The sequence below is a fragment of the Triticum urartu genome, chromosome 1 (assembly GCF_003073215.2).
Source record: "Triticum urartu cultivar G1812 chromosome 1, Tu2.1, whole genome shotgun sequence".
Classification (NCBI taxonomy): Eukaryota; Viridiplantae; Streptophyta; class Magnoliopsida; order Poales; family Poaceae; genus Triticum; species Triticum urartu.
The window spans coordinates 505,953,019-506,025,107 of NC_053022.1; the positions used below are offsets into that span (position 1 = coordinate 505,953,019).

The 72,089-nt window shown below is 42.8% G+C and overlaps 1 protein-coding gene and 1 pseudogene across 1 annotated transcript; one reads left to right on the forward strand and one right to left on the reverse strand.

Moving 5' to 3' along the window:
- Positions 1 to 11,042: 11,042 nt before the first annotated feature.
- LOC125536819 (transcription initiation factor IIB-like) lies at positions 11,043 to 12,418 on the reverse strand. The gene has a single exon (XM_048700097.1). The coding sequence runs from the start codon at positions 12,345 to 12,347 to the stop codon at positions 11,394 to 11,396; it is 954 nt and encodes a 317-aa protein (XP_048556054.1). The 5' UTR covers positions 12,348 to 12,418; the 3' UTR covers positions 11,043 to 11,393.
- Positions 12,419 to 12,899: 481 nt separating this feature from the next.
- Positions 12,900 to 37,678, forward strand: LOC125532990 (annotated as a pseudogene).
- Positions 37,679 to 72,089: the final 34,411 nt, after the last annotated feature.

Consider the following 72,089-nt stretch of genomic DNA (forward strand, 5'->3'; position numbering starts at 1 on the left):
GTGACATTGATGGCTATGGCTGCTTCGTGTTCGAGAAAGATCCCAGCTCCGTTGGGCCAGGTGTATTCAACTGGAGGCGGGTTTACAGCCTCGGCAACCACTCCTTGTTCCTCGGGCTCAATTATCCAATCATCCAACCAATCGTCGATCATATCACCGGTGATGATTACTGTGCTATGCAACTTCCATTCGCGAGGGGGGGCTGTGTTTACACATCATACCATGGGTTTCATGAATCACCATATCCAGAGATTCATCGACACAGCTTGTTGCCAGATAATCTTCAGTGTGTGAAAGGCATCAAGCTTCCATGTGATGGATGGCTTTTGCAAACCCGACATGCGGCGATGTGGTTTCATGCCAACAGCAAATATGCACAACTTGATTCGTGCTGATATCTAGACTGAGCCATGTATTCTGCTGCTATAGCACGACCCTCTTTTGTTGGATATTATGTACTGTTGTTAGTTTGAAGCACTCCTCTGGTTTGAAGGATAGATACCTTCCTGGGATCAAGTGCATCCTAACTCACCTGCGTAGGATGTACTGATAATGATGATGGAGATACTGTGCAGAAGCCATATATATCAGTTAGGCTTCAAGTGCGTACTTGTTAGTTAAACCTATGTATAAATTGTGACACTAAATACGACTAGTAAGTACTACAGTAGTAATACTAGTATACGTCGGTCAAATTATTCATCATGTCCACACATTGAATTAATGTGACAACACGCTGCGCGTGAGGTGACACAAGAATCCCGGCGGCGTGTTCGGGTATTCTGGACTTCAGATTTGGAGTACCACTTATCTGTCGAAATATTTCATCATTCACTTAAAACAATCGATTGATCATACATTGAGTACCATATAACTGGAATTACCGATGCAAGTCGAAGAAGGATTGGCCCGTGCTGCCGGCTGGCGTCAAGTTCGATCCCACGGATCAGGAGCTGATCGAGCACCTTGAGGCCAAAGTGAGTGCTGACAGCGTGAGATTTCAGTCTCTCATCGATTTGTTCATACCAACCATCGACAGCGAGCATGACATATGTTACACCCAACCTGAGAAACTTCCAGGTAAGACACCGATCAGCCGTCTACTTGCACAAACATATTCCTTTGTTTATAGCTCTATTTTTCTTTTTAGACGCAGACCTGGTGAAGCAATTATAATTTGACAGTTAATAAAAAGTGAAACAAGTGACTGCAACATGCCAAAGATGTTATGAAAATGCCAACTAGGTACACTAAAACCTGTATTCCACAATACTGCAGGTATCACACTGAGTGGCCTAAGGAAGCATTTCTTCCAGCGCAATTCCAGGGCGTTCAAAAGGGGCGCGTGGACGCGTCGCAAGATATAGTCGGAGTGCGGCATGCACGCAATGTGGCACAAGACCGGCAATACCTTGCCGGTGATGGTCAACAGCCGGCAGACGGGCAGCAAAAAAGGTTCTGGTGCTGCACACCAACAAGAACTTTGACCAGCAGAGGACCAACTGGGTGATGCACCAGTACCACCTCGGGGACCTGGAGCAAGAGAAGGAGCGGAAGATGGTCCTCTGCAAGATTTTCTACCAGACGAACACTAGGGCAAGGAGTAAAAGGATTATAAGTTAGTTTGGTATTGGTAGTTGTACTACCTTGTCGTCCGCAAGTTGGTATTGTTGTTAACGATCTTTTGGTATGAACTTGCATTTGCTTTCAACCATCATGCCGAGGGTCGACGTGGATATAAAGCTGAATCATTTGTTTTGAAACGAATTTTCAGGCATCTGATTTTTATTTGATGGGTAGCATAAGCACCCGCCGTTCGAATTCACAGTTCTCCAATTTTTTCGAAACAAGTGCATGCACTTATTATCATGATAAAAAAACAATATCCGTGCTGCATCCCAGTTATCAGTCTGTACTTGCAGAATTCTCTCGTTTATTGAGCACATATATTGTTTTTTCAGGTTGAGCAAGTTTCAACTGGGCTATAGATTGCCCAGGGTTGTTTTGTTTTTAACAGGCCCAGCCCATGACGACAACGGGGCACAAAGATCCAGCAGGTATCTACTGGCCTCTGGCCCGCCAGCGTTAGTTATATTTTGTCTTACAACATCCGCAGGCAGTTTTTTTACTGAATCAAACACACAACCCAGTTCTATTTTCCTCTTGAAACGCATGTCCTACATCCGTTTTCTAATCTCTACCAATAGTTTTACTAGTTCATATACACGTATCATTATATTGAAAACACATAAAATTCCCTTTTCATATTTACATCCTTATTTTTGTTGTTTTTTCCCACCCAGCGCTCATTTTTTTTACCACTGGTTTTCCCTTAAACCAACTAAATTGTCCCACGTCTTATTTGCTTACAAAAACAAAACGATTTTTTTGACAAATTAATAAGTTCTTAAAAAATGTTTATCATTTCGGGATTACAACAGTTCAGACTCCACCGAAATATGCAAAATAAGGTTGGACTTTTTGACCGTGGTCCTGGGCAGAAAATGGGTTGTAATAAATTACTTAAGAATTAGCAAATGGGCTGCAAATTATAAAAAATACCAAATGGGCTTTATGTTGTCTGCCACAGATTTGGAAGCTGACTTGTGGGCCTACTAAGTTCATGCGTACACAAGGTTTCTCAAAAAAGAAACTTAGTCAACAATCGACTCTACCAGTGTCAGACCGTTAGATGTCAATCTAACGGCAATCGTGCTTCTTCAGTCTGTGATCTTCCTGCCCCAGCCGCTCAAACCAGCGCCGTCGGAACCGCCTGCTCCCGCCTCCCGTGGCCGGCAGTGCTGCCGGGAAGGCCTCACGGCCCCATCATACTTGCATCCCTGGCATGTCTATCCCTCTACTCACTCACACCTCCTGTTATTTTCCGGCCACGGCAGCCGAACCAGTCAACCCTCGTACTCTCCACCGCGTGGGCAGCCACTGCCGTGTCTTCCCCGGCTCCGTGTCGTTCCCTTCGTAGGCCTCGCCATCGTCAACCGCCCTGGTGCTCTCGGCGCGGCGTGGTCAACGATGTCCATCCAACGGCCGTAGTGCTTCTTCAACCTCTGGTCTTCTTAACGCAGCCGCCCAAAGCAGCGTCGGTCGTGCCGCATGCTCCTGCCTCCCGTGGCCGGCTGTGCTGCCGCGGAGGCCTCACCGTCCCCATACTACTCCCACCACTGGCCAGGCCATCCCTCCACTCACCCACTCCCCCTGTTATTCTGCGGCGACGGCAGCCTCACACCGCAGCCAAACCAGTGAACCCTCGTACTCCTCTCCGCGTGGGCATCCACTACCGCGTCTTCCCCGGCTCCACGTCGTCCCCTTCCTAGGCCTCGCCGTCATCCACCGCCGTGGTGCTCTCGGCGCGGCGTGGTCAATGTGGTCAACGACCAACTTCCATCGGAAGAGTACTGTACATGGAGAGGCTGACAGCTGGGTCCACGGCAGCCGCAAGGAAGTGCCTCCTTATTACGCGCAAAATAATTTGTCCTCCACCTGATAGCAGGGACCCACCGGACGGGCCACCAGTATTTCACGGAAAAAACGTTTCCCCCTGATTGCTAGGACCCACCGGACGGGCCACCGTATTTCGCGAAAAAAAATGTTTGCCCCTGACTGCTGGGACCCACCGAACGGACCATCGTATTTCACGAAAAAAACATTCCCCCCCCCCCGCTGTCAGCTCGGACCCACCGGAAGTGCCTCCTTATTACGCATAGAAAAATGAATACTCCCCCTGCTAGCTGGGACCCAACCTGGTGGGAGGCTGACTTGTGGGCCTACTAAGTTGACGAGGATGGAGGGCTTTGTCAACTTAGTCAATATGAACGATTCTAGCTCCAGTGACCGTACGATGTCCATCCAACGGCCGTAGTGCTTCTTCAACCTCTGGTCTTCTTGCTCTAGCCGCCCAAAACTGCGCCGGTCGTGCCACGTGCTCCTGCCTCCCGTGGCCGGCTGTGATGCCGCGGAGGCATCACCGCCCCTACTACTCCCACCGCTGGCCCATGCTATCCCTCTACTCACCCACACCCCCTGTTATTCTGCGGCGACGGCAGCCTCGCGCCGCAGCCGAACCAGTGAACCCTCGTACTCCTCTCCGCGTGGGCATCCACTACCGCGTCCTCCCCGGCTCCGCGTCGTCCCCTTCCTAGGCCTCGCCGTCGTCCACCGCCTTGATGCTCTCGGCGCGGGGTGGTCAATGTGATCAACGACCGACTTCCATCGGAAGAGTACTGTACATGGAGAGGCTGACAGCTGGGTCCACGGCCACAGCCCAGTTTTTTTGTGATTTGCCAAGTAAGTCGCTTTGTCAGGCCTGTTGGGCTGCAAATCTTTCAAGACGAGGAGGGCTTCATTCGGCTGGCCGAGAAAATGGCCCATCAGTAATGAGAAATGGGTTGTACATTTTTAAAACACATCAAACCGACAATTAGTTTAAAATATCTTTTTTTTATTTCGAGATTTTAAATTACATTAATTTTTACGCGTGGAGAATTTGTTGGATTTTATATTGATATACATTTATTTTTAAAATCAGTTTGAATGTGAGTCGAAATTTCGGGATTAAAAACAGTTCGGACCGCACCGAAATATGCAAAATTTCGTTAATTTTTTAACCGTGGCCACAATATGGGTTGTAATGCTAACAAAAAGAATATGGGCTCCAAAAAAACCTTAAAAATTAGCAAATGCAATGTAAATTATTAGAAATAATGGCAGATAGGATGTATGTTGTTTTCCACATATTTGAGGCTTTCCTAAAAAAAGGTTGACGCACAAGCAGTGATTGTTGGATGCCCATCGAACGGCCGTCGTGCTTCTTCAATCTCTGCTATTCCTGCTCCAGCCACTCAAACAAGCGCCGGCGGGACTGCCTGCTCCCTCCTCCCCGCGGCCGCCAGTGCTGCCGCGCAGGCCTCACCGCCCCACCGTACTCCCATCGCTAGCCATCCCTCTACTCACCCACACCTGCTATTATTCTCTGGCGACGGCAGACGAACCAGTAACCCCTCGTACAGTCGTACTCCCCTCCGCGTGGGAAACAACTGCCGAGTCTTCCCTGCCTCTGTGTCATTCCCTTCCTAGGCCTCGCCGTCGTCCACCGCCCTGGTGCTCTCGGCGCGGCCTGGTCAATGTGGTCAACGACTGACATGCATCTGAAGTGGACTGTACGTGGAGAGGCCGACAGCTGGGTCCATGGCCGCACACAAGGAAATGCCTCCTTATTACGCGCAAAATAATGATTCATCCACCTGAAATCAGGGACCCACCAAAAGGGCCTCTGTATTTAGCGAAAAAATGTTACCACCGCTGACAGCTCGGACCCACCAGCTATATCTTCACACGCAAGGAAGTGCCTCCTTACTACGCTCAAAAAAATGAATACCCCCTGCTAGCTGGGACCCACCTTGGTGGGAGGCTGACTTGTGGGCCTACTAAGTTGACGGGGACGGAGGGCTTTGTCAACTTAGTCAATATGCACGATTCTAGCTCCAGTGACCGTACGATGTCCATCCAACGGCCGTAGTGCTTCTTCAACCTCTGGTGTTCTTGCTTCAGCCGCCCAAACCAGCGCCGGTCGTGCCTCGTGCTCCTGCCTCCCGTGGCCGGCTGCGATGCGGCGGAGGCCTCACCGCCCCCTACTACTCCCACCGCTGGCCAAGCCATCCCTCTACTCACCCACACCCCCTGTTATTCTGCGGTGACGGCAGCCTCACACCGCAGCGAACCAGCGAACCCTCGTACTCCTCTACGTGTGGGCATCCACTGCCGCGTCTTCCCCGGCTCCGCATCGTCCCCTTCCTAGGCCTCGCCGTCGTCCACCGCCCTGGTGCTCTCGGCGTGGCGTGGTCAAGGAACGGCTTCCATCGAACGTGGACTGTACGTGGAGAAGCTGACAGCTGGGTCCACGGCCGCAGCAAGGAAGTGCCTCCTTATTACGTGCAAAATAATTATTCCTTCACCTGACAGCAGGGACCCATCAGACGGGCCACCGTATTCCGCTCCCTGACTGCTGGGACCCACCAGCTACATCTTCGCACGCAAGGAAGTGCCTGACAGTCGGGACCCACCTAATCGAAGCATACGTAGCGTTGTCATTCTGGTCACGAACGTGTACGTACATATATACTGGTCGGATAGAGGCGCGCACGTGTCGTAGTAGAGGCGTGCACGTAGCATGTACACGTACGTACAGCGGTCAGGGTGCAAGAAAGAAAATACGGTCACGTATGTGTACATACGGGAGGGGTCTCGAACACCTACTCGCGCATACGTACGGCCAGGGCTCGTGTACATGGATGGGTCGGAACGGAAAAACATCGTCGTCGTCGTGTTCATGGGGAGGCAACGGAATGCGTCGTGTTCATGGGGAGGCAACGGAATGCGTCGTGTTCATCGGGAGGGCTTGGACGGAACAGGCGATGGAAACGAAGCCTGGCGTACCGCAGAATGGAGGAAACGGCCTTATGTTCGACCGGCCACGTTCAAAACGGGATCCTGTTCATCGGGAGGGGTCTGGCGTACCACAAAACGGAGGAAATGAACCTCCTACGGTCGAAACGGGGGTCCTGTTGATTGGGAGGGGTGTGGCGTACCGCAAAATGGACGAAACGGACTTGTGTTGGAGCGCTACGGTCGAAACGGGGGTCCTGTTCATCGGGAGGGGTGTGGCGTACCGCAAAACGGGACTCCACAGGATACTGTTCATCTTCACCGTCGACCTCCTCCAGCCTCCACGGGCTCCTGTTCATCCAGCCTTCACGGGATCCTGTTCATCCAGCCTCCACGGGCTCATGTTCATCCAGCCTCCACCGCACGCTACTCCACCGGCTACTGTTCAACCACCCCTCCACCGCCTACTGTTCATCCAGCCCTCCACACCACGGGGTCCTGTTCAACCACCCCTCCACGGGCACCCCTCCATCATCTACTGTTCATCCAGCCCTCCACACCACGGGGTCCTGTTCAACCACCCTCCACCGTCTACTGTTCATCCAGCTCTCCACACCACGGGGTCCTGTTCATCCACCCCTCCACGGGCACCCCTCCACCGTCTACTGTTTATCCAGCCCTCCACCACATCACGGGGTCCTGTTCATCCAGAGGCAACGCCACCGCTCACTGTTCATCCAACCCCCCCCCCCCCGGCACGCAACGCTCACTATTCATCCCATCGATCGGCTTCAGTTAGCAGTAGTAGCGAAGGAAAGAGCCCAACGCCTCGCTCGGGTTCAGTTAGAGACAACGCCTCGCACACACGCGCGTACGTGTACGAGAGAAATGCGCATCGCTCGGCCCCCGACCTCCCACCGTAACCGGGAACTCCCCGAAATTTTCCTCCCCCTCGCTTCTACCACGGTTTTTTCCATCATGGACGGCCCAAAGAATGTCATGCAGCTGCGTCTCCAGCCCGCCCAGGACGAAAATCCCATTTTCTGTCATGATTTTTTTTCATAGAAGTAGGAGCCCACCACATCTATGATGATACCGGGTTTTGTCACAATTATCATCATAGAAGTGTCATATGTATGACAGAAAAAAATTTCGTTCGGCCCAAAATGTCACGGATGTGTCTTTTTTTTGTAGTGTTATGCCGATGCAACAAACGGCCAGATAGTTCCACAGCAGCAAGGCCCTGCGGATTCTTCTCAAACTTGACATAGCATGTGATTTCGACTCCGTGTACTAGCCATTCCTCCTCGAGGCCCCGCGGCACCTTGGTTTTGGCAAGTGTTGGCGAGCATGGGTGTGGCCTACTCCACTCGCTTGCTCATAAATGGCAATGCTAGACCTCCCCTGGATCACGTGTGTGGCCTACGCCAGGGTACCCCTCTCACCCTTGCTATTTGTCCTCGTCATTGACACACTCAACTCCATGGTGCAACACGTAGTTCGGTGCGGTGTGCTACAGAGGCTCACGACAAGACTTGCTGCTTCCAGCATCACGCTTTTCACGAACGATGTTTTGATTTTTTGCCACCCATCCGAGTCTGGCCTGTTGGCGGTGTGTGCGATTCTACAATGCTTCGCTGCGGCCTCTGGCATGGCCACCAACTTCGAAAAATCTATGTCACTCCAATCCGCTGCACACCCGAGGATTGTGCGCGCGCGAGAACCATTCGGTCTTGCCTTGTCGTTCCATTCTCGATCTCCTACCTCGGCTTGCCTCTTTCGGTGAGGAAAGTTCCAGTCTCGGCACTGATGCTGTTTGTTGAGAGAATGACCAGGTGCCCTGCCACTTGGCAGGCTTCTCTTCTTTCCCGAGGTGAACGGCTTGCCCTTGTGTGACATGTTATGTCCGCCATGCCCGTCCATATTTTGTTGTCCATGACGCTCTCACCGTCCATTCTGAAGCTTGTGACGCAGATCATTAGAGATTTCCTTTGGCACGAACGGCATGAGGCCAGGGCGAGGAACTGCCTCGTCAGCTAGGCCAAAATCTACCAGCCGTTGGAACTTGGAGGTTTGGGCATGCGTGATCTCCAGCGTACAGGCATCGCCCTTCGCGTGCGCAGGCTCTGGCTGCGAGCAATTGATCCATCGAGGCCCTGACACCATCTTCCTCTCCCTACCACGACACGCAGGACATCTTCAGGGCTTCCACTTCCGGGACTTTGGGGGGCGACAAGACTTCTAAGCTCTGGCTTGATAATTGGACCGACGGTCGTTCCATTCGTGAGATCGCTCCCACCCTATTTTCCCTTATGTCTCTGTGATGGCCTCTTGGATCTAGGACATCCATGGCGCTCTCGGCATGGTGGCCACTATCAAGTGCATCTCTTTCTCGCAACGCCTACACCACGTCAACCTGTTGTCCGAGCCAGACTGCTAGCTATGGTGTTGGACTGACAATAGGGTATATTCCGCGAGCTCTTGCTACATGGCCATGTTCCAGGTATCTATCCCCGACCCGCACTAGCACCTAACCTGGAAGGGTTGGGCCCCAACAAGCGTCAAGTTCTTCCTATGGCTTGCGCACCTTGATAGATGCTGGACTGCAGATCATCTCAGAAATCTTGGCCTTCCGCACCCTTCTAGTTGCATGCTTTGTGATCAAGAGGCTAAAACGACCCACCATCTCCTTGCGGGTTGCGTCTTCTCTAGGTAATCTTGGTACCATGTGATTTCATTGTGCCGCTTCACTGCCATGCCATCGGATGGGACAACAACGCTCTTCGATTGGTTGGCTGCGGCGTCGACATCCTGCCCTCCTAGTTTGCGCAAAGGATTTGACTCCATTGTCCCTCTTTGTGTCTGGATGATTTGGTAACATCCGATTGGTTGCATCTTCGATGGCAAGCATGCATCTATCCCCGGCCTAGTGACATCCATCCAGGGTGAAGCACGGGCATAGACTAATGCAGGAACCAAAGGGCTACGTTTGATTTTCGATGTAAATTAATTCTAGGCTAGGGGCTAAGCAACCCCTTCTACTCCTTGGGTTTGCCTCCACGCCATCTTGTGTACGCAGCTTGGCAGCCCCCTAACTTTGTTCTTTGTTTCCCTCTATCAATGCATTGATACGCTCCACCCGTATTGGCGAAAATAATAGTGTATTTAGCAACCATGCTTCAAAAATAATTAAAGTTGACATATACTTTGTTTGGTGTAGTGAAACATTTTTCATTTTTCCCCCTTTCATGTGAAGTTACTAGTTCACCCCCCCCCCCTCTTTATATTTTTCAGAATCCGTCCAGCCACCGCGAAAACAACATGGTTGAGTAACCTCGACTCAACAACCCATGTCAGATTCTTTCAATTGGTGTGTAAACACAGAAATCTTACGGTACTTTGGCATATGTATCTGAACATTAGTCAGACGATCTGGCCAGAATAGACATCATATTTTGTTGGATTAAATTGCACCGAAGTCGCCAATTTCAGTATTCAATCTGGTCATTCTCGTTTCATTCTGAATGGGATTCAATCAAAATTTGAATTTTGTTTGAACCTAGCCGATATTGAAGGGTCATCGCCATTTTCACCGGAACATAAAGTTCATTGTAATGGGTGAAATCTCAGTGAAAAATGTCGAGCCTTTGAAATTATTAGCCTCAAGTTCATGAGACCATTATAATTCACGAGTAGCGTACTTGGCAACCGTATGTGAGACCTCGGTGATCATGAGTTTAATCGGATCAAACGAACTAAGCATGGATTCATTCACGAATGATTCAGCACTTAGAAACGAAGTCCAACACAAACTTCATGTAAGAAGTTACTACTTCAACCCCCCCCCCCCCCCCCCCCCTCTTTATATTTTTCAGGATTCGTCCTGCCGCCGCGAAAGCAACATGGTTGAGTAACCTCGACTCAACAACCCATGTCAGATTCTTTCACTAGGTGTATAAGCACAGAAAGATTCTTTCGGTACTTTGGCATATGTATCTGACATTAGTCAGATGATCTGGCCAGAATAGACATCATATTTTGTTGGATTAAATTGCACCAAAGTCACCTATTTTGGTATTCAATCTGGTCATTTTGGTTTCATTTTGAATGGGATTCAACCAAAATTTGAATGTTGTTTGAACCTAGCCGGTATTGAAGGGTCGCCACGGCCTTCTTTTTTGAGACTAAAAAGTCATCGCCTTTTCCACTGGAACATAAAGTTCATTGTAATGGGTGAAATCTCGGGAAATACACTTGTATTCCTGGGTGTATATGCACCCTATATGGGGATTTATTTTTAATATTTCAATAAAAGGTCAAAATAGGTAAGAACTATTTTGACAAAATACTTGACTTACTTTTGCACTAGTATATAAATCTCGACGAAAAAAAAACAAAAGTTGACCTCACAGCAAAAAAGACAAAATTTATTTGCTATTATAGGTCACTATTCACACTATTTTAGCCAAAAATTTGTCTTTTTTGAAAAGAAGTCAAAGGGATTTTTTTTTACTTGGATTTTTTTCTCACGAATACAATAGAAGGTCAAGTTTATTTCAAAAATATTTTTAGGAATTTTTGATTTTTTGTTGAATTACTAAAAAAAATCTCATATAGGGTGCATATGTCCCCATAGACCAAAAGTTCCCCTCCGTGAAATCTCGGTGAAAAATGTCAGCCCTCGAAATTATTAGCCTCAAGTTCATGAGACCATTATAATTCACGAGTAGCGTACTTGGCAACCGTGTCTGAGACCTCGGTTCATGAGTTTAATTTAATCGCATCAAACGAACTAAGCACAGATTCATTCACAAATGACATGATTCAGCACTTAGAAACGGAGTCCAACATAAACTTCACATGCCTAAGACTAAGATAGTTGCCAAGAACAGCACACGTTTGTAATTGTGGACATGGCAAACATGCATGCATGTGCCAAGGACCTGCCAAGCAATGAAGCGATCAAGAAGCGTTAATGTCGTGGGCGCTCCGGCTCAGCCGAAGAGCATCTGGGCGTGCGGGGCGAGGTCCTTGTGCGCCTCCTTGATGGTGCCCTCGGCGACGCCGGTGGCGACGGACACGTCCTTGGCCGACCTGCCGGCGCCGGCGCGCTGCACGACCATGTAGATGATGGCGGCGGCGACCGACTCCGGGTTGCGGCGCACGTCGAGGCCTTGCTCGACCCTCCGCACGGCCTCCTGCGCGTCGCGCACCTCCTGGTTGCCCAGGCCGAGCCGGGAGCAGAAGCGACGCAGGTAGTCGGAGGCGCTGACGACGCCGATGTCCATCACCTGGCCGTCCTCCTCCCCGAGGAGCTTCTTGATGTGCGTCGTCATCTTGCCGACGTCCTTCTTGGCGGCCACGCCCCCGGCGGTGACGGAGGCGAGCTCCTTGTACGTGCGCGGCATGCCGAGGTTGCGGCAGGCGATGTAGAGGCAGGCGGCGTAGACGGAGTCCCGCTTCCGGCCGCGCGGGCAGCCCTTGGCCTCGTCCAGCTTCTTGAACGTCTCCTTGGCCAGGTCCCGGATGGTGGCCACGAGGCCGAGCCGGTCGGCCATGTCGGCGATGCCGCGGAAGCCGTCGACGAGGGTGTTTTCGGAGGCCACCCCCGCGTCCGGCACCGACATCCTCGGCGGAGCCTTTGTCGCCACGCCGGTGGCGGAGGACTTCCTGGTCTTGTTGGTGTAGTCGATGACGGTGGAGAGCTTGGTGTTGAGGAAGGGGTCGCCAGAGGTGCCGACGCGGCTGGGGTCGCGGTCGTCGCCGCCGCCGTCGTCGGCGAAGTTGCGCCACTCGGAGCCCTCGTCGATGTAGTGCGCGTCGAGGACGAGCGCGCACTCGGTGCAGATGGTGTCGCCGGTGCCGTGGTCCAGGACAACCTCCGTCGCGCGGCGGCACTCCGGGCAGTACACGCGCTCGTCCGCCGCGGAGCAGGTGCTGGTGTACATGGCTGCTGCTGCTGCCGCCGCCGCCGTGTGCGCAGTTTTGGTATTGGTTGTGGCGACGGGTTGGGGAAAAGGGTCTGAAGGTTAGATTGGGGGCTTTGGGCTGATATTTATGGACGCATAGGTCGGTTAGTTCGACTCGGTTTTGCACGGCGGTGATTCTTTTGCGAGAAGTTTTTACAATCATTGTCCGACACCACCCACAGTCGGTTTCGGCTCCACAAAATTTGTAAACACAAGTCCACAGTCGGCTTCGGTCGAGAGATTTTCCTTTTTTCTAAACAAAGAACGAGGGCTCTCACTCGATCCTTCTCCAGCGCCGCCGCCGCCGAAGCACTTCCGTCGCCGCCGGACCAAATCAAAGCTTCGCATCGTCCCCTCCACCGGACCGTGCGTGCAGTATCTTCGGTCGCCGCTGAAGCACTTCCGTCGCCGCCGTGAGATTTTTCTGCGGAATCGATCATCCCAGCTGACCCGTCCTATCCAATTGACACGCAGGGGCTTGTATTTTTGGTGGCAGCAAATCGATCTTGGGGACAAAGATGGCAAGCAACAAGAGGAGGAAGGCTGTGGCCGCGTCGCTCATGCCGCCGTTAGCCGAGTCGCTGCTGCTGCCGCCGGATGAGCTGATGACGGATGTGTTCCTGTGGCTGCCCGTCAAATCCCTCCTCCGCTTCCGGACCGTCTGCCGCTCCTGGGCCGCGCTGCTCTCCTCCGACGAGTTCTGCGGCCTCCACAGGGCCAAGGTCGAGGCCGAGGCAGCACCGCCACCCAAGCTGCTATTCATCTCGCCGGCCGCGAGCTTCGACTCCACGGGGATTTACTCGTGCTCGCCATCAGGCAACGGTCTCCTGCTCACTCTCAACGACGTGCGTGGTGACCATGTGGACATGACGCCCGCGCCGTGCCACGGCATCACCCTCTTGCATGACGCCGTGGAGCCAGCCTACTATGTTTTCAACGCGACCACACGGGCCGTCACCCGGCTGCCGCCTTGCCAAGACTCCTTCATGGCCATTGCTGGTCTCGGATTCGATTCCAGGAGGAGGGACTACAAGGTAGTGAGGTTGTTTTTCGAGAAACACTTCGGGGTTGATAATATCAAGTGCGAGGTGTACGCCCTTGGTGGCGAGCACGGGGATCGCTGGATGCCGGCTGCCGGTGGTGTGCCCTTTAGGTTCCGCAGGTTTGCCGCTGCTGCGATAATCGCAACACGGAGTGAAGCTAAGCTGATGCCGGTGTTCGCAGACGGATTTCTGCACTGGGTTGTCGACTCGCCTCTTTTCCTCGCAAAGCCAAGAGCTGCCGTCTTATCGTTCTCTCTCGCATATGAGACCTTTAGATGGTTCAGGTCACCAATCTTCGAGGTCCCAGGAGTGCACCTGGTGGAGCTTGATGGCCACTTGTGTATGGTCCGGGACCTCCGTCCCGATACTAGTATTATGGAGATTTGGGAAATGCAGGACTGCAACTCTGGTGATTGGACGTTGGCACATCGCATTGATTTGTTACAACATGTTCAGAGAGGTTTGACGGAGCCGCAAATTATTAGTCATTGGTTCTGTTGGCAACTGTGGATCAAGGAACAAGGTAATCTTGGCTACATCCAAACGCAAGGTGATCACCTATGACCCAGTATCTGCAACTCTGGAAACCGTTCTTGCAATCAGAGAAACTCATTCGTCTTACGAAACCGAGCAATCTGCTCCTAGAGTCAGTTTATTTAAAAAGAATCTTGCTTCGATGCACAGAACAAATGAAGAGATAGACTCGGGTTCTCCCTGGCCAAGGCAACTAAGGAGATCCTCCTCCGGCTCCCGGGTAATTTTGCCGTGCAGTTCAAGCTGGTCAGCAAGCAGTGGCTTACATTGATCGAGAGTCGAAGCTTCATGCGCTCTTACTATGAGCATAACAACAACATAGACAGGAGGCCCAAGATCATGCTTGTGGGCAAGGGTGCTAGAGGTCTGGGTTTCAGTTTTGCTCCCATGGGTAAATTGCTTCAAGAGGCTCCTAGTCAAGGAACATGGCTTGGCACAAAGGTGGTTTGCTCCAAGCCCTGTCATGGCATGAACCTGTTAAGTACTGAGAGTGAGGACTATCTCTACAACCCTTGCACAGGTTACTGCAGTAGATACCACACTCAAGGGAGGCTTGTTGGGGAACGTAGTAATTTCAAAAAAATTCCTACGCACACGCAAGATCATGGTGATGCATAGCAACGAGAGGGGAGAGTGTGATCTACGTACCCTTGTAGACCGACAGCGGAAGCGTTAGCACAACGCGGTTGATGTAGTCGTACGTCTTCACGGCCCGACCGATCAAGTACCGAAACTACAACACCTCCGAGTTTTAGCACACGTTCAGCTCGATGACGATCCCCGGACTCCGATCCAGCAAAGTGTCGGGGAAGAGTTCCATCAGCACGACGGCGTGGTGACGATCTTGATGTTCTACCGTCGCAGGGCTTCGCCTAAGCACCGCTACAATATTATCGAGGATTATAGTGGAAGGGGGCACCGCACACGGCTAAGAAAACGATCACGTGGATCAACTTGTGTGTCTAGGGGTGCCCCCTGCCCCCGTATATAAAGGAGCAAGGGAAGGAGGCCGGCCGGCCCTATAGGCGTGCCAAGGAGGAGTCCTCCTCCTAGTAGGAGTTGGACTCCTACTAGGAGGGGGAAGGAAGTGGGGAGGGAGAAGGAAAGGGGGGCGCCGCCCCCCCTCTCCTAGTCCAATTCGGACCAGGGGGGAGGAGGCGCGCGGCCCACCCTAGCTGCCCTTCTCTCTCTCCACTAAGGCCCATATGGCCCATTACTTCTCCCGGGGGGGTTCCGGTAACCCTCCGGTACTCCGGTTTTCTCCAAAATCACCCGGAACACTTCCGATGTCTGAATATAGTCGTCCAATATATCAATCTTTATGTCTCGACCATTTCGAGACTCCTCGTTATGTCCATGATCACATCCGGGACTCCGAACTAACTTCGGTACATCAGAACTCATAAACTCATAATATAACTGTCATCGAAACCTTAAGCGTGCGGACCCTACGGGTTCGAGAACAATGTAGACATGACCGAGACATGTCTCCGATCAATAACCAATAGCGGAACCTGGATGCTCATATTGGCTCCTACATATTCTACGAAGATCTTTATTGGTCAGACCGCATAACAACATACGTTGTTCCCTTTGTCATCGGTATGTTACTTGCCCGAGATTCGATCATCGGTATCTCAATACCTAGTTCAATCTCGTTACCGGCAAGTCTGTTTACTCGTTTCGTAATACGTCATCTCGCAACTAACTCATTAGTTGCAATGCTTGCAAGGCTTATGTGATGTGCATTACCGAGAGGGCCCAGAGATACCTCTCCGACAATCGGAGTGACAAATCCTAATCTCGAAATACGCCAACCCAACATTTACCTTTGGAGACACCTATAGAGCTCCTTTATAATCACCCAGTTACGTTGTGACGTTTGGTAGCACACAAAGTGTTCCTCCGGCAAACGGGAGTTGCATAATCTCATAGTCATAGGAACATGTATAAGTCATGAAGAAAGCAATAGCAACATACTAAATGATCGGGTGCTAAGCTAATGGAATGGGTCATGTCAATCACATCATTCTCCTAATAATGTGATCCCGTTAATCAAATGACAACACATGTCTATGGTTAGGAAACATAACCATCTTTGATTAACGAGCTACTCAAGTAGAGGCATACTAGTGACGTTTAGTTTGTCTATGTATTCACACAAGTATTATGTTTCCGGATAATACAATTCTAGCATGAATAATAAACATTTATCATGATATAAGGAAATAAAATAATAATATTATTATTGCCTCTAGGGCATATTTCCTTCAGTCTCCCACTTGCACTAGAGTCAATAATCTAGATTACACAGTAATGATTCTAACACCCATGGAGCTTTGGTGCTGATCATGTTTTGCTCATGGAAGAGGCTTAGTCAATGGGTCTGCAACATTCAGATCCGTATGTATCTTGCAAATCTCTATGTCTCCCACCTGGACTAGATCCCGGATGGAATTGAAGCGTCTCTTGATGTGCTTGGTTCTCTTGTGAAATCTGGATTCCTTTGCCAAGGAAATTACACCAGTATTGTCACAAAAGATTTTCATTGGACCCGATGCACTAGGTATGACACCTAGATCGGATATGAACTCCTTCATCCAGACTCCTTCGTTTGCTGCTTCCGAAGCAGCTATGTACTCCGCTTCACATGTAGATCCCGCCACAACGCTTTGTTTAGAACTGCACCAACTGACAGCTCCACCGTTTAATGTAAACACGTATCCGGTTTGCGATTTAGAATCGTCCGGATCAGTGTCAAAGCTTGCATCAACGTAACCATTTACGATGAGCTCTTTGTCACCTCCATATATGAGAAACATATCCTTAGTCCTTTTCAGGTATTTCAGGATGTTCTTGACCGCTGTCCAGTGATCCACTCCTGGATTACTTTGGTACCTCCCTGCTAGACTTATAGCAAGACACACATCAGGTCTGGTACACAGCATTGCATATATGATAGAGCCTATGGCTGAAGCATAGGGAACATCTTTCATTTTCTCTCTATCTTCTGCATTGGTCGGGCATTGAGTCTTACTCAATTTCACACCTTGTAACACAGGCAAGAATCCTTTCTTTGCTTGATCCATTTTGAACTTCTTCAAAATTTTGTCAAGGTATGTGCTTTGTGAAAGTCCAATTAAGCGTCTTGATCTATCTCTATAGATCTTAATGCCCAATATGTAAGCAGCTTCACCGAGGTCTTTCATTGAAAAACTCTTATTCAAGTATCCCTTTATGCTATTCAGATATTCTATATCATTTTTGATTAGTAATATATCATCTACATATAATATCAGAAATGCTACAGAGCTCCCACTCACTTTCTTGTAAATACAGGCTTCTCCAAAAGTTTGTACAAAACCAAATGCTTTGATCACACTATCAAAGCATTTATTCCAACTTCGAGAAGCTTGCACCAGTCCATAAATGGATCGCTGGAGCTTGCATACTTTGTTAGCTCCCTTTGGATCGACAAAACCTTCCGGATGCATCATATACAACTCTTCTTCTAGAAATCCATTCAGGAATGCAGTTTTGACATCCATCTGCCAAATTTCATAATTATAAAATGCGGCAATTGCCAACATGATTCGGACAGACTTAAGCCTCGCTACAGGTGAGAAGGTCTCATCGTAGTCAATCCCTTGAACTTGTCGAAAACCTTTTCCGACAAGTCGAGCTTTGTAGACAGTAATATTACCGTCAGCGTCAGTCTTCTTCTTGAAGATCCATTTATTCTCAATTGCTTGCCGATCATTGGGCAAGTCAACCAAAGTCCATACTTTGTTCTCATACATGTCCCATCTCAGATTTCATGGCTTCAAGCCATTTTGCGGAATCTGGGCTCACCATCGCTTCTTCATAGTTCGTAGGTTCATCATGATCTAGTAGCATGACTTCCAGAACAGGATTACCGTACCACTCTGGTGCGGATCTTACTCTGGTTGATCTACGAGGTTCAGTAGTATCTTGTTCTGAAGTTTCATGATCATTATCATTAGCTTCCTCACTAATTGGTGTAGGTGTCACAGAAACTGGTTTCTGTGATGTACTACTTTCCAATAAGGGAGCAGGTACAGTTACCTCGTCAAGTTCTACTTTCCTCCCACTCACTTCTTTCGAGAGAAACTCCTTCGCTAGAAAGTTTCCGAATTTAGCAACAAAAGTCTTGCCTTCGGATCTGTGATAGAAGGTGTATCCAATAGTTTCCTTTGGATATCCTATGAAGACACATTTCTCCGATTTGGGTTCGAGCTTATCAGGTTGAAGCTTTTTCACATAAGCATCGCAGCCCCAAACTTTCAAAAACGACAACTTCGGTTTGTTGCCAAACCACAGTTCATAAGGCGTCATCTCAATGGATTTTGATGGTGCCCTATTTAACGTGAATGCGGCCATCTCTAGAGCATATCCCCAAAACGATAGCGGTAAATCAGTAAGAGACATCATAGATCGCACCATATCTAGTAAAGTACGATTATGACGTTCGGACACACCATTACGCTGTGGTGTTCCGGGTGGCGTGAGTTGCGAAACTATTCCACATTGTTTCAAATGTACACCAAACTTGTAACTCAAATATTCTCCTCCACGATCAGATCGTAGGAATTTTATTTTCTTGTTACGATGATTTTCAACTTCACTCTGAAATTCTTTGAACTTTTCAAATGTTTCAAACTTATGTTTCATTAAGTAGATATACCCATATCTGCTTAAATCATCTGTGAAGGTGAGAAAATAACGATATCCGCCACGAGCCTCAACATTCATCGGACCACATACATCTGTATGTATGATTTCCAACAAATCTGTTGCTCTCTCCATAGTACCGGAGAACGGTGTTTTTGTCATCTTACCCATAAGGCACGGTTCGCAAGTACCAAGTGATTCATAATCAAGTGGTTCCAAAAGTCCATCAGTATGGAGTTTCTTCATGCGCTTTACACCGATATGACCCAAACGCTAGTGCCACAAATAAGTTGCACTATCATTATCAACTCTGCATCTTTTGGCTTCAACATTATGAATATGTGTGTTACTACTATCGAGATTTAATAAGAATAGACCACTCTTTAAGGGTGCATGACCATAAAAGATATTACTCATATAAATAGAACAACCATTATTCTCTGATTTAAATGAATAACCGTCTTGCATCAAACAAGATCCAGATATAATGTCCATGCTTAACGTTGGCACCAAATAACAATTATTTAGGTCTTATACTAATCCCGAAGGTAGATGTAGAGGTAGCGTGCCGACCGCGATCACATCGACTTTGGAACCATTTCCCACGCGCATCGTCACCTCGTCCTTAGCCAATCTTCGCTTAATCCGTAGTCCCTGTTTCGAGTTGCAAATGTTAGCAACAGAACCAGTATCAAATACCCAGGTGCTACTACGAGCATTAGTAAGGTACACATCAATAACATGTATATCACATATACCTTTGTTCACCTTGCCATCCTTCTTATCCGCCAAATACTTGGGGCAGTTCCGCTTCCAGTGACCAGTCTGCTTGCAGTAGAAGCACTCAGTTTCAGGCTTAGGTCCAGGTTTGGGTTTCTTCTCTTGAGTAGCAACTTGCTTGCTGTTCTTTTTGAAGTTCCCCTTCTTCTTTCCTTTGCCCTTTTTCTTGAAACTAGGGGTCTTGTTGACCATCAACACTTGATGCTCCTTCTTGATTTCTACCTCCGCAGCTTTCAGCATTGTGAAGAGCTCGGGAATAGTCTTATTCATCCCTTGCATATTATAGTTCATCACGAAGCTCTTGTAGCTTGGTGGCAGTGATTGGAGAATTCTGTCAATGACACAATCATCTGGAAGATTAACTCCCAATTGAATCAAGTGATTATTATACCCCAGACATTTTGAGTATATGCTCACTGACAGAACTGTTCTCCTCCATCTTGCAGCTATAGAACTTATTGGAGACTTCATATCTCTCAATCCGGGCATTTGCTTGAAATATCAACTTCAACTCTTGGAACATCTCATATGCTCCATGACGTTCAAAACATCGTTGAAGTCCTGATTCTAAGCCGTAAAGCATGGCACACTGAACTATCGAGTAGTCATCAGCTTTGCTCTGCCAGACGTTCACAACATCTGGTGTTGCTCCAGCAGCAGGCCTAACACCCAGCGGTGTTTCCAGGACGTAATTCTTCTGTGCAGCAATGAGGATAATCCTCAAGTTACGGACCCAGTCCGTGTAATTGCTACCATCATCTTTCAACTTTGCTTTCTCAAGGAATGCATTAAAATTCAACGGAACAACAGCACGGGCCATCTATCTACAATCAAACATAAACAAGCAAGATACTATCAGGTACTAAGTTCATGATAAATTTAGGTTCAATTAATCATATTACTAAAGAACTCCCACTTAGATAGACATCCCTCTAATCCTCTAAGTGATTACGTGATCCAAATCAACTAAACCATGTCCGATCATCACGTGAGATGGAGTAGTTTCATTGGTGAACATCACTATGTTGATCATATCTACTATATGATTCACGCTCGACCTTTCGGTCTCCGTGTTCCGAGGCCATATCTGTATATGCTTGGCTCGTCAAGTATAACCTGAGTATTCCGCGTGTGCAACTGTTTTGCACCGTTGTATTTGAACGTAGAGCCTATCACACCCGATCATCACGTGGTGTCTCAGCACGAAGAACTTTCGCAACGGTGCATACTCAGGGAGAACACTTCTTGATAATTTAGTGAGAGATCATCTTATAATGCTACCGTCAATCAAAGCAAGATAAGATGCATAAAAGATAAACATCACATGCAATCAATATAAGTGATATGATATGGCCATCATCATCTTGTGCTTGTGATCTCCATCTTCGAAGCACCGTCGTGATCACCATCGTCACCGGCGCGACACCTTGATCTCCCATCATAGCATCGTTGTCGTCTCGCCAATCTTATGCTTCCACGACTATCGCTACCGCTTAGTGATAAAGTAAAGCATTACAGCGCGATTGCATTGCATACAATAAAGCGACAACCATATGGCTCCTGCCAGTTGCCGATAACTCGGTTACAAAACATGATCATCTCATACAATAAAATTTAGCATCATGTCTTGACCATATCACATCACAACATGCCCTGCAAAAACAAGTTAGACGTCCTCTACTTTGTTGTTGCATGTTTTACGTGGCTGCTACGGGCTTAAGCAAGAACCAATCTTACCTACGCGTCAAAACCACAATGATAGTTTGTCAAGTTGGTGCTGTTTTAACCTTCGCAAGGACCGGACGTAGCCACACTTGGTTCAACTAAAGTTGGAGAAACTGTCACCCGCAAGCCACCTATGTGCAAAGCACGTCGGGAGAACCGGTCTCGCGTAAGCGTACGCGTAATGTTAGTCCGGGCCGCTTCGTCCAACAATACCGCCGAACCAAAGTATGACATGCTGGTAAGTAGTATGACCTATATCGCCCACAACTCACTTGTGTTCTACTCGTGCATATAACATCAACATATAAAACCTAGGCTCGGATGCCACTGTTGGGTTTTGTAGTAATTTCAAAAAATTTCCTACGCTCACAAAAAATTTCGTAGCAACGAGAGGGGGGAGTATGATCTACGTACCCTTTCATAATCTCATAGTCATAGGAACATGTATAAGTCATGAAGAAAGCAATAGCAACATACTAAACGATCGGGTGCTAAGCTAATGGAATGGGTCATGTCAATCACATCATTCTCCTAATGATGTGATCCTGTTAATCAAATAACAACTCTTTTGTTTATGGTTAGGAAACATAACCATCTTCGATTAACGAGCTAGTCAAGTAGAGGCATACTAGTGACACTTTGTTTGTCTATGTATTCACACAAGTATTATGTTTCCGGTTAATACAATTCTAGCATGAATAATAAACATTTATCATGATATAAGGAAATAAATAATAACTTTATTATTGCCTCTAGGGCATATTTCCTTCACGTACGTCTTCACGGCCCGACCGATCAAGCACCGAAACTACGGCACCTCCGAGTTTTAGCACACGTTCAGCTCGATGACGATCCCCGGACTCCGATCCAGCAAAGTGTCGGGGAAGAGTTCCGTCAGCACGACGGCGTGGAGACGATCTTGATGTTCTACCGTCGCGGAAGTGTCGAGGAAGAGTTGCAAGGGTACGTAGATCATACTCCCCCCTCTCGTTGCTATGCATCACCATGATCTTGCGTGTGCGTAGGAATTTTTTTGAAATTACTACGTTCCCCAACAGTGGCATCTGAGCCTAGGTTTTTATGGTTTGATGTTATATGCACGAGTAGAACACAAGTGAGTTGTGGGCGATATAAGTCATACTGCTTACCAGCATGTCATACTTTGGTTCGGCGGTATTGTTGGATGAAGCGGCCCGGACCGACATTACGCGTACGCTTACACGAGACCGGTTCTCCCGACGTGCTTTGCACAAAGGTGGCTAGCGGGTGATAGTTTCTCCAACTTTAGTTGAACCGAGTGTGGCTACGCCCGGTCCTTGCGAAGGTTAAAACAGCACCAACTTGACAAACTATCGTTGTGGTTTTGATGCGTAGGTAAGATTGGTTCTTGCTTAAGCCCGTAGCAGCCACGTAAAACTTGCAACAACAAAGTAGAGGACGTCTAACTTGTTTTTGCGGGGCATGTTGTGATGTGATATGGTCAAAACGTGATGAGATATAAGTTGTTGTATGAGATGATCATGTTTTGTTAAAGTTATCGGCAACTGGCAAAAGCCTTATGGTTGTCTCTTTATTGCATAAGATGCAAGCACCAAATAATTGCTTTACTTTATCGCTATGCGATAGCAATAGTTGCAAGAGCAATAGTTGGCGAGACGACCGTGTGACGACACATTGATATAGATCAAGATGATGGAGATCATGGTGTCATGCCGGTGACGATAGAGATCATGACAGTACTTTGGAGATGGAGATCAAAGGCGCAAGATGATGATGGCCATATCATGTCACATATTTTGATTGCATATGATGTTTATCTTTTATACATCTTATTTTGCTTAGTTTGACGGTAGCATTTTAAGATGATCTCTCACTAATTATCAAGAAGTGTTCTCCCTGAGTATGCACCGTTGCAAAAGTTCTTCGTGCTGAGACACCACGTGATGATCGGGTGTGATAGGCTCTACGTTCAAATACAACGGGTGCAAAACAGTTGCACACGCGGAATACTCAGGTTATATACTTGACGAGCCAAGCATATACAGATACGGCCTCGGAACACGGAGACCGAAAGGTCGAGCATGAATCATATAGTAGATATGATCAACATAGTGATGTTCACCAATGAAACTACTCCATCTCACGTGATGATCGGACATGGTTTAGTTGATTTGGATCACGTGATCACTTAGAGGATTAGAGGGATGTCTATCTAAGTGGGAATTCTTAAGTAATATGATTAATTGAACTTAAATTTATCATGAACTTAGTCCTGGTAGTATTTTGCAAATTATGTTGTAGATCAATAGCTCGCGTTGTTGTTTCCCTGTGTTTATTTTGATATGTTCCTAGAGAAAATTGTGTTGGTAGCAATGATGCAGATTGGATCCGTGATATGAGGTTTATCCTCATTGCTGCACAGAAGAATTATGTCCTTGATGCACCGCTAGGTGACAGACCTATTGCAGGAGCAGATGCAGACGTTATGAACGTTTGGCTAGCTCAATATGATGACTACTTGATAGTTTAGTGCACCATGCTTAATGGCTTAGAATCGGGACTTCAAAGACGTTTTGAACGTCATGGAGCATATGAGATGTTCCAGGAGTTGAAGTTAATATTTCAAGCAAATACCCGAGTTGGGAGATATGAAGTCTCCAACAAGTTCTATAGCTAAAAGATGGAGGAGAATCGCTCAACTAGTGAGCATATGCTCAGATTGTCTGAGTACTAAAATCGCTTGAATCAAGTGGGAGTTAATCTTCTAGATAAGATAGTGATTGACATAATTCTCTAGTCACCATCACCAAGTTAGTAGAACTTCATGATGAACTATGATATGCAAGGGATAACGGAAACGATTCCCAAGCTCTTCGTAATGCGAAAATTGACGAAGGTAGAAATCGAGAAAAACATCAAGTGTTGATGGTAGACAAGACCACTAGTCTCAAGAAAAGGGCAGAGGGAAGAAGGGGAACTTCAAGTAGAACGGCAAGCAAGTTGCTGCTCAAGTGAAGAAGTCCAAGTCTGGTCCTAAGCCTAAGACTAAGTGCTTCTACTGCAAAGGGACTGGTCACTGGAAGCGGAACTGCCCCAAGTATTTGGCGGATAAGAAGGATGGCAAAGTGAACAAAAGTATATTTGATATACATGTTATTGATGTGTACTTTACTAGTGTTTATAGCAACCCCTCAGTATTTGATACTAGTTCAGTTGCTAAGATTAGTAACTCGAAACGGGAGTTGCAGAATAAACAGAGACTAGTTAAGGGTGAAGTGACGATGTGTGTTGGAAGTGGTTCCAAGATTGATATGATCATCATCGCACACTCCCCTATACTTTCGGGATTAGTGTTGAACCTAAATAAGTGTTATTTGGTTTTTGCGTTGAGCATGAATATGATTTGATCATGTTTATTGCAATACGGTTATTCATTTAAGTAAGAGAATAAATTGTTGTTCTGTTTACATGAATAAAACCTTATATGGTTACACACCCAATGAAAATAGTTCGTTGGATCTCGATCGTAGTGATACACATAATCATAATATTGAAACCAAAAGATGCAAAGTTAATAATGATAGTGCAACTTATTTGTGGCACTACCGTTTAGGTCATATTGGTGTAAAGCGCATGAAGAAACTCCATGCTGATGGGCTTTTGGAATCACTTGATTATGAATCAGTTGATGCTTGCGAACCATGCCTCATGGGCAAGATGACTAAGACTCTGTTCTTCGGAACAATGGAGCGAGCAACAGATTTGTTGGAAATCATACATACTGATGTATGTGGTCCGATAAATATTGAGGCTCGCGACAAGTATCATTATTTTCTGATCTTCACAGATGATTTGAGCAGATATGAGTATATCTACTTGATGAAACATAAGTCTGAAACATTTGAAAAGTTCAAAGAATTTCAGAGTGAAGTGAAAAATCATCGTAACAAGAAAATAAAGTTTCTACGATCTGATCGTAGAGAAGAGTATTTGAGTTACGAGTTTGGCCTTCAGTTTAAAACAATGTGAAATAGTTTCACTACTCACGCCACCTGGAACATCACAATGTAATGGTGTGTCCGAACGTCATAACCGTACTTTATTAGATATGGTGCGATCTATGATGTCTCTTACCGATCTACCACTATCATTTTGGGGTTATGCATTAGAGACAGCTGCATTCACGTTAAAAGGGCACCATCTAAATCTGTGAGACGACACCGTATGAACTATGGTTTGGCAAGAAACCAAAGTTGTCGTTTCTTAAAGTTTGGGGTTGCGATGCTTACATGAAAAAGTTTCATCCTGATAAGCTCAAACTCAAATCGGAGAAGTGCGTCTTCATAGGATACCCAAAATAAAATGTTGGGTACACCTTCTATCATAGATCCGTAGGCAAGATATTCGTTGCTTAGAATGGATCCTTTCCAGAGAAGGAGTTTCTCTCGAAAGAAGTGAGTGGGAGGAAAGTAGAACTTGATGAGGTAACTGTACCTGCTCCCTTATTGGAAAGTAGTTCATCACAGAAATCTGTTCCTGTGACTACTACACCAATTAGTGAGGAAGCTAATGATGATGATCATGTAACTTCAGATCAAGTTACTACCAAATCTCGTAGGTAAACCAGAGTGAGATCCACACCAGAGTGGTACGGTAATCCTATTCTGGAAGTCATGTTACTAGCCATGACGAACTTGCGAACTATGAGGAAGCGATGATGAGCCCAGATTCCGCGAAATGGTTTGAGGCCATGAAATCTGAGATATGATCCATGTATGAGAACAAAGTATGGACTTTGATGGATTTGCCCGATGATCGGCAAGCCATAGAAAATAAATGGTTCTTCAAGAGGAAGACGGACGCTGATAGTAGTGTTACTATCTACAAAGCTAGAATTGTCGCAAAAGGTTTTCGACAAGTTCAAGGTGTTGACTACGATGAGATTTTCTCACTCGTATCTATGCTTAAGTCTGTCCGAATCATGTTAGCAATTGCCGCATTTTATGAAATCTGGCAAATGGATAAACAAAACTACATTCCTTAATGGATTTACTAAAGAAGAGTTGTATACGATGCAACTAGAAGGTTTTGTCGATCCTAAAGGTGTTAACTAAATATGCAAGCTCCAGCGATCCATCTATGGACTGGTGCAAGAATCTCGGAGTTGGAATATACGCTTTGATAAGTTGATCAAAGCATATAGTTTTATACAGACTTGCGGTGAAGCCTGTATTTACAAGAAAGTGAGTGGGAGCACTACAACATTTCTGATAAGTATATGTGAACAACATATTGTTGATCGGAAATAATGTATAATTTTCTGGAAAGCATAAAGGAATATTTGAAAGGAGTTTTTCAAAGAAAGACCTCGGTAAAGCTACTTACATATTGAGCATCAAGATCTATAGAGATAGATCAAGACGCTTGATAAGTTTTTCAATGAGTACATACCTTGACAAGATTTTGAAGTAGTTCAAAATGGAACAGTCAAAGAAAGAGTTCTTGCCTGTGTTGCAAGGTGTGAAATTGAGTAAGACTCAAAGCCCGACCACGGCAGAAGATAGAAATAGAATGAAAGTCATTCCCTATGCCTCAGCCATAGGTTCTATAAAGTATGCCATGCTGTGTACCAGATCTATTGTATACCCTACACTGTGTTAAGCAAGGGAGTACAATAGTGATCTAAGAGTAGATCACTGGAGAGCGGTCAAAATTATCCTTAGTGGAATAAGGAAATATTTCTCAATTATGGAGGTGACAAAAAGGTTCGTCGTAAAAAGTTACGTCGATGCAAATTTTGACACAGATCTGGATGACTCTAAGTCTCGATCTAGATACATATTGAAAGTGGGAGCAATAAGCTAGAGTAGCTCCGTGCAGAGCATTGTTGACATAGAAATTCGCAAAATACTTACGGATCTAAATATGGCAGACCCGTTGACTAAAATTATCTCACAAGCAAAACATGATCACACCTTAGTACTCTTTGGGTGTTAATCACATAGCGATGTGAACTATATTACTGACTCTAGTAAACCCTTTTGGGTGTTGATCACATATCGATGTGAACTATGGGTGTTAACCACATGGTGATGTGAACTATTGCTGTTAAATCACATGGCGATGTGAACTAGATTATTGACTCTAGTGCAAGTGGGAGACTGAAGGAAATATGCCCTAGAGGCAATAATAAAGTTATTATTTATTTCCTTATATCATGATAAATGTTTATTATTCATGCTAGAATTGTATTAACCGGAAACATAATACTTGTGTGAATACATAGACAAACAAAGTGTCACTAGTATGCCTCTACTTGACTAGCTTGTTAATCGAAGATGGTTATGTTTCCTAACCATAAACAAAAGAGTTGTTATTTGATTAACGGGATCACATCATTAGGAGAATGATGTGATTGACATGACCCATTCCATTAGCTTAGCACCCGATCGTTTAGTATGTTGCTATTGCTTTCTTCATGACTTATACATGTTCCTATGACTATGAGATTATGCAACTCCCGTTTGCCGGAGGAACACTTTGTGTGCTACCAAACGTCACAACGTAACTGGGTGATTATAAAGGAGCTCTACAGGTGTCTCCAAAGGTACATGTTGGGTTGGCGTATTTCGAGATTAGGATTTGTCACTCTGATTGTTGGAGAGGTATCTCTGGGCCCTCTCGGTAATGCACATCACATAAGCCTTGCAAGCATTGCAACTAATGAGTTAGTTGTGAGATGATGTATTACGGAACGAGTAAAGAGACTTGCCGGTAACGAGATTGAACTAGGTATTAAGATACCGACGATCGAATCTCGGGCAAGTAACACACCGATGACAAAGGGAACAACGTATGTTGTTATGCGGTCTGACCGATAAAGATCTTCGTAGAATATGTAGGAGCCAATATGGGCATCCAGGTCCAGCTATTGGTTATTGACCGGAGACGTGTCTCGATCATGTCTACATTGTTCTCGAACCCGTAGGGTCCGCACGCTTAAGGTTTCGATGACAGTTATATTATGAGTTTATGAGTTTTGATGTACCGAAGGAGTTCGGAGTCCCGGATGAGATCGGGGACATGACGAGCAGTCTCGAAATGGTCGATACATAAAGATTGATATATTGGACGACTATATTCGGACATCGGAAAGGTTCCGAGTGATTCGGGTATTTTTCGGAGTACCGGGTAGTTACGGGAGAAGCAATGGGCCTTGATGGGCTTTAGTGGGAAGAGGAGAAAGGGCCAAGGGGCTGCTGCGCCCCCTCCCCTCTAGTCCGAATTGGACTAGGGAAAAGGGGGCCGGCCACCTCTCCTTCTCCTCCACTTCCTTCTCCCTTCCTCCCCTCTTGGTGGACTCTTACTAGGACTTGGAGTCCTAGTAGGACTCCACATCCTGGCCGCACCTAGCCTTGGCCGGCCTCCTCCTCCTCCATCCTTTATATACTGAGGCAAGGGGCACCCCATGAACACAAGTTGATCCACGTGATCTTATTCTTAGCCGTGTGCGGCGCCCCCAGCCACCATAGTCCTCGATAATATTGTAGCGGTGCTTAGGCGAAGCCCTGCAGCAGTAGTACATCAAGATCGTCACCACGCCGTCGTGCTGACGGAACTCTTCCCCGACACTTTGCTGGATCGGAGTCCGGGGATCGTCATCGAGCTGAACGTGTGCTAAAACTCGGAGGTGCCGTAGTTTCGGTGCTTGATCGGTCGGGCCGTGAAGACGTATGACTACATCAACCAAACGCTTCCGTTGTCGATCTACAAAGGGTACGTAGATCACACTCTCCTCTCGTTGCTATGCATCACCATGATCTTGCGTGTGCGTAGGAATTTTTTTGAAATTACTACGTTCCCCAACAGTACGACTACATCAACCGCGTTGTGCTAACGCTTCCGCTGTCGGTCTACAAGGCTACGTATATCACACTCTCCCCTCTCGTTGCTATGCATCACCATGATCTTGCGTGTGCGTAGGAATTTTTTTGAAATTACTACGTTCCCCAATAGTGGCATCCGAGCCTAGGTTTTATGTGTTGATGTTATATGCACGAGTAGAACACAAGTGAGTTGTGGGCGATATAAGTCATACTGCTTACCAGCATATCATACTTTGGTTCGGCGGTATTGTTGGACGAAGTGGCCTGGACCGACATTACGCATACGCTTACGCGAGACCGGTTCTCCCGACGTGCTTTGCACAAAGGTGGCTAGCGGGTGTCAGTTTCTCCAACTTTAGTTGAACCGAGTGTGGCTACGTCCGGTCCTTGCGAAGGTTAAAACAGCACCAACTTGACAAACTATCATAGTGGTTTTGATGCGTAGGTAAGATTGGTTCTTGCTTAAGCCCGTAGCAGCCACGTAAAACTTGCAACAACAAAGTAGAGGACGTCTAACTTGTTTTTGCAGGGCATGTTGTGATGTGATATGGTCAAGACATGATGCTAAATTTTATTGTATGAGATGATCATGTTTTGTAACCAAGTTATCGGCAACTGGCAGGAGCCATATGGTTGTCGCTTTATTGTATGCAATGCAATTGCGCTGTAATGCTTTACTTTATCACTAAGCGGTAGCGATAGTCGTGGAAGCATAAGATTGGCGAGACGACAACGATGCTATGATGGAGATCAAGGTGTCGCGCCGGTGACGATGGTGATCATGACGGTGCTTCGAAGATGGAGATCACAAGCACAAGATGATGATGGCCATATCATATCACTTATATTGATTGCATGTGATGTTTATCTTTTATGCATCTTATCTTGCTTTGATTGACGGTAGCATTATAAGATGATCTCTCACTAAATTATCAAGAAGTGTTCTCCCTGAGTATGCACCATTGCGAAAGTTCTTCGTGCTGAGACACCACGTGATGATCGGGTGTGATAGGCTCTACGTTCAAATACAACGGGTGCAAAACAGTTGCACACGCGGAATACTCAGGTTATACTTGACGAGCCAAGCATATACAGATATGGCCTCGGAACACGGAGACCGAAAGGTCGAGCGTGAATCATATAGTAGATATGATCAACATAGTGATGTTCACCAATGAAACTACTCCATCTCACGTGATGATCGGACATGGTTTAGTTGATTTGGATCACGTAATCACTTAGAGGATTAGAGGGATGTCTATCTAAGTGGGAGTTCTTTAAGTAATATGATTAATTGAACCTAAATTTATCATGAACTTAGTACCTGATAGTATCTTGCTTGTTTATGTATGATTGTAGATAAATGGCCCGTGCTGTTGTTCCGTTGAATTTTAATGCGTTCCTTGAGAAATCAAAGTTGAAAGATGATGGTAGCAATTACACGGACTGGGTCCGTAACTTGAGGATTATCCTCATTGCTGCACAGAAGAATTACGTCCTAGAAGCACCGCTGGGTGCCAGGCCTGCTGCTGGAGCAACACCAGATGTTGTGAACGTCTGGCAAAGCAAAGCTGATGACTACTCGATAGTTCAGTGTGCCATGCTTTACGGCTTAGAACCGGGACTTCAACGACGTTTTGAACGTCATGGAGCATATGAGATGTTCCAGGAGTTGAAGTTAATATTTCAAGCAAATGCCCGGATTGAGAGATATGAAGTCTCCAATAAGTTCTATAGCTGCAAGATGGAGGAGAATAGTTCTGTCAGTGAGCATATACTCAAAATGTCTGGGTATAATAATCACTTGATTCAAATGGGAGTTAATCTTCCAGATGATTGCGTCATTGACAGAATTCTCCAATCACTGCCACCAAGCTACAAGAGCTTCGTGATGAACTATAATATGCAAGGGATGAATAAGACTATTCCCGAGCTCTTCGCAATGCTGAAAGCTGCGGAGGTAGAAATCAAAAAGGAGCATCAAGTGTTGATGGTCAACAAGACCACTAGTTTCAAGAAAAAGGGCAAAGGGAAGAAGAAGGGGAACTTCAAGAAGAACAGCAAGCAAGTTGCTGCTCAAGAGAAGAAACCCAAGTCTGGACCTAAGCCTGAAACTGAGTGCTTCTACTGCAAGCAGACTGGTCACTGGAAGCGGAACTGCCCCAAGTATTTGGCGGATAAGAAGGATGGCAAGGTGAACAAAGGTATATGTGATATACATGTTATTGATGTGTACCTTACTAATGCTCGCAGTAGCACCTGGGCATTTGATACTGGTTCTGTTGCTAATATTTGCAACTCGAAACAGGGACTACGGATTAAGCGAAGATTGGCTAAGGCCGAGGTGACGATGCGCGTGGGAAACGGTTCCAAAGTCGATGTGATCGCGGTCGGCACACTACCTCTACATCTACCTTCGGGATTAATATTAGACCTGAATAATTGTTATTTGGTGCCAGCGTTAAGCATGAACATTATATCTGGATCTTGTTTGATGCGAGACGGTTATTCATTTAAATCAGAGAATAATGGTTGTTCTATTTATATGAGTAATATCTTTTATGGTCATGCACCCTTGAAGAGTGGTCTATTCTTATTGAATATCGATAGTAGTAACACACATATTCATAATGTTGAAGCCAAAAGATGCAGAGTTGATAATGATAGTGCAACTTATTTGTGGCACTAGCGTTTAGGTCATATCGGTGTAAAGCGCATGAAGAAACTCCATACTGATGGACTTTTGGAACCACTTGATTATGAATCAATTGGTACTTGCGAATTGTGCCTCATGGGCAAGATGACTAAAACGCCGTTCTCCGGTACTATGGAGAGAGCAACAGATTTGTTGGAAATCATACATACAGATGTATGTGGTCCGATGAATATTGAGGCTCGTGGCGGATATCGTTATTTTCTCACCTTCACAGATGATTTAAGCAGATATGGGTATATCTACTTAATGAAACATAAGTCTGAAACGTTTGAAAAGTTCAAAGAATTTCAGAGTGAAGTTGAAAATCATCGTAACAAGAAAATAAAGTTTCTACGATCTGATCGTGGAGGAGAATATTTGAGTTACGAGTTTGGTGTACATTTGAAACAATGCGGAATAGTTTCGCAACTCACGCCACCCGGAACACCACAGCGTAATGGTGTGTCCGAACGTCGTAATCGTACTTTACTAGATATGGTGCGATCTATGATGTCTCTTACTGATTTACCGCTATCGTTTTGGGGTTATGCTTTGGAGACGGCCGCATTCATGTTAAATAGGGCACCATCAAAATCCGTTGAGACGACGCCTTATGAACTATAGTTTGGCAAGAAACCAAAGTTGTCGTTTCTGAAAGTTTGGGGCTACGATGCTTATGTGAAAAAGCTTCAACCTGATAAGCTCGAACCCAAATCGGAGAAATGTGTCTTCATAGGATATCCAAAGGAGACTATTGGATACACCTTCTATCACAGATCCGAAGGCAAGACTTTTGTTGCTAAGTTCGGAAACTTTCTAGAGGAGGAGTTTCTCTCAAAAGAAGTGAGTGGGAGGAAAGTAGAACTTGACGAGGTAACTGTACCTGCTCCCTTATTGGAAAGTAGTGCATCACAGAAAACTATTTCTGTGACACCTACACCAATTAGTGAGGAAGCTAATGATAATGATCATGAAACTTCAGAACAAGATACTACTGAACCTCGTAGATCAACCAGAGTGAGATCCGCACCAGAGTGGTACGGTAATCCTGTTCTGGAAGTCATGCTACTAGATCATGATGAACCTACGAACTATGAAGAAGCGATGGTGAGCCAAGATTCCGCAAAATGGCTTGAAGCCATGAAATCTGAGATGGGATCCATGTATGAGAACAAAGTATGGACTTTGGTTGACTTGCCCAATGATCGGCAAGCAATTGAGAATAAATGGATCTTCAAGAAGAAGACTGACGCCGACGGTAATATTACTGTCTACAAAGCTCGACTTGTCGCAAAAGGGTTTCGGCAAGTTCAAGGGATTGACTACGATGAGACCTTCTCACCCGTAGCGATGCTTAAGTCTGTCCGAATCATGTTAGCAATTGCCGCATTTTATGATTATGAAATTTGGCAGATGGATGTCAAAACTGCATTCCTGAATGGATTTCTGGAAGAAGAGTTGTATATGATGCAACCGGAAGGTTTTGTCGATCCAAAGGGAGCTAACAAAGTGTGCAAGCTCCAGCGATCCATTTATGGACTGGTGCAAGCCTCTCGGAGTTGGAATAAACGCTTTGATAGTGTGATCAAAGCATTTGGTTTTATACAGACTTTTGGAGAAGCCTGTATTTACAAGAAAGTGAGTGGGAGCTCTGTAGCATTTCTGATATTATATGTGGATGACATATTACTGATTGGAAATGATATAGAATTTCTGGATAGCATAAAGGGATACTTGAATAAGAGTTTTTCAATGAAAGACCTCGGTGAAGCTGCTTACATATTAGGCATAAAGATCTATAGAGATAGATCGAGATGTTTAATTGGACTTTCACAAAGCACATACCTTGACAAGATTTTGAAGAAGTTCAAAATGGATCAAGCAAAGAAAGGGTTCTTGCCTATGTTACAAGGTGTGAAGTTGAGTCGGACTCAATGCCCGACCACTGCAGAAGATAGAGAGAAGATGAAAGATGTTCCCTATGCTTCAGCCATAGGCTCTATCATGTATGCAATGCTGTGTACCAGACCTGATGTGTGCCTTGCTATAAGTCTAGCAGGGAGGTACCAAAGTAATCCAGGAGTGGATCACTGGACAGCGGTCAAGAACATCCTGAAGTACCTGAAAAGGACTAAGGATATGTTTCTCGTATATGGAGGTGACAAAGAGCTCATCGTAAACGGTTACGTTGATGCAAGCTTTGACACTGATCCGGATGATTCTAAATCGCAAACCGGATACGTGTTTACATTAAACGGTGGAGCTGTCAGTTGGTGCAGTTCTAAACAAAGTGTCGTGGCGGGATCTACGTGTGAAGCGGAATACATAGCTGCTTCGGAAGCAGCAAATGAAGGAGTCTGGATGAAGGAGTTCATATCCGATCTAGGTGTCATACCTAGTGCATCGGGTCCAATGAAAATCTTTTGTGACAATACTGGTGCAATTGCCTTGGTGAAGGAATCCAGATTTCACAAGAGAACCAAGCACATCAAGAGACGCTTCAATTCCATCCGGGATCTAGTCCAGGTGGGAGACATAGAGATTTGCAAGATACATATGGATCTGAATGTTGCAGACCCGTTGACTAAGCCTCTTCCACGAGCAAAACATGATCAGCACCAAGGCTCCATGGGTGTTAGAATCATTACTGTGTAATCCAGATTATTGACTCTAGTGCAAGTGGGAGACTGAAGGAAATATGCCCTAGAGGCAATAATAAAGTTATTATTTATTTCCTTATATCATGATAAAAGTTTATTATTCATGCTAGAATTGTATTAACCAGAAACATAATACATGTGTGAATACATAGACAAACAGAGTGTCACTAGTATGCCTCTACTAGACTAGCTTGTTAATCAAAGATGGTTATGTTTCCTAACCATGGACAAAGAGTTGTCATTTGATTAACAGGATCACATCATTAGTTGAATGATCTGATTGACATGACCCATTCCATTAGCTTAGCACCCGATCGTTTAGTATGTTGCTATTGCTTTCTTCATGACTTATACATGTTCCTATGACTATGAGATTATGCAACTCCCGTTTGCCAGAGGAACACTTTCTGTGCTACCAAACGTCACAACGTAACTGGGTGATTATAAAGGAGCTCTACAGGTGTCTCCAAAGGTACATGTTGGGTTGGCGTATTTCGAGATTAGGATTTGTCACTCCGATTGTCGGAGAGGTATCTCTGGGCCCTCTCGGTAATGCACATCACTTAAGCCTTGCAAGCATTGCAACTAATGAGTTAGTTGCGGGATGATGTATTACAGAACGAGTAAAGAGACTTGCCGGTAACGAGATTGAACTAGGTATAGGATACCGACGATCGAATCTCGGGCAAGTAACATACCGATGACAAAGGGAACAACGTATGTTGTTATGCGGTCTGACCGATAAAAGATCTTCGTAGAATATGTAGGAGCCAATATGAGCATCCAGGTTCCGCTATTGGTTATTGACTGGAGACGTGTCTCGGTCATGTCTACATTGTTCTCGAACCCGTAGGGTCCGCACGCTTAAGGTTACGATGACAGTTATATTAAGAGTTTATGCATTTTGATGTACTGAAGGTTGTTCGGAGTCCTGGATGTGATCACGGACATGACGAGGAGTCTCGAAATGGTCGAGACATAAAGATTGATATATTGGAAGCCTATGTTTGGATATCGGAAGTGTTCCGGGTGAAATCGGGATTTTACCGGAGTACCGGGAGGTTACCGAAACCCCCCGGGAGGTATATGGGCCTTAGTGGGCCTTAGTGGAAGAAGAGAAGAGGCAGCCAGGGCTGGGCCGCGCGCCCCTCACCCCTAGTCTGAATAGGACAAGGAGAGAGGGGGCCGGCGCCCCCCTCCTTCTCTCTCTCTCTTTTCCCACCCCACGAATCCTATTCCAACTAGGAAAGGGGGGAGTCCTACTCCCAGAGGGAGTAGGACTCCTCCTGGCGCGCCACACCTTGGCCGGCCGGCCCCCCCTCCCTTGAACCTTTATATACGGAGGCAAGGGCACCCCTAGAGACACAAGTTGATCCACGTGATCATATTCTTAGCCGTGTGCGGTGCCCCCTTCCACCATAGTCCTCGATAATATTGTAGCAGTGCTTAGGCGAAGCCCTGCGATGGTAGTACATCAAGATCATCACCACGCCATCGTGCTGAGGGAACTCTTCCCCGACACTTTGCTGGATCGGAGTCCGGGGATCGTCATCGAGATGAACGTGTTCTAGAACTCGGAGGTGCCGTAGTTTCGGTGCTTGATCGGTCGGGCCGTGGAGACGTACGACTACATCAACCAAACGCTTCCGTTGTCGATCTACAAGGGTACGTAGATCATAATCCCCCCTCTCGTTGCTATGCATCACCATGATCTTGCGTGAGCGTAGGAAATTTTTTGAAATTACTACGAAACCCAACAACGCAGGTGGGCGATGATGACTTCCTGGTGGTGTTTCCCTTAGCAGATCTCCTGCACATGGCCAAGTCAAGTGGAAAACTTTTCCTCCCTTCCCATGACATTACCGCAAGGGTGCGGGACAGACTCCATGAGGTGATCCAACCGATGACCATGCCGGAAGTGTGGGTTAAACTCCATGGCATCCCCCAAAAACACTGCAGGGAGGAGAGGGTCAAGGAAGGCTTTAAGATGTTGGGGCGGCCAATTGTGGTGGATGAATTGTCTCTCATTCAGTTGGGGCCAGTGAGGATGAAACTGGCTTGTAAGGCACCAGAGAAGCTGAACGGCACGGTGGAAGTGTGGTTTAACCATGAAGGATATCAGATTAAGGTTGAGGTGGAGCGGCCGAACCAGCATAGGGGCGCGGGTGGAGCGGGGTCTGGTGTTGGGCGATCCGGAGCGTCCCAACCTCCCCCTCCGCCCAAGGCCAGTGATCCGGCCCCGGTGGCCCCTAGTGCTGCCAAAGGCAAGCCGGAGGCGGGGCAGAGTGCTGGGCAGTCGCGGCAGGACGTGGTGATGGGAGGGCAAGAAGAGGATCTAGAAGACATCATGCAAGATACTTCCATTGACACAGAGACTTGGGACAAACTTGGCGTGATGGATGGGCGGGCGATGGTGGTGGCGACCTAGGATACCGCCGTGAGTGGCCCGAACCTGGCGCGTGATCTGGCAGGAGCCTTTGATGAGTATGGATCCAACTTGCCGCTATAGTTTCCGGCGCCTCGTCCCTCCCTGGCGTTAGCGTCCGGGGCTGATACTGGTGCGGGGCTGGTGGGGGGGAGGACCTCAATCCCCTCCTCTCCGGTGGCTGTGCAGGGTGGGGCTGCTGAGCTGACCAAGGATGGTGTCACCCCGGCCTCGGGCAAGCGGGGCTCAGGGGGAACGGGCAGGCCGCCCAAGAAGACGGCGGGCAGGAAGCCGGGGCCCAAGACTGTGGCCCAGTCCACCCCAAGCGTGGTGGCTTCCTTGCGTGGCGAGCTGGGGACAGAGTTGGCGGCGGGGGATGTGGGCTTCAAGGCCAAGCGCTCCAAGGCCACGCCGGTGGCGACGCGGGAGCCGAGTACCAGGGTGAAGGCCAAGCTGGGGGATCTCTCATCCATGGAGAGCGCGAAGCTGCGTGCGGTAGACAAGAACTTGGACGTGTCAGGTAACCCCCTCCCATCTTTTAAAATACTCACCGCATTCTCGGATGAGCATCTTGCTTCGATTTTACATGATAGTGGGGTTGAATTGGGGACTAGCCCTACTGCTATTATTTCGTTAGTGCGCGCGCGCGAGGAGGCACAAGCTGCCTTGGCCGAGGCGGCGGCGCGGTGCCATGCCTCGGATGCACAGAACAACTGCCCAGGGGGTCAGTTGGCAGTGGTGGTGCCCGAAGGGGAGGCAGAGCCGAGGGAAGGTTCTGACATCCCCTCTTCCAGCCGTGCGCCGGCTAGGAAGAGAGTGCAAAAGGCGGTGAGCTCGCGAGGAGTTCGCCTTCGTAATCGGGTGCTGTAATGCGGTTTTTGTTTTGGAATATTCGGGGCTGTGGGCATGTAGGGCGCCGCACGCAGCTCAGGGAATACATGGCCAAGGAGCGCATTGACGTGGTTGCGTTACAGGAAACCATCAAGGCTGACTTTTCTTCCCGTGATTTACTTGCGATCGACCCGTTACAGCGATTTGATTGGCGTTGGGTTCCTGCTTCGGGCCATTCGGGTGGCCTTCTCATGGGTTGTAAAAGTGATGTATGTGATGTCATGTTGTGGGAATTTGGTGTATTTTGCATTATGGCCACGATTAGGCACCGTGCTTCCAACCTGGTTTGGGTAGTTATTGGTGTCTATGGGCCTGCGGATCATTCGAAGTCTGCAGGTTTTCTAGATGAGGTCTCGGCGATGGTGGGGGCCAAACGGGCAGCTAACCTCCCGATCATTGTGGGAGGGGATTTTAACTTGATCCGATCGGGTTCGGACAAGAACAACGGCATTGTCGACTGGGCTAGGGTGTCCCTTTTCAACAACGCAATTGCGGCGGCCTCGTTACGTGAGGCTGCCCGGACCGGGGCGAGATATACGTGGACCAACAAACAGCTCCATCCGGTTAGGTCAGTTCTTGATCGTGTATTTTTTACCCCGGAGTGGGAAGCGCTTTTCCCGATGTGCTCGTTAGTGATAGAGACTAGGATCGGATCTGACCACATCCCGCTGATCTTTTCCTCAGGGGAGGAGCAGATTCATCGTAGTAGTAGATTCTTTTTCGAAATGGCATGGTTTGAAGCAGAGGGCTTCGAGAGCATGGTGCGCGAGAGGTGGGATTCTATTGTGTCTCATATGGGCCCCCAAAGGGGCCCGGCCGAGTTTTGGTCGATAGGCGCGGCTAGGCTTCATGCGTTCCTCAGGGGCTGGGGAGCCAATTTTGGTAGCGAATCCAAAAAGGAACGCGCCAAGCTGATGGATCAAATCACGACGCTTGACGCGGAGGCGGACGTGCGATCCTTCTCTGAGCAGGAGTGGGCGCAGAGATACGTGCTGGAAGACCAAGTGCTCTCCATCCTGAGAGCCGAAGAGGAGTATTGGCACCGTAGGGGCGGCATCAAGTAGGTGACCAAAGGCGACGCAAATACAGGTTACTTTCATGCGTACGCCAACGGAAGAAAGCGTAAATGTGCTATCCTTCGCCTTAATCATGGGGATAGGGTCTTGGTCACCCAGGCGGAGATCAGTAAGCACATTTATGACTTCTTCATAGGGCTGTTAGGGACGGCCGAGGAGAAGCGGCTCTGTCTTCGGGAGGATTTGTGGGAGCCTCCCGAGCGGGTCTCTCAGGAATAAAATGCAGGACTAGTCCTGTCTTTTCTCGCGGGGGAGATTGACCGTGCGCTTGCCTCCATGAAAGCGGGCACGGCCCCGGGTCCTGATGGGTGGCCGGTTGAGTTTTTCAAAAAAAATTGGTCGAGCCTGAAACATGTGTTTCACGCAATCGTCAATGGCTTTGCGCTGGGCCAAGTGGATCTGGCCCGTTTAAACTTTGGGGTGATTAGTCTCATCCCCAAAGTTAAGGGCGCGGATTGCATCAAGTTATTCATGCCTATCACGCTAATTAATGTTCCTTTTAAGCTGTGTGCCAAAGCCTACGCCGTCCGACTGACACCTATTGCTCAACGGGTGATTAGTAGGTATCAGACCGGGTTCATCAAAGGGCACAACATATTGGAGGGACCAATTGCACTCGCGGAGATCGTGCATGAGCTAAAACGAACAAAAGAGCAAGGGGTTCTGCTCAAGCTAGATTTTGAGAAAGCCTACGACCGCGTGAACTGGGAGTTCGTGCGGGAGGTGCTGCTCAAAAAGGGTTTTGATGCAGGCTTTGTTCATAGGATTATGCACCTGCTTAGTTGTGGGCAAACAGCAGTGTCAATCAATGGGGAGATGGGCAAATTCTTTCGAAACAAAAGGGGACTCCGGCACGGAGACCCTAGCTCCCCTTTGATATTTAATTTCGTGGCCGACGCGCTTGCTGTGATGGTGGCAAGGGCTCGAGGGGCGGGTCATGTGAAAGGCTTAGTGCCACACCTCATTCCAGGGGGGGATGACGCATCTGCAATACGCGGATGATACGATGTTGTTGTTTCAACCCGATGAACACAGCATTGCAACTATCAAGTTGCTCCTCCTCGCCTTTGAAATGCTGTCGGGGCTCAAGATTAATTTCCTCAAAAGTGAGGTTTTTATAATGGGAATGGACCAACACGATCGGGCCAAGATAGCTAATCTCCTTAATTGTAAACTAGGGAGTTTTCCAATTAAGTACCTGGGGCTCCCAATCTCGCATAAAAAGCTTGCCATCTCCGAATGGGAACCGTTGTATGGTAAAGTCGCCAATAGGGTTAGTCCGTGGCGGGGACGTTTTATGTCTTCTGCGGCTAGATTGATTCTCACCAGCTCTAGTTTGTCCTCCCTCCCTCTGTTTACGATGGGCATGTTCTTGTTGGCAGATGGGGTGCATGGGAAGTTTGATACCCCGTGATCCAAATTCTTTTGGGAGGGAGCAGGGCTTAAAAAGAAATACCATATGTTGAAATGGGCAGCGGTGTGCCGTCCTAAGAAGTATGGTGGGTTAGGGATCACTAATTCCAATGAATGTGGCCTTGCTTACCAAATGGTGGTGGAAATTAGCTTCTAATGAAGGTGGTCTATGGGCGGACCTCCTTCGGGCAAAATACTTCCCGGACGGGAATGTGTTCACTGCCAAGGCATCGGGCTCGCCGTTTTGGAATGGGCTCCAGGCGGTTAGGCCGGCCTTCTCGCTAGGGGCGAGATTCGAGGTGAATAGCGGCAGGTCTACCAGGTTCTGGTTGGATCGTTGGTTGGGTGACAGGCCGCTTTGGCAGGAGTTCCCGCTGTTATACCAGGTGGCGGCGGACCCGCTAATTTTGGTGGGAGACGCTTTACGCTCGACGCCACCTGCAATTCACTTTCTGAGACAGCTGAACGCGGCGGAAATAGCAAGTTGGGACTTGCTTCAGGCGCAAGTGGGACACACTACTTTGAATACGGATGAGGATGTGGTCTCTTGGGACCTGGCGGCGTCTCGTAAATTCTCGGTGAAGTCCCTGTACAATAGGTTGACGGAGGGTCCCGCTGTAGATATTGCTAGGAACCTTTGGAAGGCTAGGGTGCCGCTAAAGATTAAGATTTTCCTTTGGCAATTGTTCCGCAATAGGTTACCGACGGTTGATAACGTAGCTAAACGCAACGGGCCCTCGGACGGGACGTGTGTGGTATGTGAGTCGCTGGAGGATGCGAACCATGCCATGTTCCAATGCGCACTGGCTTGTTTTGCCTGGAGCGCGGTGCGCCAGGTATTCCAACAGAATTGGAATCCTAGATCGGGGACTGAGCTGTTAACTATATTGCACGCGCAGAGGGGTGCCAAAGCCAGGATTGTGTGGACTTGCGTGGGTGCATTGCTTTGGTCCCTTTGGACAGTGCGTAACAAGATGACTATGGAACATAAGTTTCCGGCTAATCCGACTGACGTTATTTTCAAATGCCATTTATTTTTACAGAGCTGGGCGCCGCTGGGGAAACAATGTGATGTCGACCTTATGAGGAGCACAATGGAACAGATCGCTACAAGTATCCCAAGACTGCGGCAAGCGAATTGAAGCGCCTTCTGTTTCCTTTTGGGGTCTAGCTTTTGAGTTAGAGTGGGTCGGGTCCTACCTTAAGAACTTTGTGATGTGTTGTGCATGGCTGATGTGGCCTTTTGAGACTGATGTGTGATGTGTGTGCTGTGCAACCCTTGGATGTTGCCTCTGTGGCTTTATTAATTTAAAGCTGGATGCGACTAGCGTCTACGTTCCAAAAAAAAGTAAAGTTATGCCTCTCGTCCCAATGTTATACGAGGAGAGCTTGGCAAGCTTTCCCCGTCTTCGCAAAACTAGGTGGTTAAGCTGATGTGTTACCAAAAGTTAAAAAGTCCAGCAGTTTCGTTTTGGTAGCACCGTGTGTTTTCTGACATGTGTCAGTTACTCAATATAGGTGGTGGAAACAGCAATTGTACTCCTATTATAGGTTTTTTCGTATTTCTTGTTGAGTTATTTATCATCAACAATTTTTTTTGTATAATTATCTGCTGGGAAAGCTTATGTACTGATGTTTTTGTAAGGTTACTTACTCTTTGTGTTCAGAGATTTACTTTTGCTATGTAATTGTATTATTGTTCTCCTTGTTAGACCTGGTTGCCAATGCCAGGACATATGTATACTTGAGTCGAGCTCTGGGATGTGTAGCCAATTCCATTCTTCTAATTGCATTTCTGATACTATGGTGGCGTGGCTGATTACGACGAGAGTAGAATTTTAGAAATATATACATATCCTGGGGAGTGTCAAATGTACTACCCTACGGAGAGTAAGAATTTATGGCAATTCCTTGATGAGAAATTGATTAGGAGAGAACAACTGGAGGTGTATTTGTGTGGGTCTTTAGATCATACAGATGGATCGACTATTTTCAAGCATTGTTTGTTCGTCAGTTGCAAAATTTACAAGGTTTTCTAGCTAGGAACCTAAATTTGCAAGGCTTTTGTTCCCTCGCCCCGACGAGCTCTGCTGCATCTGTCTATCTCGGTTTTTTAGGACAACTCAGTCAGAATGATCAGATTCATCAAGCACAAAAAAGGTTCAGTCAATTGTGTGTATTGCCAATGCTAACATTACTACTCCCAGTGCATTCATTCCTATCCTGGGAGGCTGGGACAAAAAGCATATAGAGAATACTAGTACCTTGTAACTAAATATAACTCGAATTACGATGATCAGATAGCTCATAACCAAGAAGCTTAATGACTCGAATCATTGATGTGCCGTGAAGCAAAATTCATGTACAGATTCACTAGCTAAAGCTGCTCCAGTCAGAGAGCAACTGTCATGTTTTACTTGTTGTGACAATCCGTAGCATGCAGTGCTTCCAATACAAATAGAAAACAGAATGGTTTGGTGCCTTTGCTTTCAGAAAGAAAAATCAAGCAATCAACTGCTGGAGATAATTAGAGTCTACTAACACACAAGGTCTGCTCCATGTCACAGAGTGAACCAAATATTCATGATACAAAGTGAATCTAACGAGTAAATGGCACCGGCAGTCCGAGAACTTACGTTGCGGGTGCACTTAAGTCACGGTACTTGTAAACTGGAAAAACCCGTCATAGAACTTGCATTGCGGGTGCAGATAAGTCACATATGCCATCTGAACCGGCCAGTTGTCCTATTTTCGAGAAAAATCCGTCATAGAACTTGCGTTGCGGGTGCAGATAGGTCACATTTCAAACTTTTCGTTCTTGGACATTTTTTTAAAGTCACGAATCACAAATATTTCTAATAAATATTTTTTAATTTTATCATCCGAGAACATTTTTTTAAAGTCGCGAATCACAAACATTTTTTAAATGTTCACCACTTAAAACAAATGTTCGCAAATCACAAATATTTTTCAAATTTATCATTCACGAACATTTTTTAAACTCGTGAACAAATATTTTTCAAAATAGTCGTTCATGAACATTTTCAAATTTATTGTTCGCAAATATTTTCAAAATTTTCATTCGTGGAAATTTATTAAAAGTCACAAATCACAAAAAAAATATTTTTTAATTTAACGTTCGCGAACTTTTTCTAACGTCGCGAATCACAAATATTTTTTTAAATGTTCACAACTTAAAAAAATGTTTGTGAATCACAAATATTTTTCAAATTTATCGTTCTCAATTTTTTTAAGTCATGGACAAATAGTTTTCAAATTAATCATTCACCACATTTTCAAATTTATCGATTGCAAGCATTTTCAAAAAAAATCGTGGACATTTTTTTAAAGTTACGAATCATAAATATTTTTTTATTTATCGTTCGCGAACTTTTTTTTAAAGTCGTGAATCACAAATTTTTTAATGTTCACAACTTTAAAAAAATGTTCACGAATCAAAAATATTTTTCAAATTTATCGTCTCGACCTTTTTTTAATGTCGTGAATAAATACTTTTCAAATTAATCATTCATGAACATTTTTAAATTTATCATTCAAAAACATTTTCAAATTTTTCGTTCCTGGACATTTTTTTAAAGTCACTAATCACAAATATTTTTAATTTATCGTTCGCGAACATTTTTTTAAAGTCGCTGATCATGAATATATTTTTTGAAATGTTCGCGAACATTTATTTAAAGTCGTGAACAAATAGTTTTCAAATTTATCGTTCACGAACATTTTTTGAAAGTCACGAATCACATATATTTTTAAAGTCATGAACAAATTTATCGCGCTTGACCATTAGAAGGAGAAAACCGGGCAGCTGGCCGGTTCAGATGACCTGTGCGACCTATCTGCACCCGTAATGCAAGTTCTATGACGGGTTTTTCCGGTTTGCAAGTACCGTGACTTAAGTGCACGCGCAGCGCAAGTTCTCGGACCGCCGGTGCCATTTAGTATAATGTTGGTGGATCAAGTACCATGACAACAATGCGAGGGAAATTAAAGTAGCAAATACAATGTGTCCATGGCAACAATTACAAGGACCGCGAACCAAATCCAAATGTGATCAGAAAGCAATTTAAGTACATAAACTGTGAGGATCTCTAATGGGACACCAAACTCAACCTGGGGATATATAAAAGCTAACGGGGCAACAGTTGCTGTGGTCTTAAACGTGGAAATTCTTCCATCTCCGTTTAGCTCGTACCGATCCTGCTCGACAACAAATCTTGCAGCACCCGCAGAAAAGAGGTGACGCCAAGACACGTAGAAATATGAGAGAGCATTGTCGGCGCGCTCCGCTCTGAAGAAGATCATTGGCTGTGTGGGCGTACGTACCATGTAATGCTGATGAATCCCCACGATGGAAGTTGATGAAGCCGCGGCTGATGGCAGCCGCAAATGCACCGATCGCAGTAAGTCTCGGTGCAGCATGAGGCGAACCTTGTGCAGCGCGCGCGAGGCAGCGGCCGGGGATGGAAGCCCATCACGCCCCAAGGCTCTGTGTCCGGTCCATATGCTAGTCGTCTTGGCCGGGAGGGGCCTCGGCCACGCGCTGCTGCTCCGGGAGCGCCGACGACGCCGCGTCCTTGACGGCCGGCTGGGGTCGTGACGGTGCGGTGCTGTGCTCCACGGCAGACGGCCGTTAGTGTTGACGGGTGCACGAAGCAGAAACCATCGGAATGGGATGGCGTGTTTGTTCCGCCAACATTCGCAATGCAAAAATAGGGGTAGCAACCGTGACTCGGTCCTCAAAGGACGATCAAAGGCCACCGCGCACAGTACAGTACCATCGGGCCTACAAAATCGGGCTTGAACCCGAGAAAGCCCGACACGGCCCGGCCCGACTACAGCTAAAAACGTGTTTTGTGCAGGCCCGAGCCTGGCCTTGCCTGCCTGCCGGGCTCAGTTTCTAGGCGTGAGCCCGGCCCGACGGCACACTCAGGCTCAGCCCGGCCCGGGATTTTTGGGCCGGGTTGGGCCGTTTGGGCCGGGCTGCCCATGGCCAGGTTTAGTCGAGACCTTGCAGCTCCACATCGCCGAGACTCCACGTCATCGATGCGTCACATGAAATATCGTTCCATTGCTGAAACCGTTCATTGGTCCATTGAGCCAATGCACACCTCCAAGAGTGATAGCCCCAAGGGAAACAACACAAGAGCGTCGTCGTTATCCGATAGGCTGATCTAAGGCCACGTCCCTTTCATGCACGTTGGCAACGAATACATTCATTCATGCACGTTGAAAGCCAGGGCCACATCCCATTCCTTTTCATCACGGGCTACCCAGGTGCTTCTCCACTTCAGAGAAAAGGCTCGGCTAAGCCCAAGTAGGGCTTGGACCTAACCTGGCTTTAAATTAATAAAGGCATTAACCGGCCAGGATACAAACAGCAGCAACATACAAGCATAATAGAACAAGAAAAGGGAAAGGGAAATGCGGATGCAACCCCAAACGGCAGATACAAGGTGAGTAAAATAAGCAAATGGTCAGCATACGTTTAATTTTTAGGCACTATTATTTTTTGTTTTACTATATTTCTGAAATGGAAAATATTGTATTTACATATTTCAACATGATCATCATACATTTAATTGTTTTAGCACGGCGTAAGAAAATGTTCGTGCCTCTTTTATATAATATTGGTACCATTTGAATAAATGTTCGGCATTCAAAAAATGTTCGCATGTTTCAAAAATATGTTATTGACATATGTAATAAGCAGGCACCATTTCCCATATTTTCCAACTTTTTAGCACATGAATATAATGTTTTGTACCCTCAAATCAAAGAATACAATGTTTTAATATGTTAGTTGTCTATAAATGGGGCTTTGGGCCACCTAACCCTACTCAAGGCTCGATAGATCCAGCTGAGTGCTAATGATTGTCGAAGGAAGTCCCGACGGGCAACGCTATATCTCGCTTAAAGCGAGACCTAGCGTGCTCTCGCGTAAGGTGCCTTCCTAAATGGGCCGCCAATTTATACTTTCAAATATTCTAAATAAATATATTAGAAAGAACAAATTCCATAAAAAATTAAAAAATGTTAACCAAGCATTTGAAAAATGTTAAATATATATAGAGAAATTGTTTCTCATAAAAACAGAAAATGTATACACGAAATATACAATGTGTGTGAAAACGTTGATCATGTGTGTAGAAAATATTAATCAAGCATTTATAAAAAATATTGAATGAATATTAAAAAAATCAAGCATTCAAAAAATGTTAAATATGTATAAACAATTTGGTCATGTATTAAGAAAATGTTTAACATGTATTTAAAAACGTTAGATGTGTATTGAAAAAATGTGACTACGTATCTAAATAAGTTTATCTTGCATACCATGTTAAAGAAATATTTGAACAATGTTAATCAATCATTTTAAAAATGTTAATGTATATAGAAAAAATGTTGACCATGTATCAAAAATAGTAAATTTTGCAATAAAAAATGCTCATCAACAATTTAAAAAATGTTAAATTTGTACATAAAAAATGTTGACCATGCATTAAAAAAATGTTAATCTAGTATTTGAAATTTTTTAATCAGCCATTTGAAAATGTTAAAAATGCGTATAAAAATGTTGACTGTGTATTAAAAAAGGTCGCCACAACGTAGCAGCGCCGCATAGCTAGAAAAAAAATATTAATATTATATTTTAAAATTGTCAATCAACCATGTGAAAAATATAAAAAACGTGTACAGGAAGTTGACCATGTATTCAAAAACTGAGAAAGAAACAAAGGAAACCGGTGAAAACCAAAAAAAAACATAAGGCTAAAGAAAACTATTGAAAAATAGAAAAACCAAAAGAAAACAAGAAAGAAGATGAAACGAGTACATCAACCAGCACGAGCGATCTCCTCGGTCCGAAACAGCAAACAGGAAAAACCGACGGAAAACAGTCTGGCCTAGTACTGTAGCGGTGTTGAATATGCTTTAGATGAGACCTATTGAAACAGTCGCTATATGTGAGATAGAGCATTTGCGATGCATCGAATAGGGATTACCACAACCGCTCGCACCTTGGCACTTAATAAATGGCCTGGCGAACGTGGGAGGTGGGGGGCAGGGGGGCTTTTGCTCTCCAGCGGATGCCTATTTTTCTTGTTTTATTGTACTTGTATTTATATTTCTAAAATGGAAAATATTTTATTTACATATTTCAAAATGCTCATAATACATTTAAATTTTTAATGTGGTGTAACAAAATGTTCGTGCCTCTTTTAAATAATAATGGCAGCATTCGAAAAATGTTTGTGACATTTAAAAAATGTTCGCATTTCTAAGTAATATGTAAGAACTATTTCCCATATTTTCCAACAGTTTAGCACATGAATAAAATACTATAGTATGTTAGTTGTCTGCTGCCAGGGCTTTGCGCCGCCCGACCCTACTCAAGGCTCGATAAATCCAGCAAATGCTATTGATTGTTTATTTATATGGGCCTGCCAGCCGCACGGGTCACCAGGGCCCTTTTTCATGTTTTTTTATTTTTTTATTTCTCTATTTTTTTATTACTTTCATTTATACTAATGTATATTATAAATAAGTGTATTACAAAAAGCTTTTCATAATAAGACTTTAAAAATGTTAACTAAGCATTTGAAAAATATTGAATGTGTATAAACAAACTGTTTCTCATGTACACAAAATATACAATATGTGTGAAAACATTAATCATCTAAAAATTGTTATCAAGCATTTGCAAAAATATTGAAAAATTATTCAAAAAAATTGAATCAAGATTTTGAAAAATGTTAAATTTGTGTAAAAACATGTTTGCCATGATTTAAAACGAATGTTCAACATCTATAAAAAATATTAATCAAGCATTTAAAATTTTTAATTGCATATAAAAACACGGTGACTATGTATTAAACTTGTAATTGAATAATGTTTATCAGGCATTTGCAAATTATTAAATGTATATAGAAAACATGTTGATCACTCATGAAAAAACAAATTATTTTGCATTCTAAAGAAATATTTATCAAGAATTTGAAAATGTTAAATGTAACTGTTACCATGCATTAAAAATATTAATCTTGGGATAGAAAAATATATATGAAGCATTTAAAAATGTTAAAAATGTGTACATGAAACTCTCGACCATAATAAAAAAAATGTTAAGCTTGTGTATAAAAAATCTAAATCGAGCATTTGAAAAATGTTAAAACGTGTAAATAAAGTTGACCATTATTTGAACCAATAAAGAAACAACAAAAAAATAGATGAACCAAGGAAGGAAAAAATGAAAATGAAAGAAGAATGTAAAAAAGAAAAAAAATAACTACATGAAAACAGAGAAAGAACCAAAGAAAGACGAAGAAAAGGAGAAAGAAAAGAAAGAACAGTGAAATTAATGAAAGAAGAAGAAAACCGGTGAAATAAAACATATTACTAAAGAAAACCGTTCAAAAAAATAGAGAAATAGAAAGACGAACTAAAATAAAACTAAATAGGAAACACAAAGAAAAAAGGCTGAAGAAACTATTACACCAACTAGGCAACTACCATGACTGATCTTCTTGATTCAAAATAGCGAGCAAAAAACAGACGAAAAACGGGGTGGCCCACTACTGTAGGAGGGGTGTATATGCTAGAGGCGAGACCGTAGAAACACTCACTATAAACGAGATATAGTATTTGCAAAGCGTGAAATACGGATTACCACGACCGCTCGCCCTTGGCACTTAAGAAATTGCCCATCAAATGTGGAGGAGCTTGGGTTTGCGAGCGGCCGTCCTATTTTTTATTATACTTTTATTTATATTTCTAAGATGGAAAGTATTTAATTTACATATTTCAAAAATGCTCAGCATACTTTAATGTTTTTAAAATAGTGAAAGAAAATATACGTGCCTCTTTTAAATCATATTGGTAGCATTAAAAATCATCATATTCAGAAATGTTCGCGCGTTTCGAAAATATGTTATTGACATATATAATATGCAGGCACTATTTCCCAATATATTTAGCATATGAATATATTGTTTTGTATCACTAGAAGAAAGAATATACTGTATTAATATGTTAGTTGTGTGCAGACGGGGATTTGAGCCGCACGTCCCTACTAAGGGCATCTCCAGCCGCGCCCCCAACAGGCCCTCCCCAGGCGATTTTGCCGCGCCGGCGCCAAAAAAACGGCCCAGTCGCGCCCCAGAAGCCCGTTTTTTGCCGTCTCGGGCCAAAACTGGTGCCGGTGGACCCAGGTCGAACCCGGCGCCCTGGGGGGCGCTTGGGGAGGCGGCACAAGCGAAAAAGGCGCGTGGGCCCGCCCTGGCGGCGACCCGAGGGCCTTTTCCCGCCGCTTCTTGACGCTTTTCCCTCGCATCTCTTCCGCTCGCTCGCCTTCCTCCCGTCATTCCCTCCCTTTCTCCCCCCAAACCCCCTCCAGCTCGCCTTCCAGTCGCCGCCATGCCGCCGAAGAAGTACGCCATGCCGCGCGCGGCGGCAACCACGACTGGCACCGTGGCCCAGCCGAAGCAGAGGAAGCCGAGGGAGCCGCCATCGAAGCCACTGGGCATGTCGAGCGCCGAGTGGAGGGTGGAAGTTCAGCGACGCGACGCAGTCACCACCGACCGGCGGAACAGGGCCATTGCCAAGAAGGCCCGCGACAACGCGGCGCGTGCGGCGACGTCTTCCTCATCGGTCGACCACACGGGGATGATGAATCCACCCGTCGTCAGCCACGCCCAGTACGCGTCCTGGGGACAGCAAGGCGTCGGATCTCCATGGGGATCGTCGTCGCCCGGCTACGGCGACGGCGACGCGCACGGGGGGTTCAACCCAAACGTGACCTTCCCCCATGGCCACCCCGCGACGCGCACACCCTCGCCCGCCTTCGTCGGCGTGCAGTACCCTTCATACAACTACTCGCCGCCCGCCGCCTACGCGTCCACACCGATGATGAAGAACAGCGCCATCAAGCTCGACCTGCTCCGGACGAACGTCGCCGCGAAGAAGAGGAACACAGACATGGCTTTTTTGATGGGCGGGGCGGACATGCTCCAGAGCAACGACGAGCAGCTCAGGGCGTGGTACATGGTGGAGCGCGGCCTCATCCTGAACCAGATGCAGACGGCAACGCCGACGACGCAAGCTCCCGCGCCCACGACCACACGGACGCCAAGCCCGAACGACGCCTCTACATCGCCGCCCAGCACTGCCGAAGCCGCGCCGACACAGCCCAGCACCGAAGCAGCTCCGACACCGCCGAGCCCGCGCACGCCGACTCCGCCAACGCCTGGAGCCGACCCCGCCGAGTGAATCATTGCGCACGCGAACTTGCGGCGTGTGGCGCTCTGTTTTTTGTAACGCCAGACTACGTCCGATCGCCGGATTTGTGGCGTCTTTTGAGAGCGGGAACGACCAAGTTTAAATTTCCCGCATCCTGGGGCCGGTGTTTGGGGGCGTGACTGGGAGTTAGGTCGCCCCCAGGGGCCGAACTAGCGCCGGCACGCCCCCAGGGCGCTCTATTTAGGCGCCCTGGGGGGCCGAACGGCTGGAGATGCCCGGCTCATAGGTCCAGCTAAATAGTGATCATTGTCGAAGGAATCCGGACGGACAATTCCGTGTCTCGGTTGTAGCGAGAGTTAGTGCGCTCTTCCACAAGGCGCGTCCATAAATGGGCCCGCTAGGCGCACGGGAGGCCAGGGCCTCTTTTTAGTTGTTTTCTATCTTTGTTTATTTTTTGTTTACTTTCATTTATACTTTCAAATATTCTTAATAAGTACTCCCTCTATTCCAAAAAATAAGTGTCTCAACTTTGTACTAACTTTAATACAGAATTGTAATAATCTTGAGACACTTATTTTGGGATGGAGGGCCTATATTACAAAAACGTTTCCATAAAGTATTTGAAAAATAATCTTAACCAAGCATTTGAAAAATGTCAAATACATGTAAAGAAAATGTTTCTTGTGTATACGAAAAATGTATACGCAAAATATACAATGTGCGTGAAATATGTTAATCATGTATTTAAAAAATTATTATCAAGCGTTCGAAAAATGTTGAACGGGTATTTGGAAATTTTGCATCAAGAATTTGAAAGATATTAAATGCGTATAAAAAATGTTGGCCATGTATTCAAATAATGTTTACCAAGTATTTGGAAATTTTGAATCAAGCATTTCAAAAATGTTAGATATGTATAGAAAAATGTTGACTATATATTATTTTTTTATTTTTTTATTGTATTCAAAAAACTTAAACTTGCAATTGAACAATATTGCTGGCAAGTGTCATACCTGCACGAGCAAACTCCCTTCACTGACGCGGCCTTTCGTGCCAATCCATGTGCGGGGCATAACACCTGCTATTTTTCAATTTCATTTTCATCGCCATTTTTATGTTTATATTTTGCATTATTTATAGTATATTATATTTATAAAAAAAGTGTGATTTAAAAATGATCTGGAAACAAAAAAATACTCGTGCATTTTAAAAAATGTTTGCATATTAAAAAAGTTCATAATTTGAAACAAATGTTAGGAAATAAAAAAATCATGATTTTGAGAAACGTTTAGGAATTTGAACAAATGTTAGAGATTTTTCAAAAATGTTCAAAAATTCAAATAATGCTGGTGCATTAAAACCTTTCATCGATTGAAACAGTGTTTGCTGATAGAAAGTTATTTAAAAGAATTTGAAAGCTATTCAGGCATTTATTAAAAAATATTTGGCTAAATAAAAAATGATCCTGAATTTCAAAAAGTTATTCCCCAATTTCGAGAAAATGTAGGTTATTTCAAAACAACGTTCATGAGTTTAAAAAATTGCGAATTTGATAAAAAATCCGCCATTTAAATTGTTTTTGTGATTTTGAAATTTTATTTTGAATTCATGAAAGTATACATGTATTGAAAAATATTCATGATTAAAAATACATTTTGAAAATATGTTTACAAAATAAAAAGGAAATGAACAAAAGAAAGAATAGAAAATTTAATGTAAAAATGATAGAAAACAGATATTAATAAACAATAAAAGTGAAATGAAAAAGAAATGAAAGGAGATAGGAAAGAATGGAAACAATAAAAAATTGATAAGAGAATAGATCGGTCTGGAACCTTCCTATGACCGAGAAAGAGCTAGTTGGGCCGGCCTAATGTGTACGTCGCGGGAAGTGAGGGGTATGCGTCGTCGGGCCGCCACGTCCGGCTGGGCCCTCGACCGTCGCCCTTCCTGCCCCGGCCCAGGGCCGGTTAAGGCCGGCTAGCTGAGAAGACCATACAGCAGGATTGCAACTTGCAAGGACTTTCCGCGGGAAAATCCTATTCGCCGCTTATTGCGGCAAACTGTCGAGCTGCCGCACACCCCCTCGTCTCGAGTGGGCCGGCCTTTTTATTTCCTCTTTCGTGCCCTTTTCCTCCCTTGCCCCGACTCGTTCATATTCAGAGTAGCCACAACTTTCCCTTCCTTCCTCGCCTCGCCTGGATCCCCTTTTCCTTCGTTGCGGCGGCTGGTTCTTCTGCTTCCTCCGCCGGCTGCTGCTTCTTCTGCTCCCTCCGCCGGCCGCTGCTTCTTCTGCTTCCTCCGCCGGTCGCTGTTTCTTCGGCTCCCTCCGCCGGCCGCTGCTTATTCTGCTTCCTCCACCGGCCGCTGCTTCTTCGGCTTCCTCCGCCGGGATCCTACTCCTCAAGAGACTGCGGCTCTCATAAGCAGCCGGTGGGCCTCTCTACTCGCTATTCATCCGCGCCATCGCATCAGATCTTGCTGAGCTAAGCGCGTTGGATGTTTTTTTGCAGGTTTTCTTTGCCTCTGCTAGGGTTTCCTCAAGCTCGGCGTCATCCAGGTCCCGGTGAAGCTCGGCGTCAACTTGGTAACGCGCCCAATCCCCCCCACCTCCCGCCCCCCGTTGTGTTCTTTGCTCCCTGTGTTATACCGCGCGATCTAGCCGGTTTTTTTTCATTTAGCGTTTTGGTGAAGTGTTGCTAGGGTTTTGTAGGGGGCTTTGGTCGTAGTGGTGGTGTTTTGGATGTTATGGAGATTATACAAGGGGGTTTTGTTCAGATATCTGGATTAGGGGGTTTGATTCAGCATGATGATGTTAGGGGGTTATGTTAAGAGATTTGGAGTCAGGGGTATGATTTTCAGCATGATGATGTTAGTGGGTTGTGTTCAGAGATTTGGAGTCAGGGGTATGATTTTCACCATGATGTTGTTAGGGGGTTATGTGTTCTGGTACTTGTCCTTGAGATTTTATGTTTTGTTTTGTTGATGATGATAGGTGCTTTGTGTAGCATGGTCGTCTCTGTGTGTTTTCTGAATTTTGTAGTAGCATCTGAAGATGACATGGAATTTTTTTTTCACATATGTTTGTGTAACTTTTTACTAGTACTGTATCTGTACTGGATCATATTTTGACAAATCAAATTTTTGATTCCACTATGATTTGTGCAACCAAAGTGAAGGTTCTTCATATTTGATTTGTGCCTATGCAGAAAATAATTTGTTGGCTTGTTGACTGAGTTTGTTGATTTCTTAATCAGGCTAGAAAATAATTTGCGTACATTTGCACCATCCAAGAAATTGTCCCTTAAATCACCCCCCTCTCATTAATCTGGCAGCGTTGTGATGCACAATCGTTTTTCTACCATAGGACTGATAGACATTTGATATGTGCTTATGCAGAAAAAGTATTTTGTAATTGATAAGCAAAGTTGGAAATCTATTTTTAACTGCTTGACTGAACGCATTCAACTGTTGCGTCACATGTTTTATACTTTTATTGATTCCACGCCTATCCTTGTCGATTAATTCATAGATGCATCCATAAAACCCTATCCTAGCCTAGTGTAGTGAGTGGCAAAAGCGACTTTCAGGGTTCCGGCACGTGGGGTGTGGGGAAACGAAACGAACGTGAACGGTAGGTATAGGTGGAACCAACAATCAGTGCCTGCTTTTATTGTTTGTTTGCTATGAAGTTATATGTCATTTCTTTTTGTTAATCTGATGTTTACTAAGGGGCTACTTTTTATTGTGCCCTTTTTTTGTTAATCTGTTTTCGAAGTTGTTGAACTTGTGGCATTTTTTATACATTGATTCCTGTTAATTCACTGCTTTTATATTTGATTGGAGAATCACTCTTCTCTTCTTTTTCACAATAAACCATGAAATAAGATATGAATAAGATTTGCTTAAATTACAGTTTTGAGAATAACTTTTGTGTGCTACCCTTTTTTCACATATGGATGGTTCTCATGTTAGTTTCATTTTTTTAGACGACTGTTATTACGTGATGAGTTATATATTCCATATAGTATGTTGTTGTGGTTTTTCATATATGATGTAAACCCAGCAATGCAAGATGAAACTTGCAAGATGTGGTACTTTTTAGGTTGATGTTTATAAACATTTTTTCTTCAAATGTGTTTACATGTTTTTAATATACTTTCTTCTGTGTGTTTAATTAGTCTTTGTTTCATGACCTTAGTTTTTTTATTTTTATACAGGTCTCCCACAACTCTAAACATGCCTAGACTTTACAAATATCCTGCTGGTACCATCAAGCACAGGTTTTCTACCATCAGGTGGCATAAAGCAGTTTCTGATTTAAGTGATAATCAAAAGTCGTTTGTTAGGAAATATGAGCTCGATAATCTTCTGAATATTCATCCTCACTTAATGGTTCCAATACCAATCCTTCAATGGGTGGCGGACCACCTGAATTGCAATGGGACTGGAGTTTTCAGAAAGGGTGATAAAATAATTCATCTTAGAAGAGATATGGTAATTCAGGTTTTTGGGATCCGTTCTGGTTCTGTGCCTTTTCCTCTGGATAGCACAGATCCAGTTGTTGTGGCTAGAGTGTTACAACTTAGGTCTCAGTATCTCGGTAATGGCTAGAAGAACATTCAATTTGATAATATCATCACTATCATGAAGAATGACGAGACCGAGGAAGGATTCATGCGGAGTTTCTTATTTCTGTTCATAAGTTCTGTTTTCTGTCCAACCACTCGGAGTTGTGCAAATTGGAAAATTCTTTATGGGCTGCACGACATTAGCAAGTTGAAGACCCTTGATTTGGCTCAACTTTGCATTGATCACTTGAACAAAGAAATTGATAACTTCAGCACCAATCTATTCAATAGGACTGAAACTCCATTGAACAATTCAATCTATGTTGGTGGATGCTTACATTTAGCTGCTGTAAGTTTTATAATTTTCCCTCCTTTTCATTTTTTAAATGTATTGTTAAGTTATGCAATTTTTGTTTATATTTCACTGATTTGGTGTTTCATGTTCTCTTATGACTCCCAATATTCTTAGATTGTCTATGTGGACTTTGTGGACTTCACAAAAGCTTCTCAACAACGAAGCATCAATTATGGAGTCCCTAGAATGGCCTATATTCAGAATGATGACTTTGACTATCTAGCTACAGTGGACTTAAACCCAAGATCCAAGAAGACGTTTGCATTGGGATTCTTACCAGTAAGCTTGTTCTATCTTTTTTTTCCGCATTTGTTTAAGTGACGACAAAAGTTGTAGAAAATACTTTCAAACAATAATGAGAAAATATTTTCATTCTTAATTATTTGGAATGACATTTTTAGGTGACTTTAAGAACTTTTCAGAACTGTTTGTTGACTTTGTTTTTTCTTTTCAGCTGAAAGACATTTCTATGACACCTTACGGTGCTCGTGCAATTGTATTGGCTCAAGAGAAGTGGTCCAAAGCCCCACAGAGTTATGTTGCTGAGGAAAATCTCATTCCAAAGTCCAATGACATCTCAAATGTTGCATCTACCTCGAACAGTAATCCAGAGGTATGTTTTATCTAGTTGTTATTAACCTTTTTGTTTACCAATTCATTTTAGTCGTCTCACTTTAGTGTCATAGCGAACTAGGAAATCAGTTGCCATACGTCTATAGTCTGTTCACAAGAAAACGGATTACATAATATGCTCCTAGTATAACATAATAGAATGAGTTCTGCATTCATAAAATGAACATACTGTGTTCAGGATGTCAACTGAGGTAGGAATTTTGTTAGAGGTAATTTCCTCCTTGTCAATTAGGCGGTTCTCTATTGTATTGATATTGTATCAGCAATTGACAAGAGTAAAATGAAACACAAGGAACACAGTCTGACTATTTTTCATTGTTTACCAATGACATCTCACACGATTTTTTCAATGCATGAATCTGTTCCATGTGCAACATATGAATAGTCAAAGTATAAGAGTTGCAGTGTTAACACAACAACATATGAGTACTTCAATGCATAATTTGTTCCTCTGCTTTGAACATATAATCATTTTACTAGATAATGATTTGGTCCTTCTATGTTTATCTGCTTATTTTTAACCTTTTTTACCAATATATTTTAGTCTTGTCATTTCACTCTCATATCACAACTAATACACATGTAACTTTTCTGTCCTGAAATAATAGGTTATGAATATAATATCTCAAGTTGCTGCAAAGCATGATGAAATTTGGAAGAAGCTTCATGAACAGCATATGCAAAATATGTTTTCAGATCTCAAAACAACTCTCATGTCTCTTCAGCCAAATACAAACAGGCAAGTAAACATTGCTGGTACTTCAACCATGAATCCTATTGTTCTTTCAACACGCAGCAACATGAATAACCAGAATGAACCAATAAATGCAAACCATCGCCCAGTCCAGATAGTCAGTGAGCCAATTAGAGCATCTTTATTCCAAGATCATGTACAAGTTACTCCTACTCCTGAGGTTACCTTAATGCACAACAGCAAGGACATACAACTTGAAAAAGCAGTTCCAGTTAAAGAACAAGATTCAGTTCCTCAGCAAGTGCAGCAAACTGAGCAAGCACCTTCAGTTGTAAACATTGTTCAGAATGAAGAAATTTCACCTCGGAACAATGGTATTCATACTGACAACACACTTGATCAACCTATTTCTTATAGTCAAATAAGTGACGGTACTCAATTTGCTGTTAACACTCTTATTGAGATCTCAGGTACCTTTTCTGAAACAATTCATACTCGACCAATCTCAGTATTGCAACCAGTGGACTGCGTTCAACATGCAGTCAATAGTGAGCCATATGAAATGGAATTTCAGCATGTGAACGCCACAACAGTCCATATTCAGGAAACTCCCGTTTCTGTGAGCAAAGAAACTCGATTAGTGAATGAGCCTCCAATGAAAGAAGTGCCTTCTTCGTCAACATTCTAACTAAAGATGCCATTATGCTAAGGAATGTGATCTCACAATCAAATGACAATCTGGGAGGTGGCATTGAAATTGCCATGAAGTATGTTGATGACATTAGAATCCCAGAACTTGATAAGACGGTCCCCAAAGGTACTTCCCATCTTTTTTGAAATCAACCGCTTTTCCCTTCTGTTCATTTTTGTTTGCTTTTCACTGTATTGAATTTTTACTTCCAATTTGCTTGTTTTAGTTTTTGGAATGTCCTGCCTTCTTTTTACACGCTTCATTGTTTTTCATACCAAAGCTTATTATATGTAATTGGTTCATTGGACAGGTCCTGTAGTACCTGAGCACAAATCATCTCATGCAGCATTGAATATATCTGGTCCCAGCACTATAGAGAAGAGAAATCGAAAGAAAAGGAAAGCAAAAGATCTATGCGCTCAAGATAAAATATCAAAGATAAGTGTTGAACCTCATGTTCAGGAGTTTTATAAGAAATACCTTGGAAACATATTCTTCAAGAATGAAAAGCAAGTTTTTTCAGGAACATCTTACTTTATATGCATGAAACAATCTATCTTTTTGTTGTATATTCTATATGTTAACTATTTCAATTTTTAAAAATGCAGTCCAACCATTATTGACATCAATGGATTTACTGTCGAATATAAACATTTCTATAATTCACTCAAGGCAATAGGAAATGTTCACAGTGAAGTCTTCAATGCTTATGTCCAAGTTTTCAATTATGAGAATGAAAATCCAGATCCAAAAAGTAAGGAACCTTCGAAATACTGCTTTACTTCGTACTTCACGGTAAAGTTTCCTATTCCTAATCTATAGTATTTCCTTTTGTTTTTTTTCCGTGTTGAACTTTTTGCAACTTCTGTTCTTACTGTTGTTATCTCTTTTTTTTGGATGTGCAGGAGAACTTACTTAATGATCCCAAGAATTTCAACTCTCGATCTTGTGTAAGAGAATTCAAGAAACTCAACTGTGGCAAGAACTTACACAAGCGTGATATGGTAAACATCAGTTATCAATGCAACTTCTCCAAATTATCACATGCTCTCTTCATCTGTACTGATTTTACTTCTTTGTTTGCGATCCAGCTATATTTCCCTAGAGTTGATTCATTCCACTGGACTTTGTTCTGCATTAACAATCTGTTTGAAACCGTCAATTTCTTTGATTCAAGGAGTTCTGTTCCTCAAAATCAAGTCAACAAGTTAACATCAAATCTGGTTTGTTTTTCTACTGTTTTTTAGTTTTTACTCTTGTGCCTTTTGTAACATCAAGTCTTTTGTGACTTTTAGTTTTTACTCAGTAGTTACTCGCAGATAACTGAACTACTGTTTTATTTTCTACAAAAATTCTGCACTGGTTGAATTCTTATACTTCTTTTAATATAGATCATCAACATGGGCACCATTCTCAAGTCTTCTGGATGCACATACAAGAATATTGAGAATTTCGACTGCATTTCTCCTGAGGAATACCCCCAGCAAGACAACCTGTGAGTAAAGCAACCATCATTATGCTGCATGCACTTTTCTGTCTTTAACTCTTATAATGAGTTAACATTCCGGCACCCAAGAAGTTCCTTTTGCTGAAATTTATGTATACCTTTCTACAGCCACAATTGTGCTCTCTATGCTCTCATGTATATGGATATCTTTGATGGGAAGAACATGAAAGAATTTGATGATGTATGTCACTAGCAAATCACTCTTCATCTTTCTTGGTCTATAACTTCTTTCACAAATTATCCCCCCCCCCCGCCCAACAACATCGAGGGCTTGTTTGTATGCTTTTGCTAATGTGTTGTTTACTGTTTCATTTGTCACAGGGAATTATTCCTCAATTTCGTCAGGTCATTGCTTACAAGCTGGCAAAGTGTGACATCAACAGAAAAAATGTTGAGGGACTTGAAGATGATGTTTCAACCAAGAAGAGGAAGAAGCGCCGCTAGTTGTGTGGAGAAAGCAAGTACTTTGAGTTTCTAGAATTGAATGTGCACCACAACTACTGATAACTCACCGGTGTCATTGCTTGGAAAACTTATAAGTTCCCTTTTTCCCTTTATGTGGAAATCACTCTTTTGTGTGCAAAACATTTATGTTGGAGACTCAGCACAACTTATTTTTCTGTTCTTGTGTGAGACAGTCAAAGAAACTTAGTTCTAGAATAACAATGAGGAGCAATTAAAGGTGTGTTTGCTTTACCATACCAACATGTGTCTTCAAGGATTTTTTTTCAATGAAGTGTGTTGTTTATTTCTTTTTCCCAAAGTAGATGTGTGATTGATTTCCATGAAATGGAAATTGTCTTACTTTTAGGGGGAACGAAAAATGTGCTTTTTTTGTAGCAAACGAGACGAAAGGAAACATTTGTCATTTTTTTACAAAAGCAATAGTAACTTCTCTTAGGAAATTTGGCATTTAGGAGGTACGGCCTCAATATCAAGAATATCTACTGTAAAAGAGTTTTTGTAAAAAAAAATCCATTATAATTGTTGTCAAACAATTTTTTACTTCAAAAGGATGTCTACTTCAAAAAGATTTTCTCAAAAAAAATGAAAAAGTCCCCTAAATAATGTTCTGTAAGCAATGTTTCCTAATATTTGTTGTTAACGTTCCCCAAATAATGTTTCTCTAAGAGAATGTTTGCTGGATTTTTTGTCCACTTTTTTTTGTTTCCCTAAAAAAATGTGAATTCTTAGGGGATCTTATAACATCATTATGCACTTGCTCGGGTAATTTATTGGGATATTTGTTTTTGGACCCACACACGGGTTATGAATATAGTTTGTTTGGACTAGAATTTTTTTTCGCTCGTTCATACAACATTCTGTTTCAGACAACATTATTCAAGAACATTTTAAAATTTCAGACCGCATTGGGTCTTTCGAAAGACATTTAGTCATTTTTTAAGAACATTGTCGAGGGAACATTATTCAAGTAACATTTTTTTATCCTTGTACTAAACTTTTCTTATTCAAGGAAATTATCATTTTCTTAATGTTCATTCAAAAATGTCCCTTTAATAATGTTCCTAGTTAATGGTTTCCTTGCCATAATTGTTCATGCCGATGAGTAACTATTTTGACTAGAAGAACATATTCAAATTTCACACAATATTGAGTTTTTCAAAAAACAATTTAATAATTTTCATTTCAAAAAATATCCCTTTAATAATGTTCCCCAATTAAATGTTCAATTTCTTTTTGCTCCCCAAAATAATGTCCCTTTGAATAATGTTTCTTTCATATTGTTCTCCAAATAATGTTCATTCAAAATACAATAATGTTCCCTAAATAATGTTCCCCAAATAAACATTAAAAAATGTTCCCCAAAAAATGTTCATTTTCTTTTTTTGCTACTCAATAATGTTCCCTGAATAATGTTCCTACTAAAAGAACATTAAAAAAATGTTCCCCAAAAAATGTTTATTTTCTTTTTTGCTCCTCAATAATGTTCCCTGAATAATTTTTTAAGAACATTATTGTGGGAACAGTATTCAAGGAACATTCTTTTATCCTTTGTAGTAAACTTGCCTTATTCAGGGAAATTTGGTTGACCGAAGGGAACATTATTCAATTATTACTTTTAAAATCTTCATTTGAAAATGTCCCTTTAATAATGTCCCCAAGTAAATGTTCAACTTTTTTCTCACCTATAATGTCCCTTGATTAATATAATAATGTTTTCGCCAAATAATCGTTGATGCGGACGTAATTTTATTTTACTTGAAGAATATTTTTTAACCCATGAGAACATTTATTTGAGAACATTATTCAAGGAACATTATTCTTGTAGTAAACTTTCTTTATTCAATAATCCCCCCTTTAATAATGTTCCTCAAATAAATGTTCACTCTCTTTTTCGCTCCAGAATAATGTTCCCTGAATAATGTTTCTTTAATATTGTTCTCCAAATAATGTCCCCAAAATAATTGTACATACCAAGGAGTTATCATATTTTAAGAACATTTTTTAAGAACTTTGTTCAAAACACAATAATGTTCCCCAAATAAACATTCAAAAATGTTCCCCAAAAAATGTTCATTTTCTTTTTTGCTCCACATTAATGTTCCCTGAATAATTTTTTAACAACATTATTGAGGGAACATTATTCAAGGACATTCTTTTGTCCTTGTTCTTATTCAGGGTAACCTGGTTGACCCAAGGGAACATTATTCAATTATTACTTTTTAAATCTTCATTCGAAAATGTCCCTTTAATAATGTACCCAACTAAATTTTCATTTTTTCCACCTATAATGTCCCTTGATTAATACAATAATGTTTTCTCCAAATAATGTTTCCTCAATAATATTTTTCTTTAATTATGGTCCCCAAATAATGTCCCTTTCAATAATCGTTGATGCGGATGTAAATTTATTTTACTTGAAGAACATTTTTAAGCTCACGAGAACATTTATTTGTTTTGAACAGAAATTACCCACTTTTTATCTACATTATTCGAAGAACATTATTATATTCTTGTAGTAAACTTTTTTATTTTCAAGGAAATTATAATTCCCCCTTTAATAATGTTCCTCAAATAAATGTTCATTCTCTTTTTTGCTCCACAATAATGTTCCCTGAATAATGTGTCTTTAATATTGTTCTCCAAATAATGTCCCCAAAATAATTGTTGATACCGAGGAGTATACTTTAAGAACATTTATTATATTTGTACTAAACTTTTTTTATTCAAGGAAATTATCATTTCTTAATGTTCATTCAAAAAATGTCCCTTTAATAATGCTCCCTAAATAAATGTTCATTTCTTTTTGTTCCCCCAATAATGTTCCTTGAATAATGTTTCTTTAATATTGTTCTCCAAATAATGTTCCCCAAATAATTGATGATACCGAGGAGTAATTATTTTTTTAAACTCTTGAGAACATTTATTTATTTTTGAACAAAAATTACTCATTTGTTAAGAACATTATTCAAGGAACATTATTATATTCTTGTAGTAAACTTTTTTTATTCAAGGAAATTACAATCCCCCCTTTAATAATGTTCCTCAAATAAATGTTCACTCTCTTTTTGCTCCACAATAATGTTCCCTGTATAATGTTTCTTTAATATTGTTCTCGAAATAATGTCCCCAAAATAATTGCTGATACCGAGGAAGAATTATATTTTAAGAACATTTTTAAGAACATTATTCAAGGAAGATTTTATTATATTCTTGTAGTAAACTTTTTTTATTCAAGGAAATTGTCATTTCTTAACGTTCATTCAAAAAATGTCCCTTTAATAATGCTCCGTAAATAAATGTTCATTTCTTTTTTGCTCCCCTAATAATGTTCTTTGAATAAAGTTTCTTTAATATTGTTCTCCAAACAATGTCCCCCAAATAATTGTTGATACCCAGGAGTTATTCTTTTTTAAACTCCCAAGAACATTTTATTTGTTTTTGAAAAAAAATTACTCATTTGTTAAGAACATTATTCAAGGAACATTATTATATTCTTGTAGTAAAAAATTTTATTCAAGGAAATTATAATTCCCCCTTTAATATTTGTTCCTCAAATAAATGTTCACTCTCTTTTTTGCTCCACAATAATGTTCCCTGAATAATGTTTCTTTAAAATTTTTCTTCAAATAATGTCCCCAAAATAATTGCTGGTACTGATGAAGAATTATATTCTAAGAACATTTTTTTGAGAACATTTTAAAGACCATTATTCAAGGAACATTATTATATTCCTGTAGTAAAATTTTTTATTCAATAATTCCCGCTTTAATAATATTCCTCAAATAAATGTTCACTCTCTTTTTCGCTCCAGAATAATGTTGCCCGAATAATGTTTTTTAAATATTGTTCTCCAAATAATGTCCCCAAAATAATTGTCCATACCAAGGAGTTATCATATTTTTAAAAACATTTTTAAGAACATTTTTTAAGAACTTTGTTCAAAACACAATAATGTTCCCTAAATAATGTTCCCCAAATAAACATTCAAAAATGTTCCCCAAAAAAATTTCATTTTCTTTTTACTCCACATTAATGTTCCCTGAATAATTTTTTGAGAACATTATTGAGGGAACATTATTCAAGGACATTCTTTTGTCCTTGTTCTTATTCAGGGAAACCTGGTTGACCCAAAGGGAACATTATTTAATTATTATTTTTTAAATCTTCATTCGAAAATGTCCCTTTAATAATGTCCCCAAGTAAATGTTCATTTTTTTCTACCTATAATGTCCCTTGATTAATATAATAATGTTTTCGCCAAATAATGTTTTCTCAATAATATTTATTTATTATTCCTTGGGTAAGCGTTGCACCTGTCCACTTGAATTCTATAGAAACGGAAACAAATTTCAAACTCCCCCCAAAAAACAGAAAAAATAAAAACATTTTTTTAGAAAACTAGAACATTTTTGAAAATAATGTTCCCCAATTAAATGTTCAATTTCTTTTTGCTCCCCAAAATAATGTCCCTTTGAATAATGTTTCTTTCATATTGTTCTCCAAATAATGTTCATTCAAAACACAATAATGTTCCCCAAATAATGTTCTCCAAATAAACATTAAAAAATGTTCCCCAAAAAATGTTCATTTTCTTTTTTTGCTCCTCAATAATGTTACCTGAATAATGTTCCTACTAAAAGAACATTAAAAAATTTTCCCCAAAAAATGTTCATTTTCTTTTTTGCTCCTCAATAATGTTCCCTGAATAATTTTTTAAGAACATTATTGTGGGAACAGTATTCAAGAAACATTCTTTTATCCTTTGTAGTAAACTTGCCTTATTCAGGGAAATCTGGTTGACCGAAGGGAACATTACTCAATTATTACTTTTAAAATATTCATTTGAAAATGTCCCTTTAATAATGTCCCCAAGTAAATGTTCAACTTTTTTTCTCACCTATAATGTCCCTTGATTAATATAATAATGTTTTCGCCAAATAATGTTTCCTCAATAATATTTTCCTTTAATTATGGTCCCCAAATAATGTTCCCTCAATAATCGTTGATGCGGACGTAATTTTATTTTACTTGAAGAATATTTTTTAACCCACGAGAACATTTATTTGAGAACATTATTCAAGGAACATTATTCTTGTAGTAAACTTTCTTTATTCAATAATCCCCCCTTTAATAATGTTCCTCAAATAAATGTTCACTCTCTTTTTCGCTCTAGAATAATGTTCTCTGAATAATGTTTCTTTAATATTGTTCTCCAAATAATGTCCCCAAAATAATTGTACATACCAAGGAGTTATCATATTTTAAGAACATTTTTTAAGAACTTTGTTCAAAACACAATAATGTTCCCTAAATAATGTTCCCCAAATAAACATTCAAAAATGTTCCCCAAAAAATGTTCATTTTCTTTTTTGCTCTACATTAATGTTCCCTGAATAATTTTTTAACAACATTATTGAGGGAACATTATTCAAGGACATTCTTTTGTCCTTGTTCTTATTCAGGGTAACCTGGTTGACCCAAGGGAACATTATTCAATTATTACTTTTTAAATCTTCATTCGAAAATGTCCTTTTAATAATGTCCCCAACTAAATTTTCATTTTTTTCCACCTATAATGTCCCTTGATTACTACAATAATGTTTTCGCCAAATAATGTTTCCTCAATAATATTTTTCTTTAATTATGGTCCCCGAATAATGTCCCTTTCAATAATCGTTGATGCGGATGTAAATTTATTTTACTTGAAGAACATTTTTAAGCTCACGAGAACATTTATTTGTTTTGAACAGAAATTACCCACTTTTTAACAACATTATTCGAAGAACATATATTTTATTTAATTCAACCTGCGCTTCTTTTCTTCTAGAAAATGGAAGATATATTGCCTCCGGCCTATGCGTCATGGATGGGACACTTCTTTCTGTGAACCAGAGTTCCGTTTGGCTAACATGTGGATATGTTAGGTATACTGTGAACACTTGAGCATTTGAGGAAATTGTATGCATAGTTAATTATTTTCCTAGCAATATATTGACATTAACAGTACATATTGATTTTGTGAAAAAAAGATCTTTTGGGAATTCAGTTATCATTTATTACGAGATAATACACAATGTATATACACTGTTTTGGGATACCGAGGAGTAATTATTTTTTAAAACTCCTGAGAACATTTATTTATTGTTGATGCATCTACTTAGCAAGGCATTTGTAACAACATATCTACATAACATATCAACGACCTCCTACAACAGTGTCAAAACAGTTTTTCAATTTAGAAAATACATTTAGCACTTCCTGTGTCTCAAATCTACTTAGCAAGGCATTTGTAACAACATATCTACATAACATATCAACGAAACATATTTAGTTTTTAAAAACTTTTCTTATTACCACAGAATAAACTAAATAGCTCAAGCTCAACTATAGCTATAACAAGTGTAACTTATCAAAAAAAATTATCAACACAATAATCAAAATCCATCTAAATTTTCTCAGCTAACAATGCAAAAAGTTCTTCATCGAGAGAAATTATCTTCTTCCTTGCTGCAAACAGAAATTATCTTTCTTCATTGGTGCAAACATGATATGAGCATCAACCAGTCTTCTTTTTTGGAGCCGCTTTCTTCCTAGATTTCTTTTCAGATTGTGGCTTCAATCTTTCTCCTTTGTTCACAGACTTGGATGGCCGTATAGGAGGATCTTTCAACGAATTTTCCGACTGCACTTCCGGTTGCTGTTTCTTTCCTTGCAAGTACTTTGAATGGATTTGAGCAACAACATCCAAAAGTTCTTTGCTAAGTTCAGAATCTTTGCTGATGTCTGAGCAAGCTTCACCAACTTTACTCATCAGAATAGCATATCTGACTACATTGTGTGACTGATCTTCACCTGTAAGCAGCACCATTTCTTTCTTGCACTTATCCAACTCTTTTTCTCGAAAAGAAATAGTCCACCTCTCAACAATCAGCTTATCTGGAATATGGGTAATGTCAAACTGCGTAAAAAGTCTGAGGATATGGCAACAAACAATACCATCACGCTCAAACTTCCCACAGAAACATTTGAATGAACCAGTAGTAAGGTCCACATGGACTCTGAACGTTTCTCTTGTGAATTCTGGTTTCTCATACCTGATGTGTTTTTTCAAATCATACACTTTATCCTTCTCAATTTCAATAACTTTAAAAGCTGTTGCATTCACTAATTCTGTCAAAAACTTTAAGTAGATTCCTCTGGTATATATTGCTGCTGCATGCCGTTCAACAGCGTGATGATTCCAAAAGACAGGAGTCTTCTCATTTGACAAGAACCTGTCCTGATTTTCTATGTGAACAACATTCTCTTGGAATAGCACGTACTGTTTCGTGAATGCCTCTATAGTATCTTTCCTCTTGATGTAATCTTTGAAATTTGAGTTGAAGCTTTCGCTACGGCTGGTTGACCTGATGAAAGGGCAAAACATCCCTTGAAAATAAGCAGGAACAAAGAAGGTCCGGTTCTCCCACATCCTTTTGATGTGAGCATGTTCAGTACACTGATACTTCAGAACAAATTTCTCCCATCTTTCTTCAAATTCTTCAACGGTAATGGATTGTAATAAACACTTCATCATATCTTTCTCCATGTTTTCCCTCATAGCCATGAAAGCACTCATGTTTCCCCGCACATTTTTAAATATATGCCAAAGACAGAACCTATGGAATGCATCTGGAAATACTTGAGGAATAGCAGCTTTCATCCTTGCGTCTTGGTCTGTCAATATTATCCCTGGTTTTTTCCACTACATGACCTCCATGAAAGTTTCAAATAGCCACACAAAGGTATCTGAAGTCTCATCTTGCAATAGCGCCCATCCAAACACAATTTTTCTTCCATGGCCATTAATTCCCACTATAGGTGCAAAAGGCATGTTATATTTGTTTGTGCTATAAGTGGTGTCAAATGATATAATCTCACCAAACAAACGGTAGTTCAATCGGGAACGAGCATCTGTCCAGAACAAGCTGAGAACCGTGTTGTCTGTATCTCTTTGCATCCTGTAGCAGAAACTAGGAGTATCAATCTGCAGTTTCTCAATGTACTGCAATGTCCATTCAATATCTGTGTTCTCCTTTTTGCGCACCCATTCTCCCTGTTTCAAATTATCCAGTTTCTTCACATCAAAGGTAATGTTTCCCAGCTTCCCACCACAAAGCTTTCTGAATATGCTCATGATTCTTCTTGGTTTCACTCTGTGTTCTTGAAGCAGTTTTGACAACATGATTTCTGCCTCATTCATGTTTCTGTGGCTTAAGAAAAATTTGGTAAGTGATGGAGACCTCACTAGATCATGGTTATGCTCGAGAGACATTGATGCAATATGCCACTTGTCATCCACCAACTTCACTGTTATACTCATTGGACAATTTTTCCCTTCAACAATGTTTCTTTTCCTTTTCCTCAAACCAGTGTTGACACTTGGTCTTTTCCTACTTTTGTTGCATTGGAAATACAACTTCTTGTTCTTATAATTCCTTCCTTTTATCATTGCGAAACCATTCAACTGAGCATAAACATTTACAAAGCGGGAAGCTTCATCCAATGTTGAGAACACTTTACCAACTTCTGGTGTACTAGCATTGTGTGTTTCGTCTGGTGTAGGGAACACATACTCTTCATTCACCGTACAAGCTACTGTGTCTTCATCAGAATCTTCACTCTCAGAATTTCCTTCATAATCACAGTCAGAATTCTGAGCCAAAGAAAGTACCTGCAAAGGGAAGGAACACAACTATTCGACATCAGAATAAGAATCTTTAGAAAACAAAGTTAATATCTAGAAACTCTTTTTTTATTCTTTTCCCAGAAATGCAGAATCTTACCTCACGGCAAATATTTTCCACTTCTTCTGTTGTTGTCAAAGGTTCACCGCACATGTTCTCACCAACACTGTCCTGTAAAAATTTAGTTATGTGTTAATAGCCATATCATTTCTCAATTTACTTTATTTCCCAACACAATCACTTGCAGCTTTTCCCTTTTTTTCTCACACTAACCTGTTTGCTCAAACTTAGCACTACTGCTGAAGATGATTCCGTAACATTGCAGTTGTTCTCATCATTTATGTCCATTGCCTGGCAAAAACAATGAAAATATACTTTCTGTCAAACACTACAACCGCAGTCAAAATCTTGCCACAATTTATGATTGAGAAAAATATATGCTAGAATTATATTTGCACTACCCGGTTTTGTAAGTACTTACAGTCTGTTTGTTATTTGACATTCGCAAATGTTCCGTGATGATGTTTGGTGCAGCTTCTTCTATTTCTTTGTCAATGCCCCCAAATAAATTGAACCCTATTTCAGCTTCTTGGCTCTTAATCAGTTCCTGGAACACCATTTTTGTGTGTTAAAATTTGTTAGTTCATATCACTTCCTAAGAAGAAATGCATTTTGAAATCACACATACCAAACAACCAACCTCAGTTTCTTTCCTCAAACTTTGATATTGAACAAACTGATCAAATTCTTCGATCAAAGGACACCCCTAAGAGAAAAGTGAAAGGAATTTAAATGATTTTTTCATCCTAACTGAAATCCTACATGAAGCGATGACTGAAAATCAAGGACAGTGACCTACCACAGTAGCAGGTTCTGCAGCACATTTGCCCGCTGTAGGTTCGAGCAGCTTGTCATTATTGTTGTTCCTTCTCTGCTTCACTTCTTTTCCATTGGATCCATTTCTTTTGTAAGTTTGCTTCTGCATCCACAAGAAAACATCACACATTTTTCTTTTTTTATTCAGTTTTAAAATAACAGACTCAACTTGTACTTTTATAAACAAGAAACGTAGATGCTAACCTTCTTACTAATCTCTTTCTTCTTAGTAATTACTTGCTGGTTAGCAAAACTGCTTTCACCTTCCATCTCGATGTACCGTACACTACAACCATAATACAGAATCATCTGTTACTTCTTTTAAACAAACAAGACAGTATGCGAAGTAAAACGAAATGGGTGACAGCAAAAGCAGAACAGAAAACGTGAACCCAATTACTGTTCATCGAACTCCAAAGCTGCATCTATCTATAATTCTAACAACAAGTGCAAATCAAACCACACGAAATTATTCACAGCATTAAACTAGGTATTTGTTTGCCAGATCAACAGCAACTAACTGGCCAACGTTCAACAACTCCCCAATTTTAGCTAAATCTTAAACTAGGTATTTGTTCGCCAGATCAACAGCAACTAACTGGCCAATTCTACCTGTTAGTCTCGTAGAACTACAACTAAATTTTCTTCCACTTCTTCCGCCTTTTCCCCCAACCATTCTTTCTTCAATACACAATACAATTAAGGAAAGTAAAGGAAGTAGATCAAGAAGAGCGAGCGAGGTATTACCTCTGCGCTCGAGGAGCGCCGCCGGTGGAAACAAGATGGAGGCGCCGTGGCGGCGTCGCCGCTACCCTGCCGCCGCGCCTGTCTTATCCACGGATTGGTGGAACAGATCGATCCACGTACCGCCCAGGTCTTATCTCCTCGAAGCCTGTTTTTTTCCTCGTCTATTTTCTGTTCAGCAGCAGACAAGTGGGACCGTCCACTTACAACACTTTCCCCATTTCGCTTCTCTGTTCTCCCCCCTCCCCTCTGCTCGCCGTCTCCTCTCCTCAAATCTGAATCCTCCTTTGCACCGGAATTTCTCCGTTGTGTTGAATAGGCTCTAAACAAGAGGTTCGATCCCTTCTCCATTCCGACCTCCCCTAGGTTCTACTCTACTCGAATGTCTTCATATGTGTATATTTTTATTTTTTTCAAACGTGCGGAAGCATCATCGTGATTTACATCTTCTTCGAAGGATTGGAAGTTTTTTAGCTGGGACGCCGTGTTATGATGAACCATTGTTAGTTTAATTCATACATACTCCATGGCCTAATTGAGTTTCTGTACTAGGGCATGGAACAATTTTCATCACAAATTTATTTTGTGTTCAATTCCACGTACAAGCTACATCTATATTTTTGTTATCTAACTGCATCTCTAATAGTAGCCATGTTGCATTTCATGAACAAGAAGTTAGTGGTTAGGTTTTTTTGCAGCAAGCCATGTAATGCAACATGTGGTTCTGCATCATCTTCCACCACATATATATGTGGAATTGCATTACATCAAATTTTCAGCACCCACATAGGGAAATTAGAATATGTCAGTACTAGTAGGCTTGTTGAAATATTGTTGTCTCCATTGGGCTATACACTTTTGTAGGAGCCATTACTCAATGTCTCTGTTTTGGTCATGCCGGTTTTTCTACTCCGCGGCTATGTTCATGGCAATTCACATGTTTTGTACAAGGTTGTCAGAATCGCGATTTTGAATTGGATCGGAGCTCTGATGGTAGGATCGCAAATCGTGGAATCTTCACTATCAGGATCGTAAAACTGTAGATTCTATTAACTAAAATCGTAGAATCAGAGGGATTAGTTTGGATCGTAAAGTCGTAGAATCGTATAACAGAATCGCGATTCTGACAACCTTAGGAGCCGTTACTTTTCATTGGAACAATTAATAATACTTTATTCACTGTAGATGGAACAAGGATGTACAAAGAAAAGAGAAGCAAAAGAGATTGTACATGCAAACAAAGCTCAGAAGAGATCCAAGGTAATGGATTTATGCTCTATACCATTCTTTTTTCCAAATGAAAAAAACATCTAATATTTCCATTTCTTCCTTTATTTTTTGTCATGCAGTGCAATCAATTTCAGCATGTTGAATCATTTATCAAGCTTGCATCTGAAATGACTGACAGTCACAAACAGTGTGCACGTAGAATGGGTTTTCAAACATTCCTACAAATAACCAGCATGTCCAATATTGACTCCATTTACTTCTGGCTTGCAAACCACCATTTCAACACAACTTCTTGCTCCATTGAAATGCCAAATGGATTCAAATTCCCAATTACAACTACAACTGTTCACAAGATTTTTGGCATTCCAATTGGTGGAGTTCCTGTCATCACGAAACCATCAGAAGCAACATATGAATTCATCAAGCATGAGTTAGGAACAACTGCACCCACTATTGAGTACCTTTTCTCAATTATCAATGATGATCTTCCTCAAGACAAGTACTGCCGAATCTTCATTCTCATACTACTCTCACTATTTGTTGCTCCTAATTCAAGTGGAGTTGTTACCAAGTTTGTCTACAACGCAATAGTTTACGTAGACAGTATTTCCCAATATGATTGGTGTCTTCTATGTTTGAGCTACATGGTTTACTCAATAAAGAAAGCAAAACTAAACAACTCAAGCACCAATAAGTTCATTCCTGGAGGAAGCAAATTACTTATGGTGGTAAGCATATTTCCCATGACAAAATTTCTTTAACTTTTCTTTTTCTATGTAGCATTCAATTTTTCTATGTCTGTGACTAACACTTTTCATTTTTACCCAATATGTCAGAATTTTGTTTTCAACGTCAGATTTCCTATTTCGAGTTCCTCATAATAACTGAGTTCAAGTTGCCAACCATTGAACCAAGACTACCTATTTGGTCAGCAACCATGCTGAATTCATACACGGCTCTAGATGCACTCCATGGCGAAACTAACGGATATGGCAGACTACCGGTATATGGCCTTGTTCATAGTTTTTACTATTGCACATTACATAGTTCTATTCACTCTCTTCAATTATGATTTTTGTAGTTCTAGTACTTCTTCAAAGTGCTGTGAAACATTATATATATATATATATATTAAACACCCTCTTCTTACTCAAC

Bases quoted from the DNA above. Each gene is read 5' to 3' on its own strand.
- LOC125536819 (XM_048700097.1), bottom strand. From the start codon at position 12,347: ATGTACACCAGCACCTGCTCCGCGGCGGACGAGCGCGTGTACTGCCCG.